Raw genomic sequence first — 67,858 nt, forward strand, 5'->3', positions numbered from 1 at the left:
GAACAAAACAGAAAGAGTGGTCTTGGGTTGTCGTGATTACTAAGAAACTCTTCCCCAGCTGGACCTCAGTATTCTCACGTGAGCAATGAGTGCCCTTCACTAAAACTGTGAATCCTTTGGATTTTGGAGGTATCAGGCAGCGAAGAAGTAGACAGGGGGTCCTGGGTTCAAATCCCAGTTGTGCCACCTATTAGCTACGTCTGTAAAACCTACTAGAAGCCCATATTTACTGAGCGCTCACTTGTTAAGGTTCTCTTCTACGCGCTTTGCACGTATTATTTCCTTGAACCTCTGCAACAACCCAGGGCCGTAAGCACAGGGTTGAGGCATGGTACCCAGTAGGCACTTATTAAAGAATTGGCTTTTGATTATTATCAAATAAAGATGAGGGAAATAAGACCATTAGTTCAATATTAACGACTACATTTTCAGCCCTGGGCGTCTCTGTCATTGTATGGTCGTATAGGGGAGCCGGGTCAGCAGAGACCTCGCAGGAAGCTGGGCTCGGGACCAAAAGCGCTCTCCAGCCCGGGAAACACCGGTAGTGCTGGCGCGGAATTAGGAGACGGTCCCTAGCACCACGTGAGCGTCTTTCGTCCGCTTCCCTCCCACTCTGTGCCCCCCGCAGGCGCTGCACGTTCTCCCCAGACCCGCACAAATCCACGCGCTAGAACCTTCGGGCACGTATCCAGAAACCGGGCGGGGCGGGGCCTCCGCCCAGACCATGAAGGCAGCCAGGAGGCCCCATGGTGCCCTTAACAAAGATGGCGGAAGATATTCCATCACGTGGACCTATCGGGAAGCAAGCTGGTCCTTGGGCCTCGGGAAAGCGCGCTAGAGGGGAGCAGTGAGAGGCTTCTGCGCATGCGCCCCAGCTCTTGGTGACTATGTGGTCAGCTACTGAGGCATGGATCTTGCCTGAGTGAGGGGCTTTTAGGAGGGAGGTGGTGGGCATTGACTTCCACTCCCTGTGCACTGAACGTTGCTTTATTCATTGGTTAATTTTCCTAAGAGAGCGCTGTTAAACCGAGGTCAGGATGATGCCTCCTAAGCGGAGTAGCTGAGGCCGGCGCAGCCTCAGGCCGCTCCGGTCAGCTCCAGCCCTGCCCCCTTCTCCTCCCTCGGCTTCCCCAGACCATCTCCCCACGCTGGGCCGGGGCGGGGGTGGCTAGCTTTCGGAGGGAAAGGAGTTCCTGCTGGGGCCCGGGGATGGGGGGGGGGCGCTCTCCATTGTTCGTTTGCGGGGCGGGGCGTTGGGTTCTGTGCTGTGGTTGCCCGCTGGGTCCGTGCCCTCCAATCCGTGGTCGCTGAGGGCCTCCTTGGCCATCCCTGCTTGTCAGTGTGGACGGCGGGGCTGGGGGCCTGGGAGGCTATTTGTGGCTGCCCCCACATGCCGAGCCGGCCTTTGGCCCACTTCCCGGGCAGCCTCCCCGCCAGACACCAGGAACCCAATGCACCCGCCGTATGCCTCCCACAGAGACGGGACTGCCAGAGCCTTGCAGAGGTCAGCCAGGAAGCCGGCTGACCGGCACCGTGGGAGACTCAAGACTAGAAAGGCCCTCACTGAGATCTACTGTCTTGATCCCACTTGTCATTTTTGTGTGGGGTGCTCAAATGGAGAGTTACTTGATGAGAGGCTGACAGCACTGAAAAGAGGGGGCGGGGTTGGAAGCTTCAGGATTCACTCCCACCCTTAGCCTCCCGACCCCATCCTGGAACTGGGATTCCTGGAAGTAATTTTCCTGTGCTTTGTTTGCATTGCAGGACAGTGGCTGGGTACAAAATTGCTGTCCTGAGAAGCTCTGAGTCACTGACAATCAGTAATTAAAGAGACAGCCGGTGGGTCCCAAGTTTCAAGGTGGCCTCTCTGTCTGCCCCTGAGTGGGAAGATCTATACTGACTCAGGCCATCCCTGAAAACTTGTGGGAAAAGCCAAAAGGTCCCAGCCTTGGAGATAGAAAGTTTAGAAGAGCCTTTGACCCCCACCATAATTCTAGCAAACTGCTACCTTGCTACTCCTCATAATGATCTAGACTTAACATTTTCAATTTGGGAGCAAGTTCCTCCCCTACAGCTGGCTTCCCTGAAGTGTTAGCAGATCTCTCCCCCCATTTTCTAATTTCTGCCCTGCTGCCACCCACATCTCCCCCCGCCCCCCACTCCTTCCTGTCTCAACTGTCACTGGACAGGTGATGTTGGCACAGCTTATAGGATGGTAGATCCTATCATGGTGCCCAGCCCCTGGGGACCCCTGAGTAATTTGAGAGGAAGGAGACCCTGTCCTGCTTCTCCCCCTCTTCCTAATTCTGAAATGAAAGTTCCCCAAATCCAGCCCAAGATCTTTCTTGTAGCCCAGCTTTTTTGGGCATCTGGGTACTGGGAAAATGACTGCTACAAGGGACAGAAACTGACAGGGAGACACGGAGGGAGCCACGCCTGCTGTGGGAAGAGGCATTACTTCGGGGTGACTGCCCCCAGCTGTTTCATCTTCTCTTCTGAGGCCTTGTCCGGAAGCAGGACCTCCACAGTGAAGCTGACCTTCTTGGCATGAATGAAGCTGTAGGTGTTGTCAAACCGCAGGACATCTGAGGGGAGGCAGAAAACCGGACATTCAGGCAGTTCTACAAAGGACAGCGATCTTTGTTGACTGAACAAGACAGTGTGGTACGTAATGAGGATAAAAGTGACATAAGTGGTACGTAATGAGGATAAAGGTGACATAAGCAGTGGTCCCTCACCTTCTGAAACTTAAGTCAAGCTGGGTGGACAAGATAGTCACAGAAAGAAAAATAAAAAAACAGAACATGCCAAGTGCCAGATGAGTGAGATAGCCACGTCTGTCACAGTTTGGAAGGAGGGGGCCCTGTTAAAGGCTTTTCAGAAGAGTTAGGACTTGAACAGCAGCAATTGTCACGATAGTAGTAATGGCAACAATGGCTACGGAGGTGTCTCAGCCCTGGGGTGGTAATCTATATATACTATTATATTATTGCTCAGAATAACTCAGCATTAGTCCTGCTTTATAGCGTAAAAAAAGGAGGGCACTGTTTCACACAGTGAGGAAGTGATGGAGCTGGAATTTCCCTCTGACCGGCATCACTGCCTGTTTTGGGCCCCGGAAAGGCGAGCCCCGTTCAGGTTCTGGTGAAGGTAAAATACCCGGAGTTTTTGAGCCAGGAATTTATCCCACAGAAAGATAAACAGACCAAGATGTGCCCTGCACCCCTGTTTGTAATCCTAAAAGATTCGGAAACCTCAAAACGGGCATGGAGTTGGCAGAGAAGGCTTTGAAGCCTTGGCCAAAAAACAGACTGCTTTTAACCTAACCCTTTTTGAGAAGTTGTTCCCTTTCAGTCAAACAGCCCTTCAAGAGCAAAGAGTGTGAGAATAGAAACACTGGCTCTGCCCTTTCCCTATCCTGGTCTTCTCTCACTTTTCCCAGGGGAGAAAAAAAATTAAAACAAGCCCCCCCGCCCCCCAAAAGTGTATTTAATCCTGAGATTTAACCTTGCTCCTTTCTTATCCCTAGATAAAATGCATAGTTTAGACATTGGGTAGACATAACACCCACACCTTCATGGTGTAAAGTATTACTCATCAATTTTCTCTGCACAGAGGTCTTTCAGAGCCAATAGTCCCTCTGGAAAGAGGGACACTTCCTTAGTGCCCTAGATGACAGAGTCCCAGCGACCAGAATCGGTCATGCTGGAGGAGAGGTCTGAGCTCCTTGGATCAAGCACCAGGGTCGGGATGGCTCTGCTTTGCATATTCTGCTCTCAGAAACAAGGAAGGGGCTGTTCAGAGGTCAAGGCCTAAGGGAAGTAGAGTTCATGAATTGCATGGTTCATTTTGACACTAATATGCTGACAGACCTATAGAGCCTGCCCCAAGAGATCCTCTAGGCTAGGGCTCCTCAACTTTTGTTGGGGAACTGACCCCCTCGAGAATCTGATGAACACACCCAGATCCCCTGGAGCCCATCATGGACTCTTGGGGGCAGGGTTTCCCAATGGGAAAGGCACCATTCTGAAGAGTGGCGGCAAATGGCTGTGACCATCTCCTCTCATTTATATATGGAAACAAATATATATTCTAAAGCAGCTTCCTTTTATTTCTCCTGATGGAAGATGATAATGCTTTTTAAATTATGTGTTTAGGTGGGTTATGTTATCCATGAATTTCATTTCCGAATAGTAAGAGGGATATTAAATGCTATATGTTATAAAAGACAGGTGTTTGGTCTTTAAGGGAGTCTACAAACCCCAGATTAAGACCTCCCGCTCTAGAAGTGCCTGGCTGGCTCAGTTGCTAGAATGTACGACTCTCTCTCTTTTTTTATTTTTACGATTCCATTTATTTGGCAGAGTGAGAGACAGTGAGAACAGGGACAGAAGTAGGGAGAATGGGAGAGGGAGAAGCAGCCTCCCCGACAGGCAAGGAGCCTGACTCAGGGCTCGATCCCAGGACCCTGGGATCATGACCCGAGCTGAAGGCAGACACCTAAGGACTGAGCCACCCAGGCACCTGGAGATTTTGACTCTTAATCTCAGGGTTGTGAGTTCAAGCTCCTCACTGGGCACGGAGCCTACTTAAATAAGTACATAAATAAAGAAGACCTCCTGCTCTACCCCACTCTTCTCATTTTAAGGAGAAAGAAAGCAAAAGCTAATTATTTAGAGAGTTGGTGGCACAGCTGGGCTCAAATCCAGGCCTCCTGGAGCCTGTCTGGGCTCTCTTGCCCTCAGCACGGCCTGGAAGTACGATGGAGCCTTCACCCAGTGTTTGAGGCCGCCTGTTCCACCTCATGCACTCCTGGTGGACAAAGTCCAGATCTTTTCTGCTGAATCTTCTTTCCTAATAGAGTATTCTACACTCAGGCCCCCAGGAAACATTACTCTAGAGAAAATAAGTGAAATCAATTCAGACTTTGTTTCTCCTTCTCCCTACTTTAAGCACACTTGGTCAAGGACCAGACCAGCCTGGGGAGGATTAATGTGCTCTTGCCATTGGAGGCTGGCTCAGAGTTTTAATTTCTCCATTGGGTGATTATGTTCTACTTTGCAGGGAGTCGCCTGGTTCTTCAAGAGCACTGCCTTCCCACAGGTGAGCTTGTAACCTAACACTGGGTTCTCTCTGGGCTCAGGTTTAACCTGAGCCATGGCTCCAGGCAACAGCTGATCCCACCTCATTGTTTTTACACCTGGGAAAGGGACAAGGGTGCTGCAACCTGCCTTTAATCCACCTTGGAATGGATAAGAAGCAGCCAGTCAAGGCCCTGCATGCAGATAAATGTTCCAACTGGGAATGTAACCAAGAAGAGCTAAAATAAATTTGGGGTTTGCAAACCTAAGCCTGATTATGGTGTAAGGTATCCTGGTCCTTTCTCAGGCTGCCTCCTTCAGATACTACAGACAGTCATGGGCAATGCTGGAAAATGGGCTGGGCACTGCTCCTGGCTGCGTGATCTCAGGTAAATTACTTTCCTGGTCCAGGACTCTACTCTCTTGTCTGTCACATCAGGGACAGACCTGATCATCTCTAGGACAGACTATTGCCTAGAGATCTGGACCAGGACTTTAGGATTCCCTCATGTCTTCCGTCTTCTGGTGTGTACATGAACTGCTTTGTGGGAGAGATAACATCCCTTCTCTATACCTCAGCTTCCCTGTCCATTAAGGGAAAAAAAAATCAAGCTTAGGGGCACCTGGGTGGCTCAGTCAATTAAGCATCTGCCTTCAGCTCAGGTCATGATCCTGGGGTTCTGGGACTGAGTTCCACATCAGGCTCCCTACTCGGCGGGGAGTCTTCTTGTCCCTTCTCCCTCTGCCTCTCCCCCACACCAACAACCCCTACTTGTGCTCTTACTCCCTCTTTCTCTCAAGTAACTAAATAAAATCTAAAAAAAAAAAAAAAAAGAAATCAAGCTTCGGGGCACCTGGATGTTTCGGTTGGGCATCTGCCTTTGGCTCAGGTCATGATCCCAGTGTCCTGGAATCAAGCATTGGGCTCCTTGCTCCTTGGGGAGCCTGCTTCTCCCCCTCCCTCTGCCTGCTGCTTCCCCTGCTTGTGTACTCTCTGTCAAATACATAGATAAAATCTTTAGGAAAAAATGGGCAAAGCCTTTAAAAAATTCAAACTTCTCTATAAAATATGTGCTGTGGGTAATAGTAGCTGGGCTAGTGTGCCAGGCCTTGTTCTTGTTGAAGCATACAATAATACGCCTTCTCCTCCAAGGACCTGGCTGCTTGCTCACTAACAAGAATATTCCTCCCCAGGGAGCCATACCACAGAGCATCTGTGAGGAAGGGGTGGTTGAGACGGAAGGTTGCCTGGCAGTTGGGGAAGTATATGGCATCGGAGGTTGGGGTGATGGTATGAGAGACATCTGTGCCCCTAGAAACAAGGCACAGGGCTTCTCTCCCATCTCCAGGACCATCTCCAGGATGGCCCTTCTCCCCGCACAGGTCTTGCCCTAAGGAAAATGATGTCTACAGTGTGTTGAGTGCTTGCTGCACACCAGGCATTATGCTAAGTGCTGCCCATTTAATCATTATGTATCCCCATGAGGTGGAGAATTTGATCCCCATTGTAGCAATCAGGAAACTGAAGCTCGGGGAGACTAAGTCACCTGCCTAAGAACGAATCAGTAAGCAAATCCAAGTCAGCTCGATGAAAAAGCCCTTGCTCTCATTGATTTTCCATGCCTGGCACATTGGCTCTGATAGAAAGGAAACTGGAGATTTGAAGGGCTTTTTGTGTGCGTGTATGTGCTTTTTCTGCTTACAAATATAGTACATGGTCATTGTAAAATAAGCTAGTTGCAGAACTAGTGAAAAAAGTAAAGCCCTCTAGAAGCATCCTACCATCCCAGAGATAATCACCATTACAGCTAGCATATATTCCTCAGAATTCTTTTCAATGTATATACTTAAAAAAAAAAAAAAAAACAAGGTGAGTGTATACCATATGTTACGTTTCATTTTTTTTGACATGTATTAGACCCTTTACATGTCAATTTATTCTCCTGAATGAGTATAATGTATTTCATGTACCCATGTACCATAATTCATTTAACAAGACCTTTTAAAGGTCATTTGGTCGGCACCTGGGTGGCTCAGTGGGTTAAGCCGCTGCCTTCGGCTCAGGTCATGATCTCAGGGTCCTGGGATAGAGTCCCGCATCGGGCTCTCTGCTCAGCAGGGAGTCTGCTTCCCTCTCTCTCTCTCTCTGCCTGCCTCTCTGTCTACTTGTGATCTGTCTCTGTCAAATAAATAAATAAAATCTAAAAAAAAAACCAAAACACTTCCTTTAAAAAAAAAATAAATAAAGGTCATTTGGTTTATTGCCAGTTGCCCAGGCTGCTAAGAGCATCCTTGTACCTCTATTTTTGTGTCTTTGTGTGAACATTTCTGTAGGATAAATTTCTGGAAGTAGAATTGCTGAAAGGGAATTTTATTTATTTATTTTTTTAAGATTTTATTTACTTGACAGAGATCACAAGTAGGCAGAGAAGCAGGCAAAGAGAGAGGAGGAAGGGAGGAAGCAGTTTTCCCGCTGAGCAGAGAGCCGAATGCGGGGCTCGATCCCAGGACCCCGGGATCATGACCTGAGCTGAAGGCAGAGGCTTTAACCCACTGAGCCACCCAGGCGCCCCTGAAAGGGAATTTTAATTGATACTACAAAGTGGAGGGATGTAAAACACTTTCAAATGCCTGTTTGCAAAAAAAAAAGGGGGGGGGGCATTTGCCATTCTTCTTATTCCTCCTGGCTAAACTTCCTGTACGTGTCCTGTACCCAGTTTTTGATCAAGGTGGAGATAAGCTCAGAGGGGTTGGGACTGGGCTTTTCAGCATTCTGCTCACCTCGGATCCCTGCCCCCACCCAGGCGGTTCTTCCTCTCTGACATCTGCGGAAGGAGCATTCTCCAGAAACGTTTGGTCACAGTCACAGATCCAGTTAAACTTGGAACAGAGAGCAGGTGTTCTGGACCCTTGTGATCACCTAGGACCATGACTCACCTCGACCTGGAAGTGTTAGGTCAGAGATCTACCCTAGGTTCGTTCCCTCATCTGTGTAAGGAGAGTGTTGAGCTCATGGAGCCCCACATCTAGTTCTCAGAGTCTGACAGCCTAAATCCATGGAGTGAGAGGGACCCCAGAGGCAGACAGCTAGGGCAGGGGCTTTAAGCCAAGAGAGGGAGACTTACAGATGCCAGGATCGCTGCAGGTGAGGGTCCCATCCTCAGGCACCAGGTGGGCATTGTACCTCTGATTGGAAAGGACCTCTGTCATCTCGCCTGCCCGCTGCCGCTCCCCCATCTTGGTCTTCAGGAAAATCCCAAAACCGATGTCCGAACCTTCTGATGTGAACTGCCACCTGCCAGGGACATCCGCCCATTCAGACCTGATTGTGTCTTTGTGCGCACTCTCTGGGTCCTGCCCCCAAGGCTTCTCCCCCACCCCAGCCCAACCACTGGCACCCTAGGGCTGAAAGGCACAGGTTGCCTGTCAGGGTCCAGAGCACTACCTGAGGACACAGCCAGGGAAGAGGATCTCATACTCCACTTGGTGGGAGGAGCCACGAGAAATCTGCACACTGTGTTCATACTGCTGTTTCACCTGATCTCGCACATAATACTTCTTGGGGATGTCGCCCCCATAGTTGATCTAGAAGCAGGGCACAGAGTGAACTGGAATGTGCATTTGAGCCAGGCTTCCCTGGTGATCCCTAACCCTTCTGGGTTCTTCAGGGGACTACACAGCCCATACCTTGGACTTGCACTTGGGGTTTCCATCAGGATCAGTCATGGTGCCCCCATACTCCACAGGCAGCTGGTCAGGGCTGATATATTTCAGTAAAACCTCCTTCCAGTTTGCTGGCAGCAGGGGGAAGGAAGGAGGGAAAAAAGGATCACCACTAGGCAGGATTGCTTCACAGCCCTGGCGGTCAACACAAAACGGGCAGGAAAAACCTGTCTGCTCCAGCACAGAAAACACTGATATTAGGAGCCTGTGATGTGCACACAGCTTTGCTGGGGGGTTCAGGAGGCAGCATCACCCAGAGGGCTGCCCTTTCCCTGGACTAAGAATCAGAACCCCTGGAGTCTCTCCATTGCCTCTGACCCATTGAGTAACCTTAAGTAATATCACTCTGTGCTGAGCCTGGTTCTACCTGCCCCATGAGGCTGCGGGGCGGGGGGAGTGAAGGGAACTAACTACTTGAGAGGATGCCGTAAGCTATTAACTCCCTACCTGTATGAGAATGTACGCTCACTCCCAGGCACAGGGTATAAATATCTGGTGTGCAATCAGAAGGAACAAAGAAAAGAGGGAAGGGCATCCCACCAGGATGGAACAGCATGTGCAGCAGGCAGAAAGGCCTGAATCAACCTGATCTTTCCTGCTTAGACTGAATTCCAGGAGGGTCCAACCACATGTCTCATCCCCTGCTTTCACCTACACGTAATCGTGCTCAGTCGTGACTTACCGACTGTACCACTGTCAAGTGGCCCCTTAAATGGGGCTCCCTTGGCTTTACCCCAGCCACAACTTCACTTCTGCTGTTTTTCAGGCTGTCTAGCTGCCGGTGACTCGGTTCTTTTTTTCTTTTTTTTTTAAATAACCAAGCCCTTTCCTGACTAGGAGAGTTTGACTCTAGTGCCACCAATGCTGAGAACCATTTCACCACTCCAAATTCCTAAACCAGTATCAGCCAAGCACAATATTTTGATACTGGAAACCTTTCTGTGCCGACTCTATAGACCATAAATAGGCAGTCATGGAGTACAGACCCAGGGTCCTCGGCTGTGGGGACTGGCTGGAAGCCTCATAGAGGCTGCCCAGGGTCACCCAGCCCTTTGATTTCTAGGGTCCTGAGACCATACTGTTAGAACTGTTGGAAACTGTTGGAAAACAGCTTCTGTGGTCTTGGGGGGCATGTAATCTGTGCTTCCTAAGCTCCCCTGACCAGCCCAGCGTGAATGTTTTCCATCTTCTCTTGAAGATCTGGTATCTTCTGAGCCTGAGGCAGGCTTGGTTGAAAGGGTTTTAGGTGTGGGCGGGAGAACAGTCTGCTGCCAGGAAACCCAGCCGTCTCCTGCTCATGGTGGGCGGTAGCCGCAGCAAAGCCAAAAATCATTGGAGCCTTTTGCTCAGATTTTGTATGTCTTCCCCCAGCTCAGCTGGAGAGTTGGAATAAGGCCAGAGGGGCCCTTCCCATCTTACAGAGAGAGTAACTGAGGCAACAGGAAGCAGAACTTGTTGTTGCCAGAGTCAGGACCAGAACCCAGAAGTTCTGAACTTTCCAGAATGCTTCACACCACTCCCGGGGCTCACTGATACGCATCGGAAAGATCTCCACTTTCCATGTATCACCTAGCGGTGAACATCCAGAAACCTTTAGAATCCCTATTACCTACCCCCAAGGTCAACTCCATAGGCAGCACCTGGCCTGACACAAGCCAATGCCAGTCTACCTCTCTGGCCTTTCCTTCCTACCAATTCATCCTAATGCTCTGGCAAAACTCAGCTCCTCTCTGTTCCTGGCTGGCTTGATTCCTATGCATCTTCCTTGCTGGCTTCTCCTTGTGCCTTGATGTCCTCTCAGCTCCCCTGCATATCCAACCTGTGTCAAGTGTGGCCCTGCCAAGCTCGTCAATCACTCCTTCTTCTCCTTGGTGGGCTCCTCTTGCCGTACCTGCCCTTGAACTCAGTCCCCAGGGTTCCCTCTTCCGTGGGCAGTCTTTACTCTCAAGTTCTTAGCTGCTGCCTATAACTGCTAACTCCCAAATTTCCAAACCAGAGTCCTCACCTCAGCTTCAGACTCACGTATCCCCAGTCTCTGTGCATCTCACAGACTCCCCAGACTCAACATCAAGGTTATGTCCGCTGGCTGAACTAAACACACCAGAGTCATTGCAACACTCAGTCACTCACACCAGCCACCAGAAAGTCATTCTGGATTCCTCTTCCTCCCTCCCTATGCCCAGTCGATCTTGGGGTTCTGTTGTTTTACTTCCTAAGTGAGTCCCAAATCCCTCCTTTCCTCTCTAGCCCTACCGCCACCACCCGGCTTGGGTTTGCAACAGCTCTTGTGCGGACGATGACCACAGCGTACAAACTGATACCTGTCCTTCACAGGCATGCCAGTCATATAGGTCTCCATTTAAAGTCTGATCTAGGGACCCCTGGGTGGCTCAGTTGGTTAAGTCGCTGCCTTCAGCCCAGGTCATGATCCCAGGGTGCTGGGATCGAGTCCCACATTGGGCTTCTTGCTCAGCCGGGTGCCTGCTTCTCTCTCTCTGCCTCTGCCTGCCACTCTGCCTGCTTGTGCTCTCTCTCTTTCTCTCCCTCTCTCTGGCAAATAAATAAATTCTTAAAAAAATTTTTAAAAAGTCTGATCCTGGTCCTTCCCTGCAACGTCCCCATTTCTCTGGTTCCCAACAACCTGTGGAGCTGTGTCCCAGCTTCTCAGCACGGTGCCCTGGATTCTCTGTCCCTGGCTCCAGGCAGCCTCTCCAGCTGCACCTCCCCTATCGCCATGCGCTCTCCAAGACTGCCTGAGCCGCGGTGCACAAGGCCTTCGCTCAGTGCTATTCTTTCTGCCTGGTGGCTTCCTGCCTGGCTTCATCGGACTGCCTCTTACTCATGCCACAACACTCAGCTGAGGTCAGCATCTGGTCCCGCCTGGGTGTCTGGGTTGGGAGGGCTGAGTGCCCCTGGTCCGTGTTCCCACCCACACACCCAGGGTGCGACTCCCCTTCCCCACGAGGGCCAGGAGCTCCTCAGGGGACTCTGATACATCTTTGTCACCTAGTCCAGGGCTGACCCAGGGTAAGTGTGCATCAAAGGAAGCCGCTCCTAGGTTCCCCTAATTGGAAGCAACCTCTCTGCTCCTATGACCTCCGTGGCCCCCACTTGCTCCTGGATCCTACTGCTACCATCAGCAGAGGAAGCCTTCACCCTAACCACCTCTAAAGCTATGCCCAGTTTGGGTCAAGGGCCAACTGGTGGCACTGAGAAGAGTCTGAGCTACTCACCCCCCAGGACCATGATCTTCTTGCGGGTGTCCTCACTCAGGAAGGGTTTGATGAGGTTGTAGGCCACAGGAAACAGCTTGGGGGCTGGAAGAGAGACCAGGTGTTGTGAGACCCGGAGCAAGGCCCACTCTGTCCCTGACAGTGTCCTCCACAGCCCTGTGTTGGGTCAGCCCAGGGAGGTTTGGCACGGGCACCTCTTTGACTTCTGGCTTCCCTGTCTGGACAGCAGGTCTAGTCTTCCTGTGTCACCACTCTGAGTGGTTCCAAGGAGGCAATAAATCCGAAAAGCTTTGTGAATCATAAATCTGTCTGCCTATATCAGGGGCCCTCGGATCCCTTCCTCTGGTTCACCCCATTCCACTCTCCCAAATCTGTCCCAGGAACATTTGGGGCCCTTCTTTCCCATTTGACTTCATCACAGGTAGTTCCCAACTTACCTTTAACAACGAAAAGACGCTTCAGCGTTTCAGGGTAATTTTCCTCAAACATGCAGAGGAACTGCGGAAACAAAATCACTGAGTCCTGCACACCCTGCCTCTCCCAGGCCAGACGGGACCTACTAGCAGAGGGTCCCACTCCCCTCTGCTTTCTCTCCTCCTCCCAACCGCACCCCCCAGCTCTGCCCCTCACCTCCCCATAGGCCTCTACCGCAGGCTTCCAGAGATGCTTGAGGCCAAGCCCCTCGCAGTCATAAATCAGGGTGACGGTCTCCACCTTCTTCCCCATCTGCAGGGGACAGAGAGGAGAAAGTCACAGCAGGTTGCTACCCTGCAGAATCCTACCCCAGTTCAGGGCAGGAAGCTGATTTGCTGATGTGCCCATAGGGTGACCAGATCTGGGCAGGGCCATATCTAGGGTTTTCCAAATTGAGATAAGCAGCCCCAAGGCCAGAATTATGACCAAGGTTAGTCACTCTTCCTTCCTAGCTGTCCTGTTCTCATCCAGTAAACAACTGGGTGGATCTAGGTTATATCTGAGGTCTCTTCTGTTCTGCAGTCTGACCTGGTGGCCTCCCTCTTCTTCTGTGAATAGCACCTGGTAGGGCTCAGTCCGTGGGGCCTCGTCCAACCTAAGCCCTGAAGGGTGCCCATCAAACACTTCTCTGCATCCGCAGTCTATAGGGTCTCTGGACACGCTAGGCTCTCAGTGCATGTTCGTGAACGACAGTGTTGAAATGTTCCCAAACCTATGACATCATTTCGCTGGATCCTTACTCAAGCTCAAGAGAAAGGCAGGAGAGAAGATCCAGCTCTCTCTTTAGCCTTTTTCTTGGAGAGGGAATCACCTGTCCTCTCTTTTTCGAATACAGAATTAGAGAAGCACAGACTCTCAGTTCATCTGCAACCAGCGGTGCCCGGATACTTGTCCGAGAAGAGGCTGGGCCATGACAGAGATCTTACCAGTGCCTGGATGAATGAGAAATGCGATGACAGTATAGTATGTTATTTAGTTAACTACATATCTCCGATTTAAAGGACAGCCCTTCATTCTGAGACTATGCCATTCCTAAGATTTGGGGGTTAACCAGGACAATAGCAGCCAGTACATTTTCTTTTTAAGTCCTTACTTGGAAAAAAAAAGTATGAATCTGGCAACATGGGTCTGTCCCTAAAACTTGGAGATTTCACTCGTCCATGAAATCCAAACGTCTGTGTCTCAGCCCAGAACCTATGCTTAAATCCCTGTGTGACACGCCTGCTTCTGCTGGAAGAGCTCCACAGTGGTGAACTCACTCTCCACCATGCTAGACTCACCTTTTTGGTCTGGCACGCACACTCCTGCAGGAGCCGCTCACAGTCCCGCATCTTAGTCTTGAGCAAGTCCTGTTTGGTGGCTGAGAGGAGCAGCCCCTTGGCATCCAGAGGTCCAATGATATCGTACCAGATGGGACAGCCATCCAGGTCATAGCCACACATGCCCCCTGACAGATACTGCTGGACCACCTGGGCAAAGACACAGACCAGGCCCCCAGTCAGCAGGCCCACGGGCCTGTATCCCGGGGCCTTCCCATGGGTTCATCAGGCTCTCCCTCCACAGCCTTTCCCCCTGGGTGCCAATGGATACCCACTCTGGGAACCATTTGGGCTCACTGGGCATTGTCAAACCTTTCCTCTTGAGGAAAGTCCGACGGCCCCAGTCCGACGGCCTTCGGGACACAGACTGTGGGTGCAGCAGACCTAACTAACACAGGTTTGGGGCAAGATCATTCGTCCTCACCTCGGGAGGCTGCCAGCTCGTGATGTTGTCAATGTCCTTTTGCTTTCGGAACTCCACGTGCTGCAAACATAGAGGTAGGGCTTTAAAAAAAAAAAAAAAAGGCAGGGATAGTAGAACCCCTTATAGGCATCTAGCAATAGGTGACACTGTGTCCTAGGTACATCATGAGAAGGCAAGTGGTGGGACTGGAAAAGAAGGCACTGCCTGTTTCGGAGATCTGGGCAGAACAAATTGTAATTCTTAGCTGGGCCAGAAGTATGAAAGCTCTGTTTCAGGGAAGGGAATGTACTTTGTCCCAAAGGGATAAGGCTGCAACAGTGGCCAGCTAATATTCAGATTGGCCACATGAGCCAGAAGCTGTGATCAGGTGGGCAGGGTGGGCAAAGATAGTCCAACCCCAGTGTGATTCTGATGGGTGGGAACCGAGACAACAGTGGGCTATATCTAAATGGAGCTCACCTTCCGGAGCATGGCCTCAGACTTCTGCAGGTCGAAGTTTCTTGCTGTAACAGGGAAATGTGGTCAGGGTTAGACCAGGGGGCTGGGCATCCAAGGACAGGGAGATTTCCCTATTCCTGTGCTGGGGCTGGCTCCTCTCCAACTTCACCCCAGCTGACTTCCAGATGACCCCACATGCAGAAGCTTAAGAGAAGGAACTCCACTAAGGGGTTTCTAGAATACCACAGCCCCCAAAGAGCAGGTCAAGGATCAGGGCAGGTGGATGCAGCCTTGTAACACTGGGGTCCAATGAATTTTACCCTCATGGATACAAGAGGTGAAAGATCTTATCTCCTATCAGGGAAAGTGAACCCTGGACACCCTTATCATTCAGCCTTCCCCCTTTATACGAAGTTAATCTCCTTCGTTTTCTGAGAACTTGACCTCTAGTTCAAAGATGAACATAGCTGCCCTGTCATCTGGGGTGGACATGGCAGAACATCCCAGGATGATAGAAGGGTTGATGAGCCTCTGGTCAACCTTGCCATATTTTCAAAGGATCCACATATACCCTAACGGGACACAGAGGGCCCTCCTCCCAGGGTTCCTGGAAAGCTTCAAAATTAAAAAGTTCACCTGGGCCAACTCTTCATTTCATGCTCTCACCCCAAGTCATCCTGCTCAAGCTTGAACACAAAGACCTCACTGCCCCCCAAAAGCCACCTGCTTTCAGATAATCTGAGTGGCCACTTGCACTCGCACTCATTGTTACACTGAGCAGAGACCCACAGCCGAAACGCTCTGGAAGTAGGATCCCTTTCTCAGCCATGTGACAAGTTTTCCAATATGGGTGAATTTTGTGCTGCTCCCTGCATGCCCTTGGCTGTCATGTTGCCCCTCCATGGATCCTTCCTCTGACTGTTCCTCGCAGCCAGGTTTCAAGTCCATTCACAGGACTTCCCTTTGGATGTTTCCCAGTCTGCGAGCACCCTACTTCAAAAGCGCGCTCCATGGAACTGTGTGCGGTGCAAGGTGTTGCCTACCCTTCTCCGATAAAGCCTGAGAACTTTCTTGGCAACAGTCACACTCTTAACTCAGATGGAGCTTACAGTCAACTGAAACTCCCAAATCCTTTTCAGCTGTGCTGTTGCTAAGCCTCCATCCCATATGTTGTGAGGTGGTTTTCTGGATCCATCCCTATCAGATTTCATCTTGTGACAGCTCGCTCCAGTTCATCCTTTAAAGAGTTTCTGAGATCCAGACTCTGACCAGTTTTGCCAACTGCCCTATGAACTGTCCCTCCCATCCCTATGTCCTCTGTGGATCGGACAGCCATCGACATCTGCTGACAGCCCTGGGACCTGGGCCAGATAGGCTGCCCTCTGGACTATCACTGGTCCCTTAATCACAGATCTCTGGGAGTGGCCAAGCATATTCCCTGACTCTGCTATCATGAAATCAACTCCATTGTCCTGCACCCAAAGGATGCATCTGGGGATTGACCAATGCCATGCCCATCATAGCTGCTGGACACCCATTCATAGAACTGAATGGCCTTTACTTCTAGGAAGTTTCTTTTGATGGCAATCTTGCACGCACCATTGTGGCAGTGAGGGGCAGCTTTTAGAGGCATATAATCTGGGTTTGCCTCTCAGCCCTTCCCCTTTCTCCCAGTCTGATCTTGGACAAGATACTCCACATCACCAACTGAATCATCTATATGATCTAGAAACACATGAAAAAACAAAGTAACCTACTGTCATGATGGGGGAGCCCAGTTGGTCTGTGAAAGTGGGCGTGGTCCATAGGAACAGGAGTGGCAGTAAAGTGTGAGCCCCCCTCTCTCCAGACAGCTCTCCAGTTCACCCATATCTGCCAGGCTCCAACAGCCAGGATCTTCTTTGAGAGCCCTCCCCGAGTTGCCACTTGGCCATGGCAGTACCTGGCCCAGTGCCTCCCTATGCCTGCTGAGTCAGGCATCTCCAGGGCTCCTGTGCCCTGGTTGGGGGCAGATCAAAGCTTGGTTTAGGTCAATGCCAGAGATGACTTGGGAGCAGCTGTCCTGGGTCCTGATTTGATAACTTCTGAGTCCTGGTGAAGGAAACTCCAACCTGCTTTGCCCCCTACCTCCCTGACAAGGCCCTATCTCCCCAACACGCACACAGTGGCTATCACCTGTGGGTTTTCATCTGGCCTTCGGACCTTGCTGGGAAGCCCAGAGCTCAGCCCCAGTCAGAAGGAAGCAGTAAAGACTTCTGTGCCTGCTCTCAGGGTGGGGGCCGGGGTGGGTGGGGGGAGCAGAAAACGGAACCCATGTGAGGGGAAGGGGCCAAGAGTGAAAGCCTGAGCTCACACCTAGGTTAGAGAAAGGCATTCTGTTGGCATGCACTTTGAAAATGTTTCCTTTAGAAGCAAAGGTAGAGAGGGAAAAGGTTTCCATTAAAAAAAGGGCAACAAAAACCCTAATTGAAATTCACAGTAGAGTCTGACCAGGCCTGAGCTCCTGCCCAGGAAATGTGAGGCGCAAGTAAAGTAGTGAGGAGACACTTCCTCTGTCTGAAGAGGCCAAGCTTGGCTTTGGGGGGGCGGCGGCGCAGGGGGGCAGCCATGGCTTAAAGGAGAGAATGCTGGCCCGGGACTCTGAGGCCCTAGGTTTCCACTCGGATTCTGCTCCTCATTAGCTGTGTGCCTTCCAGGATGTGCCTTCCCCTCTCTGAGCCTTCACTGCTTCATCTGGCAAAAAAGAGGATGACAATACTCTTCGATATTCTTGCAAAGAGAGGGGTTATCCCAGGACTGGGGAGTTGGGAATGTCAGGGAAACCAACTGCCAGGAGCCCAGGCAGCCTCCCTGAAGATAAAAAGGCTGTGTTATCGTTCAGCTCTCTGAAACCACACGTCTCTACCTACCAGCAGCCCGGTGGTGTCTTTGATCATCTTGCAGCTGGCCCTTTAAGGCAGCACAACCTTCCCACGCTGCCTACCCACCCGCTTCTAGCTACAGCCCTTCAGCAAATGCTGGACCAAAATATCCTCCAGCCCTGGACTGACTCCACTGCACCCCCCTACTGCCCCTCCACCCAATCTGAGTGGGCTGGAACGGGGGTAGGGGGGTGGGGGGTGGAGGCGTGTCACAACATTTGTGGGGGGAACTGGGCAAGTGGCACTACCAGAGGCACACGGAACCCCCCATGGCTTTCCTGGCTCTCCTGCCCTGGGGTGCCTACTAGCAGTTCCCCAGAGTGTACCAGCTCCATTTCTGGGCAGAAAAGAAAAATACATCCCTTCACCTGTCCCAGGATCCCTAGGGGATGCATATGTGTGTCTGTGTCTATACATACTCAGGCATGATGTGTACTTTAATATTCGGGGCTATCGTTCTACAACACAACCGACTCTACCAACCTCACGTGGTAGAATTTTCTCTATTATTTCAATGTCTGGCAATAAAGTTTCTATAAAGAAAAAAAACTGTGTCACAGGAACTGAGAGGATGGCGCATGACTCGAACCACAGGAGAGGAGAAGAGAAAAAAGAAAGGGGAAATTTCAGGAGTCGGGACAGGGGGTTGAGGTGGACTCTGATGTGAGGAGAAAGCCGTACCCTTCATTAGCACAGGCAGGGTTCTGTCGTGTTACATCTTGAGATAGGCAGGGCACCCTGTCTGGTCTTGTTCTACCGGAACTAGATGTAGTTCCTAAAGTAGATGTGCACCCCTGGCCCACCTGCCACAGCCAGGCGAGGGCAGAGCTGGAACTTGAATGTGGGGCTCTGGAGCTGGGTGGTGGCTCGAGCGGAATCTTGTCAACAGAGGTCAGGCTGACACCCCCCACAATCCCCACCCAATGCACTCTGCCCCTCCAGCAAGCTGCTGAAACAGCTGGTCTGCCATCTCCAAAAGGCCCCAGAGGGGGCCAGCCTCTCCTACGGGCCTGCACTCTGGTTCAAAACTTGGTTCTCCCTTTGACTTCCCACACACCTGGGTCTTCCTAGGCTTTTCCTCAATCTACTTCCCCAAGCCCACCAGGAGAGAGGATTTATGGAAGAAAAGGAAAGTGCATTGGGCTGGGAGTCAGCCCACCAGCTCCTACCTTCTCTCTGCCTGTGGCTCAGGTGCTGTGTGACCTGGAGCAAGTTACTTCAGCTCTCTGAGTCTCACTTTTGTTATTCCACCCAACAGGAGGGTCAAGGTTATATAACTACACGGGGCTCTCTTGGTTCTAATGGTTGAATTCTCCAGATTCTCAGATTGCCAGGGGCAGGGTTTCCAGGGGGTACCATTCTGCTGCCCAGAACGAGACCCTGCCCCAGCCTCCCACAGCCCCTCTTCCCTCACCTCGGAGCCAGCGCAGGAGAAAATAGTCATCTGGATTCGGCAGGGTGGGCAGCACATCCTGGACATTCTCCCGAAACTGTAGGGAGAGGTAGGAGGGTGAGTGGCACGTCCTCTCCCTGACCACCCCCTGCCTGGGGTTCTCTATAGGGACTTGGCTGGACCCCACCTCAACACGGGTCAACTCTGTAGACACTGGCTGAGCACATGGGTGTACTTGGTTGCTTTGGTGGATAGCAAGGAGGTGGCGGGAAGGGAGTAACACATTACCCCTGCCTGTCTGTATGCCCTTCCACACTCCAGTGTGGCAGGCAGCCATAGGCTATCCCTGCCAACTGTGATAGTAGACACTTGGGGATGTGCCACAATCAAAGATGTCCGTTCGCCAAGCATTCCCTGTGTGCCCGGCACTGAACTTGGCACTTATCTTATTCATGTCTCACTCAGAGTCCCTAGAGGTACTACTGTCCCCATTTTGCAGATGAAGAAATTAGAGCTCAGAGAGGCTAAGTAACATGCCCAAGGTTGAACAGCTAGTGATCAGCAGGGCTGGGATGCAACCCCCCCACTCCAGTCTGTCCAAGGCAAGAGGGTGCACGCCTTCCACTGTAGTCTTCTGCCCCATGGTCATGGACTGGTGAGCAATGGGCTGGGAAAGCAAGGAAAGGAAGAGTCTGATGGTGACGGGCCCAGGAGGACGGTGGTCTCATCCTATTCAAAAAAAGTTTGTGTTGTGCTTGAAGGACTTCAAAGGTAGCAGAAGGAGGGAGGAGGACAAACCAGGTGGGAGGGAACAGTTTCAACAGGAAGTCACGAAGGGGGAAAGGGCAGGGAGTACCAAACAAGAGAGACGGATAGTGACCCCAACAGATGACTATATCCACCTCCGACTGCTCACTGCCCTGTAGGTGAGCACACACACACACCCCATGCTCTCCCCATGCCTCCTGCTCCCCACCCCTCACCTTTCTCTAGTCACTGACCTACAGGGCAGCCCAAGAGGGGACCAATGAGGACCTGCTACCTCTGTCCCTTGCTGAGGTCAGCCAGGGACACAGATCCTCCCACCCCATCCCCCAAACAGCTCCTGGACTCCCGGGGAAACTACTCCTCCAGGGCCCAGGCCTGAAGCGGCCCCTCACCAAGGACCCTAACCCAGCCCCTGGTTTCCAGTTTAATCACCACCTAATCCCCTCCTCTGCCTGACTTCCCCTGCAGGTCAGCAGTAAAATCTGAAGCCTCCCTATCCAGCCTCCCCAGGATGGGGGAAGGCTCAGCCTGGGCAAAGCCTTCATGAGGGTTGGTGCCTCGGCCCCACTGTGTGGCAGGAGAGACATCTGTCCCCCCAGCAATGGAAAACTGCTTGGCTGTGGAGCCCCCTAACCTGGAGACCAGACCCCATCAATTCTGGGTCCGAGTACAGCCAATCTCTCCTCTCCTACAGGGCAACAAAGAGTAGATGCAGTTGGTGGACAGGGGCCCCAGCCTTCAAACTGTTGCCCCCTCCTCTGCCCAGGTGCCCAGGCAAAGCCAGGCTTACCTCCCAGCCTTCTGAAGAGCCTCTGCCCAAGTCGCCAGCCAGGGAGGGGCCTGGATTGTAGGACAGGGGAGGGCTGGTCTGAACTCAAACTAACCTCAACCCAATGAGTCACCCATAGGATCCCAGGCTTCACACATGAGGGTGCTCCCTTCGACATCGACATCGTGGGGTCCAACCTCTCATTTCCTTTTATCGAGCAGCACACAGAGGACGACGACTTTTCCCAAGGTCGCAGAGAGACCTGGTGCCCCAGCAGGGGTTCTCCAAGTGTCCTAAGGAGCTGTCAGGGCCCTGTTTGTGGTGCCCAGTGCCCCTACAAGAGGAAAACCTCCCGGAAATGGGAGGAAACCCGGAGCCCTACCCCTGCCCCGGCCCCCAGGGCCCAGCTGCCAGTTTCGAGAATGAATATTGCCTTTGTGCCCTCGGCTGCCTCCGAGGGCTTCCAAGCAACCACTTCTTCCCAGGTGGCACCGCCAAGGGCTCGCTCAGGGATGAGGCTGGGGTAGCCAAACTTGCCCCCGGCCTCCTCCTCTGCCGCCGCAGGGAGGGTGCGGCGGGCCGCGGGGACGAGGGATGAGAGGCGTCAGGTGCCGCTGGCCGCAGCTCCCTCCTCCGTCCGCCTGTCCCGTACGGTCCCCCGCCCCGGCCCCTTCCCGGCTCGCTGCAGCCGGAGGGCGAGGCCCTGGCCTGAAGGAGGGGCCGAGGGGTGGGGTGGGCGGGGAACGTCTCACCTTGGCCAGTGCCTCCTTCTGCTTGGGACTCAGATCTCCGACTCTGCCGCTCATGGTGGCTCGGGCTCGGGGCGCGGCGGTTGCGGCAGCTGATGGAGCACGGGCTCGTTCTCTGCCGCCGGAGTAAAGTCCCAGCCTTTTGCCCGGGCCGCGGGGCGGGCGGCCAAGCCCCGCCTCTTAAAGGATCCGGAGGGGTGGAGTGGGGAGGGATGAGCCGCGCGCGGAAGCCTCTGGCGCGTCCGTCTCTGTCCTCCTGAAGGCGGAGACCCTGGCATAAGGCGAGCAGGAGTGCCCACCCGGGCTGGGGCCAGTGGACATTAGAAAGTCAGGAAATCTGGGTTCTAGTCTCAAATCTCTCTTTAGCTCGCTTTGTGACCTTGGACGAGACACCTGTGCCCCCTGGGCCTCAGTTTCCCCATTGAGATGCTATCTAATGAGCTCTCCCGAGTTGGGGTCCCATAGTCCAGAACTTCACTCTCCCAGATGGGAGGGAGCTTGCCCTGTGCCACTGTGGGGGGGCCAAGTCCTGAAGCCTAGCATCGCTCTGCGCCCTGTGATGAACTGTGGTATTGGCCATTTCTCCCCGGGGCCCTTGCTCTTTTCCTGTTTGCCTCGAGTTTTGGTCCACTGCTGCCAACCCAACTTTGGAGCCTCTCCGTGTTGACAGGCTTTCCCCTCCACCTGTGAGGCAGGCAGGCCTAGGGGACAAGCAAACACAGACCCCCCTCTCCCCACCCAGGGCCCTGACCTCTGTTCCAACCTTCCCAGCTCTCAAAGAGCTGCTCTTGAGGTGCTCACACCCACCCCTCCTCTCAGGTAGGAGGGCTTTCTCTCTTGGAGTCAGAAGGCCTGAGTCTGAACCCTACATCCTCCACTTCCATCTGTCAGACTCCAGCAAGCGGCTTCACTCCTGTGAACCTGAGCTTCTTCGCTCACTCCACGGGAGGTGATGATTTGATTTCAAGTCAGCTTGAGAGGATCAAGTGAGCTACTGTACCTAAGTCGGTCAGCACAGTGGTGCCTAGCCAAGGGTTCAGGTCTGTGATCCCGCCCTACTCTGCCCTGCACAGCCTCCCTTTGCCCCCTGCCTGGCCAGGCTTTGGCCTCTGGGTGGGGATGTAGGGTGGATATGCAGGAAGTCGCAGGAAAACTCAGTGAAAGCTGCCCTGCCATCCACTTACCTGCTTCCTCTGCTCCTGCCCGGAGGCTAGAGCTGTGGGTTCCTGTAACTGCAAGTCTGAATTGTGTGATGGATGCCTCCATGCCCTCTGACTGTCCTGCCGTGCCTCACAGCCCCTTCCTTATCCAGTAAAGCCATTTCCTCCTTTCTGAGTTCAACCACATACTCTATTGCTACCTCTGTGTTTGTAGCTGTTCACATGCCCTGGGCCAGTCTTTCCTCCTATTGTGTGCCAGGTCCTAGGCACTGTTCTGGGGACCCTGAAATGAATCAGACACTACTTTGCCCTCCCAGAGGTAAAATATGGCACCATCATCCAGAATATAAGACAGAGATAAATGTGTCAAAGAGAGTAAGTACGTGGGAGGTTAAAAGAGGAGAATTTGCTTTGGGTTCTAAGAACCCTAGAAGGCTATGTGGAGTGAGTGGCATTGGAGCTGGGCCCTAAAATATGGGGTAGGAAGGAAAGGGAAAGGAAATCCATTCATTCTATGCTGGCACAATGGCATAAGCCAAGTCTGGATGGTTGAAGGGAAGCAGAGGAAGAATAGGCAGGGAGGACCCCCAGAGAGACACTGTGCGGCCCTGCGTAGCAGCATCATCCCTGCTAGAGCGTGAGGTCCTTGGGCAAAAGGCCCTGAATCCCCACAAGCTCCCAACCCCCAGCACAGCAGCCTATACACAGGGACTGACAAGAAATGTATGCTGAATGAATGAATGCAAGAAATGCTCCAACAGGCACAGAGCTGGGTGCTGAGGGAGCCCTGGGGAGGAGACACAAGCACAGATCATTCAGGCATCTGGCAGCTCACCTCACTTAACAGCCATGGAAAGACCCAGAGAGGGCATGGCCCCAAATCCTGAGTGGTATGACAGCTGTGGAGAGCTTTGCCTGATTCCTGGTGCATGGAAGGCCTCCACTTACAGCCTGGAATTCACACAGAGCCCAAGGAATTCATCCCAGGAGCCCAAGGGCATCTCACCTCTCACAGGGGAGTGGGTGGGGAGGCCCCTGCCAACTCTACACTCAGGTCTCCAAGGGCATAGAAAGCAGGATGATCCCAGACTCTCTGGGTCAGAAGGCAGAGGCAGGCTATAGCAGTCATGCTAGAGTCGCTGGGAGGACTGTGCACCTGAAATGGTCCACACAGTGAAGGTCTGCCTCGAGGTGCAGAGAGCTGAGGGTCTCCACTCAGCCCTGTTGCTGAGAGGCCCCTCCCACCCTCCACCCCTGAGAGAAGTTTTTAGCTGTCCCTGCAGTTCTGCCCTAGTTAAGGAATCATGGGCTTCTGGCTTAAGGTAGAAGGCATGGCTGCCTTCCTTGTCGAACACGTGGCTGAAATCTTTATATAAGACCCTTCCAGGGCAAGATGTAGGGCCTATTCAAAGAAAAATAGAACAATAGCCCTTTTACAGTGCTTTATAGTTCTGCAAGTTACTTTCCGATCTAGCTTTTCATTTAAGCCTGTGGTGAACCTCTAAGTCAGGTGATTTATTGAGGAACCTAGGGAAGGAGGCCATCCTGTAAGAGTACATGCTGATTTAGGACTTGCACCCAAGTCTCTGGCTTCTGGGCCAAGTGCTTCCAGGCACCCACACGGTGCAACATGGACTAGCCTGGGAGTTGCCTACACAGGCTCCCCAGGAGAGCACAAGGAAAACTTTCACCTAGCAGGAAATCATCCTCAGCCCTAAACAAGCCCCTGGGAATCTAGAATTACTCACGATAAAGGTCTAAGTGAAGTACCTTTCTTCCAGTCTGCCCTTCCCAGATCCTGTGACTGCCTGATTCTCCTTCCTCCACTGAAACTTACCTAGTTCTGGCCCACTATGGAACAGCTAGTTAATCTGATAATATAAATCCTAGACTAATAATCTGGTCACTTCCTTTGAGCTGGTTACTAAGAGAGAGTCCCTCCTCCACATCCCCACCTTTCCTCTCATCCCCTACCCCTGTCCTGCAAGTCTCGGCTCCCTGCTAGGTATGTTGTTCACCTGCTCAAGAATCTGCAGTAGCTCCCTAGTTCCTTCAGGAGTCAGCACAATCTCACCAACTTGCATTCCAGGCCAAGACCTATCCTGTCTCAGCATCCTTTGTGGGCCTCAACTGCCACTCTTCCCCTCTACACACTTTCATTTTTTTTTTTAAGATTTTATTTATTGGGCGCCTGGGTGGCTCAGTGGGTTAAGCCGCTGCCTTCGGCTCAGGTCATGATCTCAGGGTCCTGGGATCGAGGCCCGCATCGGGCTCTCTGCTCAGCGGGGAGCCTGCTTCCCTCTCTCTCTCTCTCTGCCTGCCTCTCCATCTACTTGTGATCTCTCTCTGTCAAATAAATAAATAAAATCTTTAAAAAAAAAAAGATTTTATTTATTTATTTGAGAGAGAGAGAAAGAGCATGAGCAGGGGGAGGGGCAGAGGGGAAAGCAAGCTCCTCACTAAGCAGGGAGCCATATCGCAGGGCTCAATCCCAGGACCCCAGGATCATGACCTGAGCTGAAGGCAGATGCTTTACCAACCAAGCCACCCACTCGTCCCCAACACACTTTCATTTTAGTCAAAGAAGCTCCCTGCTATCCCTCAGACATTCCTTGGCCCTCCTGCCTCTGTCATAGTTACTTCCCTCTCCTGTTTCCTCCTGCCAGATCCTCCCTGATCTTCAAAGCTCTGATCAAATGCTGTTTCCAGGAACTTCTCCCTGATCTAACCAATCCAACATGAGCCCTACTAAACAGCAGCCCATCTCTCCGGACCTTGACACTGACTGCTCTGTGTTGCAGTGGTTGACTGTCAGGCAATAGCCTGGCCCGACAGGAAGAGCCCAGCCTTGTCAGTCAGGCAGGCCGCAGGTGAGATCCAAGTTCTGCCACTTTCCAGCTCTGTAACCAGAGTGCTGTGTGGAGTATAACTTGCCAGGCAAGGTAGTGTTACACCTGAAAGAAGGCTGCCAGGCCTAGGAGATATAGGAGGAGCATGGGCTAACTAATGGTTCTAGTCTTGCCAGGTAGTGGGCTGAGATGCCTCTAGGAGGTGGCTGTGGGATCAGGTGGGAGCACTGGACTGGGAGTCCAGGGCCGGGCTTTCAGGACCGTGTTCTCGAGCAAATGTGCTTCAGTGACTATTTAGCAGTGAGCACTGGGGAGGTAAGGGGTGTTCCTCTGGGCTACCTGCCTTGGCCTCTGGGCCTTGGATGACTCTTCTCCAAAACAAGGGCACTGACCTCCAGATCAGAGTCCCCTGGGGGGCCTTGTCCTGATTCTCTGGTGCCCGCCGGGAAAGGGGGTGGTGCCGAGATTGGCACAGTGGTTCGAGAGTCGGAGAAAACAGTCTTTCAAACCCTTCAACAAATATTTGTGGAACACTCTACTTCCATGGGTCCAGGACGGCAGAACTCTCTGGAAAACCCCTGTGCTTGCAGGCGACCGTGCAGAAGGACCCTGACTCCAGCCTCCTTGCCTCCTCTCCTTATCCCAGTCCTGCCATGCAGGGTTTCAGCTGCCTTAAGTTTCTTTCCAACAAAGTGGGGAAGGAATGAAGAAATCCACCCTCCCCGGGATAACATGGCCGTGACAGCGGCAGAATGAAGAAGTGACAGTGATGGGCTCACTCCTGTACCTGCCCGCACTCTCCTCCAGGTGGTCTAGGCTTCAGCTCCTAACTGGAGCTGGGAGCCAGAGCACCTTTCATTCCTTGTCTCCAAAAGTATTTAAGTAGAAGGTATGGTGCCAGGCACGGGGACACCTGGGGGAAGGAGGCTGACCAGGCCCTGCCCTTAAGAAATTCCTGGTCCACAGGGAGATGGCTAAGGCAACAGGTCATTCCAGCCCAGTACGGCTAGTGCTGCCATATTGGTGCAGTCAGGAAGCTCCCCATCCCGGTCAAGGGGGGCAGGTATCTCAGGATCCCCAGAGACCTGATGACTAAGCAGGAGTTGGCCACACTGGAGGGGACAGGAGGCCTGGAAACCACTCACTCCTTCCTCCCTTCCTTCCTTCCTTCACATATTTCACTGAACACTGTGGAAGTCCTGGAGTAGGAAAATTGCCCTCAGGGAACACACAGTATCGAGACTGGGGGCATGCCCAGCCTGAGCTTGGTCTGTGGATAAGTGAGAGGGGATAGATAAGTGAGGGGGTCAGATAAAGAATCAGCACTTAGGGGTACATGCATGTAGGAGGGCAGGTGTCATGAGGGACTTTGAGCGATGGGGAGGGGCTATTCCAAGAAGCTTGAGCTGAGTATGTTCTGTGTGAGCCGTGGGAGTGGGGAGATCCTTCTCCTTCGGGGGCTTCAGCATCCTTGGTGTGGAACCAGACTGGAACCTCGGTCAGGATACATTCAGACTGCGGGTGGAGAGTGCTTTTGAAGGGTGGAGGTCGGCAAATGGGTCTCCCTTGAGGAGGGTGGGGTGTGTGTTGGAGAGGGGGTGGGATAAGGAACCCCCTAATCAGGCCCCTCAGGTTCCAGCCCCAGCCTTGCCTTGCTGCCCAGGATAGAGGATGGCAACCCCTTTATTCCCTAACTCTTTTCCCCCCTCTCCAGCCCCCAGTGAGGAGGGCAGGGGTCTTCAGAAACTTCAGTGGCAGAGGTGGCCACCAGGGCACTGAATGAATGACTTCATTCTTCCTTGGGAACTCTTTGGCTCCTCCTGGGGTGTCTCCCCCCGAGGCAATGCAACGGCAGCCAATGAAGCAATCAAGGACCTGGAGCCAGAGGCCTAGAACAAAACCCCAGCTGGGGGATGGGCGGGGCAAAGTCACCTGTCTTCTTCAGGTGCCTGTTATCTGGGGAGAAAAATAACCCATGCCTCTCTCCCAGGGCTGCTGTGAGAATTCCAGGTGAATAATGGCTGGAAAAGTGATGGGTGCACAAAGTGGAGCATTATTAGTACTATTATGTGTTTTTTCTGAAGGCACAAGAGAACAGGAGAAACGGAGCCCGCCGCCAGGCTCCTCCCAAGGAGCCCACTTCCTCGTCACTTCCGCAGTCCACCCTGGCTTTGCAAAGACACAAATCCCCTCCCCGCCCCACTTCCCACACCCAAACCCCTCTAATTAAGTCCCTTACCTTCCTGGCTATCACTGTCTAATCCCTAAGCCCTTTCTCACCAGTCTCCAGTTGCCTCAGGGAGTCAAATCCCTTTAGAATGAGGTGGCCCAGTTAACTGTGAACCCAGAGGCTGGGGGCAGGGAGCAGGGACTTCAGGACTCCCCTGGAGTGGAGGGGAGGGCAGAGGAGTGCAGGAAGGGTGCTGGAGACCCTGCCCAGGCTCTGGACTGGCTAGCATGAGCCTGGAGACCTCCCTTGGGAAGAGTGGGTTTTCATTTCTAGCCCTGTACCCTGTATCTGAGATAGAATCTAGATTCTTTTTTTTTTTTTAAATATTGTATTTATTCATTTGACAGACAGAGAGAGAAAGCACAAGCAGGGGGAGAGCAGCAGGCAGAAGAAGAGGGAGAAGCAGATTCCTTGAGGAGCAGGGAGCCAGATGTGGGGCTCAATCCCAGGACCCTAGGATCATGACATGAGCCAAAGGCAGACATTTGACCGACTGAGCCACCCAGGCTCCCCTGGAATCCAGATTCTACCACCCAACTTGTTCAGTGTAGGTCAGTGACTTTGAGAAACAGAACAGCAGGGGATGAGCCCTCCTGACTCTGGAGTCAGACTACCTGGGTTCAGGTTCTGATCCCATCACCTACCATGGTTACTTGACCGCCATGCCTCAATTTTCATTCCATTACTACTTCATATGGCTGTAATGAGATTAAACAAGTTTATTAGTGCAAAGGGCCTTGAACAGTGCCTGGAAAGGAGTAAACATATCAGCTATTTTCACTCGTACTTCTTATTCTCCCCCCGCCCAACCCTGATATACCTGCCATTCTTACCCCCCCACACCACCTCTCAGAGAGGCCTTTCTTCCCCTGGTACTAAAGCTGAAGAAGCCCCCAGCAACTCCCCCTCCCCATGCTATTTTATCTCCTTCATATGGCATTTACCGTGGTCTGAAATTACCTTGCTTGTATATGTGGTTATGGTTTCCTAGCTATTCTAAAGGCCAGGAGCCATTTCTGGTCATGGTCACTGTTCCATGTCCAGTGCCCAGATGAGCCAACACTCACTCTGCCCCCTGAGGGCTGGGCCCAGAGATGGACAGGCCCCTGGCCACCCCTCCACTCAGTAGCCCTTCCTCCCTCCCAAACCACAGTTACCTGCTGCTACTCTGCACCTGCCCTGTTTGATCTTCGGCATGTCACCAACCCTCTCTGGACATCCAGGTGAGGAAAGGGAGGGAGCAGTGGAACTAAGCAACCAAGAGACAGTCTAAGGTTTTTCTTTTTTCTTTTTTAAAAAGATTTATTTATTTATTTATTTGAGAGCGAGCGAGCAAGAGAGAGAGAGAGAGAGAGAGAGAGAGAGAGAGAAAACACAAGCAGGAGTTGCGGCAGAGGGAGAGAGTGAAGCAGGTTCCCTGCAGAGCAGGGAGCCTGATGCGGGGTTTGATCCCAGGACGCTGGGATCATGACCCCAGCCAAAGGCAGATGCTTAACCAACTGAGCCACCCAGCCCCCCAGATCTAAGGTTTTTCTAAGAAAATCTGTTATACGTCCTGTGGCTCATGCCTATTAGGGGGAAGGACCTCAAGGATCTCTGGGGTCTCAAAATAACAGTCGCCAGCCTAGCTCTCTCTCTTTGCCACTGGTCCTGAAAGCCCCCACGGTTGTAGGGGTGAGTTGTGCTCCTAGGTGCTAGGAGTTGTCTAGCTGACGGCCCTTTGTAAAAAGAGCAGAGCCCAAAACTGGGCCCCTGCGTGGTCCCATTCCGTGGGGACTATCTTGCCACCTGGTGGCAGCTTGATTGCATTGGCCCTATTCCATCTGGGAGGGTGCTCGCAGCTGGGGAGGTGGGGGGAGGGGGCAGACCCAGATTCTGGATATGGACTTGCCTTTCTGCCTTCATCCCACTTCCAGCATCGCTCACGGAATGCTTTGTCCATTTTTATGCACAGCCTGGCATCACAGCGAAGAATTCATTTCACAGCAGAGGAAGAGACACCGTAGGTACAAGCCCATGGAATTCACCAGCCTTACCACATACTCTATTCCTGGTGTCAATTCTAGAACATTTCACTGTCTCAAGCCCATTCCACTTTGGTAACACGGCCCATGCCTCACACTTTCATTAACAGCTTCATTTCTTCCTAGGTCTTCCTGCAACTTTAGGAGGTGAAGGAGACGGGACACTGGGGCCTCCTCCACCCAGTTCACAGCCCAGCCCAGGGCCAGGGAACCTTGTAATCCAAGGCACAAGTCATTTGGAATCACAGCATGTCTGGTGAAAGGACCCCCTGCCCCCAAATCGTTTGGTCCAACTCTCATTTTCCTTTACAGCTAGGGACATGAGGCAAGAAAAAGGAAGTGGCTCATTGGGAGGAACACGGCAGAAAGAGTAACAGCCCTGTCCATGCCAGCTCCCCACTCAGCCCCAGAAGGGAAGCTAGCTGGGATCTAGGGGCTTGGCTCCTCTGGAGGGCCCACTGGGCTGAGCATCCTGTCTGCCCAGCCCTGAGAGCAGGGAGGCCCAAGGTTCAGCACCAGGCCTGCTTCTCCCAGCTGAGATCTCATCCTTCCCTCTAGTGGTCCTCTAGTCTCCTCTTCCTCACATGTTCTCCCAGCGCTCATTCCCTGCTATCAGTCTCCTGGCCTTTGCTGCCTTGTCCCTGGGCTAATACTCCCTCCAATGGCAGCTCTGATCTACACTCTTTCTCTACCCTTCCCCACTCCTCTCTCCCACCCAAAACGCAACAGCAGAAGGGCTCTGCCACATTTAGACTATCTCTCCAAGCACTTGTTTCTTCCGGGATAACTAACAGTTCCCCGGTGGGAGGACAGACCACAGAGTTACTTTGGTTACTCACTAAGTTTACAGGACGCCTCAGGCTCCCACTGATGGAAAGCTAGGATGTGGATATTCATGGGGGAAACTGAAGCTTGTTCCAGGTTGGGGACAGGTAGAGGCAAGGGTCTGTGCCTCATTGGTGTGTGTGTGTGTGTGTGTGTGTGTGTGTGTGTGTGTCTGTGTCTGTGTCTGCGTGTGTGTGTGTTAAGGGGGCAGAAAGGACCCCTTGCCTAGGTGGGCAGGATGGGGTTAGGGAGCAAGCTGTAGGAATAGGGACAGAATAGGAATAGGCAGACAGCGGAGCCAACAGCCTCACTGATTACAGGGTGTGTCCTTGCAACCCTGTCATTGGGGCTGACAGATGGACTGGGACATTCACGGACCTGGAGAATCAAGACTCTCCATGGACACCTAGGGGCCTGCAGAGCGCCTTTTGCAACTTACAAGGAGAGATTGCTTAAGGTATGAAAGAACATTAGCACGAAGAATAAAGAATGATACAAGAAACACCCACGTGACTTAAGCAGAACACTCCTGGATGCCCTTCCCCAATTACATCCCACCTGGTGAACGGAAGTCTGTACTTCTCAGTCCCTTCATTTTCTTGATAGTTTTGTTACAGATGAATTTCTCTCTTCAAAATATAGTTGGTCTGCCATGTTTTTTTTTTCTTTAATTGAAGTGAAATTCACATAACATGAAATTAACCATTTTCAAGTAAAAAAAATTCAGTACGAAGTATCGTACATTCACGATGTTATGCAGCCAGCACCTCTGATTCCAAAAGACTTTCATCACCCCAAAAGGAAAACTTGTACCCGGTAAACAGTTACTTATCATTTCCCCTTCCCTTCAACCACCAATCTGCTTTCTCTCTCTACTGATTTATCTATTCTGGATCTAGCATTTGACATCTAGGCCTTTTGTGTGTGGGTTAATTCACTTTGCATAATATTTTCAAAGTTCATCCATCTTGTAGCATGGGTCAGGACTTCATTCCTATTTATAGCTAAATAATATCCCATCATATGGACATATCAAAATTTATCCACTCATCCATCAATGGACATTTCAGTTGCTGCCACCTTTCAGTTATTGTCAATAACACAGCTATGAACATTGGTGTCCAAATATCTGTTTGAGTCCCTGCCTTCATTTATTTTGGATATATACCCAGAAGTGGAATTGCTGGATGATATAGTAATTTTATGTTTAATTTTTTGAGGAACCACCGTACTATTTTCCATAGCTGCTACACCATTTTACATTCCCAACACTGATCCACTTTGAGTTAATTTTTGCATATGGTGTGAGGTAGGAGTCCAACTTCATTCTTCTGCGTGTAGCTGTCCAATTGTCCCAGCACCATTTGTTAAAGAGACTATTCTTTTCCTTATTGAATAGTCTTGGTGCCCTTGTTGAAAATCAATCAGCCATAGATGTCTGGGCATATTTCTGGACTGTCAATTCTATTCCTTTGATCTATGAGTCTCTTTACACCAGAACCACACTGTTTTGGTTATCATAGCTTTGTAGTACATTTTAAAATCAGGAAGTGTTAGTCCTCTTTGTTCTTCTTTTTGTCCATGGGGGTATTCAGGGCTCCTTCCAACTCCATGTACATTTCAGGATGGGTTTTCCATTTCTTCAAAAGAGATCATTAGAATTTCAATACACTGAATCTGTACATTGCATCTGTACATTGCTTTGGGTAGTATGGCCATCTTAACATTACTAAGTCTATCAATCCAATAACATGGATGTCTTTCCATTATTTAGGATATTCTTTCATTTATTTCTGCAATGTTTTATATTTTTCAGTGCTCAGATCTTTCAGCTCATTGCCTAAGTTTATTTCCAGGTGGGTTTTTTTTGGCAACTGTTGTAAATCGAATTGTTGTCTTAATGTCCTTTTAAAATCGTTCATTTCTGGCATAAAGATACACAACTGATTTTTGTGTACTGTTCCTATAAATACTGATGTTTTTGAGTTTAAATCATATGCATTATTTGGAGACTTGTTTTTTGTGCTAAGCATTCTGTTAGAATTATCCAGAGTGATACACACAACTAAACCATTTGTTTTTCTCTATTACATGGTATTTTACATATGAACGTACCACAGATTTCTCTCTTTTCCTACTGACGAGTTGTGATCTTAACTCGTATTTCCCTGATTAATAACTAGGTTGAGGATCTTTTCATATTTATTGGCCATTGTTGTTTCCTTATTTGTCAAATGCTTACTTGCATCTTGGGCCCTTATCTACGCATTTGTATATTCTGCATAGGAATAATTTGGTTGCAAATACCTTCTCCCAGTTTGTTGCTTTCCCTACCACTTTACTACAAGGTTTTTTTCATTTTATTGCAGATGCATTTCTTCAATCTTTTCCTTTATAATCTGTTTTTATGTAGTAAGAAATCTCTCCTGACCTTGAAGTAAACAGGATAGTCTTCTACGTTTCTTTCTAAAAATGCTTAAATATCGCTTTTCATTTTTAGATCTTTAATTCACATGGAATTGATTTTTCCGGTACAATGTGCAGTAGAGGTCCAATTTCATTGCCTTTTGTTATGGTTAACTCATTTCCTTGGCACGATTTGCCAAACAGTCTATAATACGGCCCCTCTCTCCAACTGCAGTGGTCCCTCGGACAAAGCCACAGTTCTAGGTGTAGGCCGGTTTCTGGCTTCTCTGTTTCATGCCCCATTTGTCTGTCTTTGGACTTACATCAGATTCTCTTGTTCTCTCCATCTTATTCTTCAGGAGTCCCTTGACAATTCAACATTAGTGGTTATAAGGGTGTTCACTATAAAATTCTTTTCATTTTTCAGTATGTTTGAAATTTTCCATAAAAAAATATTGGGGGAGGGACACCTGGGTGGCTCAGTTAGGTGTCTACCTTCAGCTCAGGTCATAATGGGGTGGGGGGTCCTGGGATTGAGCTTTGCATCAGGGCTCCCTCTTCAGTGGGGAGCTTGTTTTTTCCTCTCCCTGCTGCTCCCCCTGCTTGTGCTCTCTCTCTCTCTGACAAATAAATAAATAAAATCATAAAAAAATTATTGGGGGAAAGAGTGCTGTGGCTTATCTGGCCTTTACCCTTTTATCAGGATACACTTTTTAAAAGCCTCAGGTTTCAGACGAGGCAATTCCCAGCAGCCACAGCCCTTTGAGAAAAAGATGAGTTTTAGGACAATGTGTGGACTTTTCACATTCCTGTAGGCATCAGAGATTATTTGTTGGAGATAAGGCAGTGCTGCATTTAATATCGTGCCCATTTCACTGCCCAGAAGAGTGACCTGCCTGAAGACCTAGCCTCTGGGCCCCCCTGAGGAGCTGTGTCTGGCCTGCTTTGTTCAGGCAAATGTCCCCAGCCCCTTTTCTGCCCCTCCGGGACCCTTGTCTCAATCTCCCCCATCTCCTTCTCACGCCAATTTGGTTCTCCGTTTCCTGGAGTTTGGTCTGGTGGAGAGATGGAAGCCCAGGGAAGATGAGGATGTGACTTGACCAAGGCCACACCGAGTTACCGTAGTAAGGCCGGCGCACAGCCAGCCTTCAGGCCACAACACGTCCCTTGTTCCTGCCCTTCTGGGGGCCCTGATCGTGCCTCTGCCTCCCCATGTTGCTATCTCCCTCCGTCTCCCGTGCTGTGCTCGGGTCTCCGCCAGTCTGACAGGCCACAAGCTAACTACCTCTTCCCGGGCTCCGCCCCACTCCAGCAACCTCCGCAGCCGGCGCCGGAGTTCTCCGCGGCCACCAGGGGGCGCGCGCGGCCTGGTCTGGGCACCAGTGAGGCCGAGGACGCCCCGCCTTCCCGGCGCCCCGCCCCGTCCGGCCCCTGCCCCGCCCCTCCCGGCGCCCCGCCCCGTCCGGCCGCGGCCTCGCTCCCTACGCTCCCCCCCCGCGCCGGGATCCCTGGCACCCCTGTCTCGTCTGCTTGCCGAGTCCAGCCATGGGCCCCGCTGCTCGCCCCCCGCTGAGGTCGCCCCCGCCGCCTCCTCCGCCGCCGCCGTCGCCACTGCTGCTGCTGCTGCCCCTGCTGCCGCTCTGGCTGGGCCTGGCGGGACCCGGGGCCGCGGCGGACTGCAGCGAGCCTGAGGCCGGGGCGGGGCGGGGCGGGGCCCGCGCCGTACGAGTGGACGTGAGGCTGCCGCGGCAGGACGCTCTGGTCTTGGAGGGCGTCAGGATCGGCCCCGAGGTCGACCCCGCACCCGCGCTGGGCGGCCGCCTGCTGCTGGTGAGCGCAGCCGAGCCATCTGGTCCCGGCCCGCCCCGCCCCGCCCCGCCGTAGATCCCACACCCGGATCTGGCCTTTATCCTGGACCAAGCCCTAGCCTCCCAGCGCCCTCTCCCCAGGATGCACAGGCCTCAAACCCCGGCTTCCAAAACCTGAGATCCAGATGCCCTTCCCTTCAAACTCGCTCCCAAACCCTGACCTTACATCCCTGTGTGTCCAACCCCCCTTCCTCCCCTTCCTCCTCCTGCCTGTGGTCCCTTACCCCACAGATGGACATAGTGGATGCTGAGCAGGAGGTACCCGTAGAAGGCTGGATTGCAGTGGCATACGTGGGCAAGGAGCAGGAGGCCCAGTTGCACCAGGAGAGTCAGGGCAGCGGTCCCCAGGCCTATCCCAAGGCCCTGGTCCAGCAGGTGCAGGGGGTGTATGTGGGGAAGGGGACTGGAGGAATGGGTTTCAAGGCCAGAGCCAGACTACCAGGTGGGCCCCTAAGGAGCTTGCAGAGAAACCTGGGGCCTGGGTGAGGTTAGGGACCCCAGTTTGGAAAATTGAGTCAGTATGGAGTGAAAGCAGGGAGGTGGGAGGTGGCCAGAGTCAGGAAGCTCCACCAGGCTCTGAGAATATCAGATGGGGAGTTCCTGCTGAGAGTTGGTGGGCAGGCCTGTCCTACTAGGACCAGGGAAGGCACGTAATTGTTTGGGTCCTCAGAACATTTGGGGGAAGGAGTGTACAGCCGGTCTGTCCAGAGGAAAACATTGCAGAGCCAGGAGCTAAGAACTGTGGTCGTGGGTAGTGAGACAGGTGTGTGGGCAGGGGGTCAGCTAGCTTCTATCTCTGTCCCTCACAGATGCGGAGGGCACTCTTCCTGGGAGCCTCTGCCCTGCTCCTCCTCATCTTGAACCACAACGTGGTCCGAGAGGTAAACTGTTTCAGGCGCGGGGGTATGCAGGCCAGGGAGGAGGGGACCAACGCCGGCTGACCTTGTCTATCCATCTCCAGCTAGATATATCGCAGCTTCTGCTCAGGCCAGTGATTGTCCTCCATTACTCTTCCAATGTCACCAAGCTGTTGGAGGCACTGCTGCAGTGAGTTGGGGTTTGGGCTCCAAAGGACTGGGCTTGGGAACCTGGGTGCTGAGGGGGTCCCTGAATCTGCCATGGTCTCAGAACCAGGGCTTTTCCTGTTAACCTTCAGACTGTAGTCTCCTGGTCTGAAAAATGGGTGAGGGGACTGGAGCAAAGAGGCAGCTCTAGGGACCGAGGGGAATTGGCTTCAGGAAGGAGGAAGCTGGATTCCTGACTGACAGGTTCTTTCCGAGACTTGCAGGCCTCCCTGGTCTGGCTGATGTGAGAAATGGAAAAACCAATAACCAGAAAAGGCTTGGGGGCCAAAGCAGAAAGGCTGTGGGATGATACGTGGGAGGATCTTTTTCCTACAAGGCTGGGGTGGGGGGTCATCTCCTGCCAAAAGCCCTTCTCTCTGGCCCCTCTGTGGCTTTCCCTCCCAGGAGGACTCAGGCCACAGCCGAGATCACTAGCGGAGAGTCGCTGTCAGCCAACATCGAGTGGAAGCTGACCCTGTGGACCACCTGTGGCCTCTCCAAGGATGGCTACGGAGGATGGCAGGACTTGGTGTGCCTGGGAGGCAGTCAGGCCCAGGAGCAGGTGGGTACCTGGGGAGAGGAGGCTCGGGTATGACTGCACACGTGCCTTGTCTCAGATCCTGTGGCCTCTCCTCACCTTGCTGGCCAGGACCACTTCTTCCACCTCCCAGGGCTGTAATGAGTGCTCATTGACACGGGTGCTCAGTGCAGTGCCTGATGGGGTCATGCATAATCAGTGTTAGTTACTATGGCTATGTTACTCTCCCACTCAGAAGCCCTCCTTGGCTCCCCATTGCCTGCAGAATAAAGTTCAGACTCCTTAGCCTGGCTTTCACAGCTCCCCTGTTCACTCACTCATCTTTTTTTTTTCCTAGTCTCTTCCTTATACTTTCACCCTATGCCACTTACTGGCCTTCACACATGCCCTGGCCTCCCGCCACTAGGCCTTGTCTGTGCTTGGCTGCAGGCATGGACACTCTTTTTCTCTGTCTCCATACATCCCCGTCTGCTTGCCTTCTTTGGAAAGCTTCCCTTGCAGCCTCAGCTCACCATTCCTCTCTCCGTCTTTGAAATCGTCCTTTGTCAGGCCCTTCATAGTGTTCTCAGGACAGTCTGAAGTCTCTAAGTGTTGGGAATGTGACTTTGTCTCCTGAAGTCTGGGGCTGTGTCTTACTACTCTCTGGATTTCTCAATGCTGGGCATCGAGAAGGTTCAAAGGTATTTTGTCCACAAGCATTTGTGGACAGATGCTGTCAGGGCAGGCATGTCCTGGTCTACTGGTGGGCAGCCTCCGGGGGGGTGTCAGTGGGATTGGGCTGTGCGAGGCAGACTTGCAGCCTTAGCTGAGGGATCTCAGGTTGAGCATTTAACCTCTGTAGCCTCATGTTGCTCCTTTGTGAACAAGGACAGCACACGGCCACAGGATCATCAGGGTGTTGTGTGTGCATGAAGCTCACAGTGGGCACAGAGCAGGTGGGCAGCTCCTACTCTCTGAATGTGTTTGTTGTTATAAATGATGGAATAAATTAGCAGTCACCAGATAATCTTTGAGGTCCTAGGACACATAGGGCTCAAAGAGAAGGGCTGTGGAGGGTCCAGAAAACCTTTGGGACCCAGGCACTGTCCTGAAGGGGCTCAAAGACAAGCAGGGAAGGAACTCTCCCATGAAAAGGCCTCAGCAATTCAGCCCGGACGTCATGTGCTCATTCCTATTCGAGCAGCAGGAACTGACCCACAGTTGTGTGAAGGGAGCGGGCAGTGGGACTAGGGGAACAGAAGGGCTTTCTGGGAGAAGAGGGAGCCGCACCGGGTCTTCCCCTGGAGGGCAGCCCACCCAGACGTCTGGGTGGGGCAGGCCTTTGGTGAGGGACTGTCGGATGAGAGAGGATGGGCCTGCAGAAAGCCTGGAGCCCAGGGAAGAGTGGGCTGGGCAAGCGGCCTGGGAGTGGGAATCCTGCAGTCTGCAGGCCAGTCTGGCTGGTACAGGGGGCAGAACTGAGCCTGTCAAGTGCTGGGTAGCCATGATAGCCAAGGTGGCCTAAGGGTGTCTGGGGCCAGCTCTCGGCCCCAAACCTAGGGCCACGTCACCATGCTGGTGAGTCTGAACCCAGAGCTACAGCACCCGTGCACTGGAAAGGTCAGAGGGACCCCCTCCCTACCTACTCACCTGGGGGTCCCGCACATGTGCTGAGCCTGAGAGGACTGGGTCTCTGGCCTGCAGCCGGGCCCCAAGCTGGCCATGCCCTGTGCCCACCCAGTGCCCCCAGGCTGCTCCAGATCTCAAAGCTCCAGGTTCTGCCCTGGTGAGCTCACAGGGGCAGCTGAGTCCTGCCCCATGTCAGCCTGGCTCCACACAGCCCAGGCCACAAAGGCAGGACAGTTCTGGCTCTGGGCTCCTGGGGCCCCAAATGGCGAGGTAAAAGGCCATGGCGGTCACTCTGCCGGGGTCAGCACTGAGCAGGGGAGGGGGGACGGGCCCTCCAGGACACAACAGAAGCATCTGAACTCGGCCTGGGGGCTTGGGGAAGAGCTTCCTGCAGCAGGAGTTACTACATTCTCCCACTCCTCAGGAAAGACGGGGGCACAGAGACCAGAGGAGAGAGGCTGAGGAACAGGCAGCTGGGGCTTACGGTCCTCTCTTGATTTGTGACACCAGCAGCACCCAGCCTGTCCAGAGTCCTGTTCTCTTAAGAACCAGTCACTTCTTGGCCCCTCTCCCTTGTAACCGGATGGTAGTTGAGCTTCGTTTTTGGCCGGGGAAGAACACGATGGCAGAAAGCTACCAGGAATGCAGAAAGCTTTTAAATGAATCCATTTATTAGTCATGACATGTGCAGAGACCCTGAGAGCCGGTGTGCCTGTTTGGGTGAGCCGGCTAGGTTTTGCTTACTGTGCCACATCATTTCCTGTAGTCAAAGCCCAGCTGCCACACTGCTGTGGGGTGGGAGTGGGGGTAGTTAAGTCAAGGTCAGAGCATTCCCCCCATCCCCAGCCCAGAAACTCTGAGGTCCTGAGGGGCCCTCTCAAGGGCCAAGGGCAGGGCTGATGTGGTTCCTTCCCCCCAGCGGGAGCCTGAGGACCACTGAGGGCAGTGACAAGGAAACACACAGTAAAGAGTGTGGGAAGGGCTGGGGGTCGGGGAGAGCTCTGGAGCAGGGGGCATCCAAAGGCATTAGCCCAGGGAAGGGGTGAGGAAGAACTGGAAACACAAGAAAGGACATGGAGCATGGGACCCTGAAAGGACAGGGGGTGGGCGATCTAGGGCCTTGCCAGATGGCTGCTCGAGGAGTTCAGGGTCTCTCCTGAGGGTGGGGATGTTGCAGGGAAGGGGGCAAGCAGGGGTCCTGGGTGATCAGGTTTGCAGGTGAGATCCTTGTTGCTGTAGGAAGTGGGCTGGTGAGGCTGGAGCAGGGCCCCCAAAGAGCAGAGGAGTGGGATGGAGGGGAGGGGTGCATGGGCCCCCAAAGAGCAAACCCACAGGGGACCACGTGAATGCTCGGCTCAGACGGAAGTGGGTGGGTGATGGCACCCAAGAAAGTAGACCATGAGAAGTGTGGGGTAGGGAAGAGGGTGGGAAAGTGATAGGGTCCTAGGCTGGGGAGTCTGTGAGGCTGCCAGAGAGAAGCTTCCAAGAATGCAAAAGCTTTTTTCCCAGGAGACGGTCTGGGGGCAGAGGTGGGTCCCCTCAGCAGCTAGACGAGGAGCTGTATAGACAGCGGGGGCTGACCCTGGGGGCACAGATGGGAGGCACGCAGGCTTCAGAAGAGGAAGTCAGGAACCTGCAGGGATGCGCTGCCAATGGACCTTACCTGCCTGGTCTTCGGAGTGGACTCACTGGGGGAAGAGCATAGAGCGGCCCCAGCCTTCCTGACACTCTGCTCCCCTGCTCAGAAGCCCCTGCAGCAGCTGTGGAACGCCATCCTGCTGGTGGCCATGCTCCTGTGCACAGGCCTCGTGGTCCAGGCCCAGCGGCAGGCGGCCAGGCAGAGCCAGCAGGAACCTGGAGGCCAGGTGAGAGCCGGCCCCCGGAAGCCCCGGTGCCCCCAGCCCGGGGCCCGCCTGACTGTGCCTGCCCTCCCCCACCAGGTGGACCTTCTCAAGCTCCGAGTGCTTCGGAGACTGGCATCCCTGAAGACCCGGCGCTGCCGTCTGGGCCGCGCAGCCCAGGGCCCCCCAGAACCAGGTGCTGAGACCTGCGCCGTGTGTTTGGACCACTTCTGCCATAAGCAGGTAGTGCCGTGGGCAGAGGCCGACCTGTGATGTCCCTCACTGCTCCGAGACCCCCCAGAACCGTTCCTACCAGGCCCTTATCCCACTAGCTCCTACTCTAACTAGGAAAGCACCCACTAGGGGGTGGGGAGGGTGGTGACAGGCTGCAGGAGTTTCAGTTCCCCCGTGCAGGTGGGGCCAGGCATCCCCATCTGGAGGCCTGACTGTGGTCTGAAGTCTCCCCCCACACTCGGCAGTGGCTCCGGGTGCTGCCCTGCAAGCATGAGTTTCACCGAGACTGCGTGGACCCCTGGCTGATGCTCCAGCAGACTTGCCCGCTGTGCAAATTCAACGTCCTGGGTAAGCACCAGGGGTGGGGGCCCTTGGCCAGCTCTCCCTGCTCGCTCCCCACCTGACATCTCCCTCCTGATGTTTTCTTGTTCCCATGCAGGGAACCGCTACTCAGACGATTAGCTGCCCAAGCTGGGTCTCTGCATGTGGGCAAAGGACCCTCCCACCTGCACCCTGGCCCTAGGCCTGGGCTCCTGGAACAGAACAGCGGGATGGACAGGAAGGCGGTGGGGGGAAGGACAGGGGCCTCCCCTGCTGAGGGGCCAGGCACCCCATCATATTCATTCTGGGAAGGAGGGACCACACTCCCCAGTCTGAGGATGCAGGGTCTGGACCTGCCAACTCAAGAAAGAGAAGCCACCTTGGGGCCCTTCTTCTACCATCCTGGAATGTCTGTGTCTGCCCTCCTCGCAGGCAGCTCCCGGGACCCTGGGCAGGGGCCCCAGGGAAGAAGTGGGTGGGGCAGCGCAGCTGGTCCCAGGGCTTTGGTGCCTCTCTGACCTGCCTGTCGGGGCATCCCTGGGGACTGAGGCTGCGGTGGCTAGTCAGGTTTTGTGCTTATTTATTGGGCGCTGGGTTGTGGGAGGATCCCGGCCTTTCAGGACACATCTTGGTCAAGGCTATGATGTTCAACCCAGAGGCCCCTCCCCTGATAGCGCCCTCAGCCCTTGGACATGAGGGGCAGCAAGTACTGCCTGTCCAGCTGGACTCCCTCCCCAGGCCTGGCTGGGACCAGAGGCCTCAGAAGCCATCCAGTCCTGTGCTGCTTGGCCAGGCTACAGGTTGCTGACCAGAGTACTTGAAGCTGCAGGATAAACGTGGTGCATCTTTTAGGGGCAGCTGGGTTTTTTAAGATTTGGGGTAGGGGAGGTTTAATACTGAAGTAAACATGGATATATTTTAACATAAAGAGATCAGATTTGTGTGGATGTCTTAAGACAGAAAAGTCGCCTTGGGCTCTACTGCCTGTGAGGGGGGATTCTAAGACAGGCTTCAAGATACCCCGCCCCCAGCCCTCATGGACACGCCTTGTTGTAAACCTGCAATGGGGAGTGTAATAGATGTTACCCCCATGATGAGGTTATATGGCACAGTTGATCTTAAGATAGGGAAAGGATCCAAGAGGGCCTGACCTAACCACGAGAGCCCATTAGAAGCAGAGACTTTCACTGGCCCAGTGGAAGAAGAGGAAGTCAGAAAGTTGAAGCAAGAAGGGCATTCAGTGTGTGAGAAATTCTCTGTTGCTGACTTGAAGATGGAGGGGGCCACGTGGCAAGGAAGGCAGACAGCTTCCGAGCGCTAAGAGTGGCCCCTGCTGACAGCAGCCATTGGGGAGGTGGAGCTCAGTCCTACAGCTGCAAGGATCAGAATTCTGCCAGTGGTCAGAATGAGCCTGGGAGCAGGTCCTTTCCAAGAGCTGTCAGAAAGGAATGTAACCTGGAAGATACTTTGACATGAGTCTTCTAAGATTCTGAATGGAAAACCCAGATACAGGGCCCGAACTCCTGACCTCCAGAACTGTGAGCAGAGGGGAGATGAGCTATGATTGGTCCTACCCTGGACTTGGACCCACGTGTCTTGCCTCAGAGACCCCACCCCAAGGGCTGGCTTTCGCCCATGAGGGCCAGGGCATCCCAGCCTCCCTCCACGATGCCAGGCTCCACAGAAGCTGGAGTTGGGCAGATAGTGGCCATGCCCATTTAGCTACACACATGGCCCCTCTTGACCTTTCTCGTAAACTGAGGCACTCTACCTGTTGGCCTCCTCGCCCGGGGAAGATGTCACAGGAAGCTGGGAGTGCCCACCCTGAGAAGTCCTCAATGTCCCCATCCTGGGTTCAGAGCTGGGGGTAGGAGGCCCTAGAGCCGGGAACCCCTTCTCTGACTCCTTCCTCACCAGGCCTGCCTTGGCAGCTGCTCTCTTTCTCTGACCTACCCCTACCCTGACCCTACTACTCTCCATGGGTAGGGGTTGCTGAGTCTGTCACCCTTTTGTGCTTGCTCTGGGAATGAAGAGACTACCTTTCACCTGGCCCAGGTGCTAAAGCTTCTTGCTGTCCTTTGTGTGCCCTCTTTTCCCACTGTCCTGTCAGGACAGTGTGCTAGGCCTCTGCCGGCAGACGACCTACATGGCTGGGGACTCAGTGGTCCCCACCCAGAATGGGGGAGGAAGGACTCTGCCTCTGGCTCAGCCAGTGCTATGAGGCCAAGGGTGCTGTGGGCAGATGGCCGGGGCTTTATTATATGGAACGGGTTGCCAGCCACCTGCCCTCCAGCCCCACCACGCGGCAGGCTATGTGGGCCGCTCCTGGGGCTGGTATGCAGGGCTGGCCTGGCTCTGGCCTGGTGACAGTCTCCTCCTCAGCCTGGCCAAGGCCCGGATGGGGTTCTGAGCACAGTTGGTTGAGTGGGTCATGTCCTCCAGGGAGGACCTGCCCGGCCGACTGCAGGACTGCTGAGGTGGGGATGCCCGGAGCTGGCATGGGAGGGTCCTGCCCACGCTGGCTGTCCTGCTGCTAGGCAGGTGCCGCCTGCCCAGGGGCCTGAGGGAGGACCAGATGACAAGATCTCCCGTGAGTGAGGAGGACCAACCCACCCCCATCTTCCCCACCTTCCTCAAAGCCTTACTCACCCTGGGGAAGCATTCTGGGCCTGGGCTGGGGGCACTGTTCCCTGGATTCCTTTGCTGGGAGGGGCCCAGAGCTGGTCCTGTGGGATCAGCTGCAAAGAAAGCAAATTCAGAAGGACCCAGGAAACCTCTCTGCACCCTTCAGCAAGGGTCTTCTTGCCATGGAGGAGAAGGGAGGGCTGAAACCCATACCCGCAGCCCCTTCCTCTCAGGTGCAGGGTTTGGGGAGCCTTCCAGGGCCACCCCAGCTGCAGTTAAGTGTGGGAAGTTTGGCTTTCTGACAAGGTTCCTGGTTGTCCTTAAAGTGAACAAGAGCTGGAAGGGAGAAATGGAAAGGCACCGTACCATTCTCACGCCTGCTTGAAATGTGGAAACTACATGTGATGAGGCAGGCTTTCGGTAGGTTCCCAGGGTGGTGTCTGAAGACCTGCTGGGTCAGGGGCCTCCCCCAAGTCCCCAAGAGCCGGCCCTCTCAGGTTGGGGAGCCAGGCTGCTCACCTTTAGGCTTCCCTGCTGGGCTACCTCCCGGATTTTGGACAGCATAGACTGGAGCCGCCCATTCTCCTCCTGCAGGACCTGGATGCGGATGTCGTTGGCCTGTACCTGCCTCACCATGTCATCAGTAACATTGCCGGAGCCTGCAGGGATATATCCTCTGTTATCTCCCCCTGCCAGGGCTGACCCTGGTGCCCAGTGGTACAGGACCTCCGAGGGCACACACACTAGCTGGGGTGTACCTTAGGTTGGTGGCCTGGTGAGCACAGGGGAGCCGAGCAGGGCCCGTGCTCTACCCACCCCCATCATTCTTCTCCTGAGGTTCTGTCCCAGTTTCCCACCCCCTCCCTGCTGGGAGGTGACCACAGCAAGCTGACTGGGACCTCAATCTCACTGAAGACGCTGTAACTGGGTAAGAGAGTGAATCCCTTCCAAAGCCGCTTGTTTTCAGAGAGACAGCGAGGTGTCTCAGGCCACGCAGCCAGTTCTTGTGTATGAGTCACAGGAACTCAGCAAGCACGTTCTTTCCCGCCACTGGGGAGATGGACGCTTGCTTTCTGACTCTGAACCTGAACAAGTTGCTGCCCGCTGTGGTTCTCGGTCTTGTGGCTTGTGAAAAGGCTGTGACCATCTTATGGGGTGGATCAAAAGACAACGGAAGGGCTTGGCCTGCTGCACTCAGGACCGATGACTTAGTGTGACCAAGCTAAATTATGTCACTCTACCCGACAGCCCTGCAAATGGATTCACCCCCGCCCAGGGGTGAGGGATGAGGGCCTTAAAGGAGAACCTAGGTTGCCCAGCATCCAGTTCTCTGCTGAGACGGGTACCTAGTACTCTTGGGGCATGGGGGGCATGACACTGGACACTGGACAGCTGGGGCAGTGCCCATGGAGCTGGCCCCATGCTGTGGTTTGGGGAGACACCAGGACAGGGGACACCAGGATGTTGAGCAAGGACTGGCATGTGACATGGTGAAGAGCACAGGCTACAGAGGTGGTTAGACCTGCACGTGGACTCAGCAGGCGGACAGTGGGCAGTCTCCTTGCCTCTGGGCTTCTGTGTCCCCATCTACAGAGTGGCTAACACACAAGGCGCCTTCTGTGTCCTAGGGACTCAGTAGGGACCGCACTGCAGGCCAGGGAGCTGCAGACTCCAGTGTCTTGCCCAGGTGAGCCCTCAGCTGCCTGTCCAGGCCCCAGTATGCCCTGGTCAGCCTCTCTGGGCCCCTACTTGGGATCTGGGCCTCGATGGGTCTGTGCAGGTCTGGGAAGGCCACCAGCAGCCGCTCCCGCTCCCTCAGCTCTGTGAGCTCGCGTTCCAGCTCTGATATGGTCAGCCGCAGATCTGTCGTGGCCTGCTCCAGGCCTTGCTTCTCCTGTTGCAGGCTCTGCAGCAGCTCCTGGGGCAGGGGGAGGCTCAAGACTTATGCAATGAATGGCTCCCGGCTCCCCTGGGGACAACCCCTCTCCCCACCAATCCAGACACGGGACAGGCCTGCGGGCACTCCACTGGCTGGAGACCCCTCTTGGAGAAAGGGGAGAGCCGTCCGGCACCCTTACCCTGCCGGCTCCCACCTGCTGGGCCAGGAGCTGGCTCTGCCCCTGCTCCCTCTCGCTCTGTATGCTCCGCAGCTGCTCCTCCACCTGGGCCCGCTGGGCCTCAGCCTCATCCAGGCTGCCCCGCAGCTCCTCACGCTCCTGGTCCAGGCTGTCCAGCTGCTGTAGCAGGGCTCGCTGTTTGGACTGTAGGGACTGAGGCAGGGTGGGCAGGCAGGGAGGCCATGAGGCCCACGGGGCAAAGCTCAGCGTGGGACAGAAGAGGCCTTGGTTATCTCTGACGCGCCCCCTTGTGCCTGTCTATGTACAGGGGAGGCTGTGCATGCGTGTGCAGCAGAAGGGGCAGAGGGGCCAGTGGTGCATACCCCTCTGGGCCCCCCACCTGGTCAGGCCCAGGCCCCCCACCTTGCAGACCCCTGCCACTTTGGAAAGCAATGGATTGACTATCAATCTCGTCCCCTCTTCTTTCCAGTCACAGTCTCCACTGGGGGAGGAATTCTGGGCAATACCTTCTCTTTTTCTCCTTAGGTTTCCTGTGTCCCGTCAGCCCACATCACTTGGGATTTACTTTTCCTGACACCCACTGAGTGCAAACCAGGAAAAGCCAGTGCTGGTCTGCTCCGAATCCGGGCTCTAGCTCCAGCTGGCTGCGAAGCTTTGCATAATTGCCATAATCTCCCTGAGCCCCAATCTCCTCCTCCATAAAATAGGGACAACGAGACTGTCCACCTCCTACTGTGGTGATGAGGAATAAGAACAAGGGGGCTACAGAGGCCGAGGCCCAGCCCCTTGTCCACAGCACACATCTGATACCTGGTGACCGTGACCGTTCACAGGGAACTGAGGAAAACACCCGCTTGGGACTGAAAGGCCTTCCCGGCCTGGGCCATAACTGCTTCAGGTGGCAGGTCACCTGCTCCCTCAGCCCTACCCTTGAGGATTCCTGCAGGGCCCTAGCGCCCAGGGCATAGCTGTAACCTGGGCCTTGGCTCGCTCTTTGTCATCCCCATCCTTTCTCTGACTGATGGACTCCTCACCAGCCCCTGGCATCCAGTTCAAAAGCCATTCCTTCCTAGAAGCCATCCTGGATTCCCACAGATGTGACTGTCCCTCTGTGGACACCTGTAGCACTTTCCCTGCACCTCCTAGCCATCTGGCAGCAGAGCTGTGGTGACCCAGCTGCTCGTCCTCGCTGGGTGGGGAGCTCCTCCAGAGCAAGGCCACCTTTGGCTGCATCTGTCCCTGGATCGCTGTTTCCCCAGTGCCTGGGGCCCAGGGGAAGGCTCAGGCTTTTGATAAAGATCAAACAAAAGCCTGGGTGTGTGTGTTGCTGGGCAGGTACCCCCCCCCAACCAGTGGGGCTCTCTCTCCCTGAAGCCTATGTCACAGACACCCCTAGATCCTCACCTCCTGGTGGCGGACCATGCTGTCAACACGGGCCTTCTCCTTGTCCAGCTCAGTGCTGGCCCAGCGGATCTGCTGGCTGGCCCCGTCCAGCCGCCCGGCAAGCAGCTGCACCTGCTCCTCCAGCTGCTGCACCTGCCTCTCGGCCTCTGCCCTGCGCTCGGCCTCCTCCTGAAACTGCCGCGCCTTCGTCTCTGCAGGATTGAGTGGGCAGGGGGAGGGGTAGAGCCGGAGAAGCCTGGGTGCGAGTCTCCGCACCGCCCCGACCCATGATGGGACCTGAGGTGGACGGGAGGAGTCACAGCCTGTCTCTGGGCCTCAGTGTCCCCAGCCACAAAATGCTGGTCTGAACCCTTCTGTGAAAACAGAAGGTGCTCTCTGGGTGGGAGGTGGTGGCAGCCCAACTGTGTGGCCAGGTGTGCTCATCCCTGTGGCTCCTAGAAGCCTGGGGGACAGAGACAGTACTGCTCATCTAGCCGCACCACTGAGCACAGGACATGGGGTACAGGGCCACACAAGGGGGCTCCTCACCCACGGCCTGCATGGCCTCCTGTTGCTGCTTCAGCTCCCCCTCTAGGGTGGCCACCTTTGTCTTGAGGTCACTTGTTTCTACAGCGGTTGAGAGAGAAAGAGAGAGAGAGAGAGACTCCGATGGGCCTGGCCAGGGCCTTCAGGCCCAGTGTACCCTGCAGCGTCGTGACAGGCAGTGCCGTATGGAGGGGCTGCCTGGGCCAACAGGAGCTCTGCGGAGAGGCCGGGAGGCCTGGGCCCCCCTTCCTCTTGCTTCCTATGGGCTGGCTGCCAGGTCTCTACACAGCTCTGGGCCTCTGTGTCCTCCACAGAGGTGACAGGCTCAGAAAGGACAGTGATCTGCCCAAATCACTCTGGCCTCCCAACCTCAGTGGGCCCTGGCCTGCTCCTAGTGAGTGCCATAGCTGTCTCTCTGCCTGGCGGCTTTCATGGAAGCCAGAGAGCAGTTCCCCCAGGGATTCCCCTTTGGGGACACATGGGAGTGAGGAGATGAACCCCCTGGCCCCCTTGCCCTCTGAGGGGCCAACTCTGAGGCACGCGTTCCACACCACCAGCTCCAGTGCTCCCCGGCGGAATGAAACTCCTGCCGCCTGGAGGTTAACCAGATTGGCGAGCTGCCTGCCCACAGGGCCTCTGACCCCACTCCCCAGACTGGGTTTCTTCACCCCAGCGGACGTGTCCCTGGAGCCCTATTATGGGGTCTGCCTCCCAGTGACCCTGTGCTAAGGTTGTGGCAGAGCCCCAGGGCTCAGGGCCCCGCTTCCCAGCACAGACCTGTGAGCAGCTGCTGCCGGTGGCGCTCCCACTCTGCCAGTTGCTGTGTGGCCTCGTCCGCCTGTCGCTGCCGCTCCCCCTGCTCCTGCTGCAGCGCCTGCTCCAGCTGGCCCACCTGCTTTTGCAGTCCATCCTTCTGTCCCTCAGCCTCCTCCAGCTGGGCTCTGAGCGGCCCAACCAGCTGAGTGAGGGCCCCCACGTGCTTAGTGAGGCGTGTCAGGTCTTTGCTCTGCTCGGCTGCCCAGTGGCCCATGGTGGCGGCTGGCAGCGGCCTGAGGCCCATGCTGTCCCGCACCAGCTGCTGGAACTGGCCTAAGGACGAGGGCAGGTTCTGGCTCTGACACAGGCTGATGACCGCCTTGCCCACCTCCCGCAGGCTGCTTTGGACGCTGATGCACGCATCGCAGGGCACAAGGGCTGTCTCCACCGTCTGGGAGTGAACACTCCTGCTGTTCTTGGCAGTGCTGGCTGGACACTGTGGGGAGACTCTGATGGAGAGGCTCTCCGGCTCTTGGCAGGTCTGGGGCAAGCGTGGCATTGGGGAGGGGGGCTTGAGGAACTTGGCAGTCACAAGCTCAGGGCTCCTGGCTGGCTCGCCCTTGGCGGTGGGCTTGGAGGTGAGGTTCTCCCCTTGGTTTACTCTTTTCTGTGGTCAGGAAAAGAAAGGGAAAGCAAATGGGGGAGACAGGCCCAGGAGGGGATCAGTTTCCTGGTGAGTATTCTGTACAGCCTCTCCTGATGCTCAGACCCTTAGATGTTAGATATCTGACACCAACGTGAGTGAGAGAGAGAACCTTCTTTCTTCACTGCCTCAACTTACCAAGCCTGGGCCAACTCTGTTGTTCCCCCTACCCCCCAGGCTCTGTGCAGTTCTATGCATGGGACAAGGAGTCTAACAGTGAAGCCATAGCTGCTGGTTCCGGGGATCTTGCCCAGTGGACTTGCTTGTTCTCGTGTCACCATAGCTGCTCTCAGTTTTCCGTTCCTCCCCGTTATGGTGATGGTGATCCTTCTCACAGGGACTTGTGAAAATTACAGGAGAAGCCATAAGGAATGGGGCAAACATTAACAGTATCACCCAACAATGCCCCGAGACGGAGAGACTGTTATTATTCCCACTGTACAGATGAACAAACTGAGGCTCAGGGTAGGCTCAGCATAAACAGCAGACCCCGGGAGCCCAGCATGACCGGCCTCGGGGGGTGGGCACCCGGGGAGGGGACACCATCTCCTTTGAGCGGTGTGAGCCCAGACAGTGACACTGTCTCCTTCAGGCATGTGGGTGGTTTGCCCACATGGTGTGCCACGAGGCTGGGACTGGGGCAGGGTAGACAGGTGTGAGGGTGACTAACCCACCTGGGGGGCTGCCTGCTGGTAGATCATGCCCAGCCTCAGCAGGCTGTTCCAGAAGCGCCGCACCGTGAGCCCCACAGACATGCAGGGCCCCACAGCCCGGGTAGCAGGCACTGTCTGCTCTGAACCGAGGTTCTCCAAGTAGCTCGTGCAGCTCTGAAGCAGCAGCAGGAGCCTGTGGGCAGAGATGGCAGGGTCAGCTAGGGTAGAGCCTGGTGCCAGCACACCTGTGCACCCGACAACTAGCAGCCTCTGGTTCTGGGGACCTCGAGGGCCTTAGAATGTGCTCTGTTGGACCAGCTTCAAACCCAATCCAAGGGGCCACTTCCTCCAGGAAGCCCTACCTGAGGGCTGAACTTGGGGGCTTTTTCTGGGCCTCCTGGCTATCAGCACTTCAGCCTGGCTGTTCCCCACCACACAGGGATGCTCTGGCAGACTGGGTCTAGCTTCAGTTGTATTGCGCATGCTCCGAGAGTGCTGGGTGGGTGGCTGCCTTACGTCACGGGGCTCAGAGCCTTCGCCTTACAGAGGACAGAGCTGAGACCCTGTGAGTGGAAGGGCCTGGCAAGCACACAGGCCAGGGGCACCCTGCAGCCTCCGGATTCTAGTCAGGGTCTTCTCCTGCAGGGCAAGGTGCTTCTGTGACATCGGGGACATGAAGATAGCTAGGGGTCTAGCCCAACTTCAGTGCTTAAAATTAGAGTCGGGCTGCTCTAAGGAAGACAGGCATTAGAAGGACAAGTTTGGATTTTGCAGGGGAACCAAGCTACTTTAAAGGAAGAGGTCTTGTATTTACAGAACATACTGGGCAGGTAAGTGATCTTGCCCTGTTTTGGATGCAGAGGGGTCATCCTAAACCCACGGGGGTTCTTGGGCAGGCAAAACCTTGCAGGAGGAGACACCAACTGCCTCCAGGCCCTGCCCCTCTCTGAGCTGAGGTGTCTTCCTCTGTGAATGGGGACAACTGTGCCTGCCACAGTGCTGGGCAGCACTGAGGGTGGGGTGGGGTGGGAAAATGCCTGGGAAGAAGTCAGAGGATGGCCTTGACAGAGGGGTGGGGAAAACATGTCAGCAACAGCTTTATAGGGGCATGGTGAGACTGGGCCTTGATGGATGAGTGGGGCTTGGCCAGACCAGGAAGGGGTGTGCAGGGGGTTCCTAGCAGATGGCATAGCATAACATAGGTAAAAGCAAGGGAGGAGGAAGGTATATTTGGGGCACCTGGTTGGCTCAGTTGCTTGGGCGTCTGCCTTTGGCTCAGGTCATGATCCTAGGGGTCCTGGGATAGAGCCCCCCCACCACTGTGTCTGGCTTCCTGCTCAGGGGGGAGCCTGCCTCTCCCTCTCCCTCAGGTCTTCCCTGCCCCTCCCCTGTTCATGTGCGCTCGCTCAAAAAAATAAATAAAATCTTAAAAAAAAAAAAAAAAAAGAAGTGTGTTCTGTGCTTATACATGTTTAGCCTCTCACGGGTTCCAAAGAATATTTTCATCCTGAGGGTGCCTCCAGGACTCTAAGTGGTAACCCTAGCTTCTTTGTTCCCAGGCAAGTCATCCCCAAACTATTCTTGCCTATCAGGCCTCCATGACTTCAGTCCATGTACGGTTTTGGTCACAGGGAGCCGGTGGTAGTCCCCAGGAAGTGGAAGGCTGATGGCCATGTTAAGTTTAACGAGAGTGTTGAAGTGGAGGGGCTACGGGGCAATCTTCCCAACAGGGCCAGAATCTGGAAAAACACATCCTGTGTCTGACCTTGTGACCCACACTGACAATGGCATAGCTCTCAAGAAACCAGGACAAAGGGCCTGGGATGGAAACTCTGAGCAGCAGCTGTGGTGTCCCTGATGCACAGAAGCCCTAAGGTGGTGGCCGACAGAAGCTGGAGAGGTGGCCCTCTGAGCTGCACAGCTGCAGAGAGCAAGAGGGGGGCCCCAAAGGTGGACAGGATGGGAAAGCACAGCACATGACAGAAGCTGAGATCGCTGTGAGGGCCTTGAGCTGGCCAGCCTCCTGACAGGTGCTCAGTTAAAGGTAATTATTGTTATTGACGTGATCCCTGCTGGTGGTGGAGGGGGCAGGTGGTGGCAGAGGGGGCGGATCCTGAGGCTGGTTTACTGGTTTAAGGGGCAGATGCCAGCACCCCGAGATCACTGGGCTTGGTCAAGGCCCTCACCTGTCGATGACCAGCTCCAGCAGAACAGCATGGGACAGCTGCGTGAACTCGGGGTCACCCGGCACGTGGTCATAATGCTCTAACAGGGCCACCATGTCCAGGTCGCAGGCCACACGATCAGGAAACTTCCAGGAGGGGAAGCGCACGGGTCCAGCACGAGAGAACACATCCACGATGGCACCCTGCAGGTCGGTAAGGTCCTTACGCAGACTGTCCATGCAGGACTGGCTGCCCAGCAGGTGGGCCATCCTCGTGGCTCCTGGGGTGAGCAGAGAGGATCCCGTTAGCCAGAGCCATGTGGCTGCTGCTGGAGGAAACTTCCAAAAATCCTGCTCTGCCCAGTGGGTCCTAGGCCAAAAGCCCTACCTAGAGCCTGGGGAAAAGTCTTTCCCAGGCCCAGGCCATGGGCCCTTTAATACCTGGGTAGTAAAGAGACCTCCCTAGAATCCCACTTGTCCACCCTGCCCCACGTCCATGCTGCCAAGTCCCAGCTCCATAAGTCCGTCCGAGGCCCTGTGTGTGCCAGATCCCTGCTAAAGGCTGGGCAGACAGAGCTATGAATAAGTAGCCATAGTCCCTCTCTCCCTGAGCGAATGAAGAGGCAACTGACAACTAAGAGAGAGTTGTAGCTACAGCATGACAGGAAGTGCTGGATCCTACCCAGCCACCGTCATCTCCCACCTGGACCACCGCAGCTGTTTCTGGCAGGGCCACAGGGGTGCCCCCTCCAATGACATATTTCAGCTCTAGAAATCTGGGCCAAACCTGATCAGATCGGGTCACACTGGTCAACACCCCCTCAGGACCCCTAAGGGAGAAAGGCCACCTCTGGCCACAGTTCTCCCCGCAGCCCTCTCTGGTCCCCGCACCACCAACCCATACTCTGTATTTCAGCCCCAGTCAGTTCCACCAGCAGCTCAGGTGTAGGCACTCATTTCTGAACCTGGACCCGTCTGTGCACTCTGTCTGAATCATGCTTTCCCCATCCAATTCCTATCATCAGCCTAATTCCCCCCATCCTTTGGGCTTCCTGGATATCACCTCCTCCAAGAAGCCTTCCCTGAGCACTCTCCAGGTTGGGCAAGATCATCTCTCTGGGCTTCCCCCATCTGGACTCTGATCCCTCTCTGCTGGAATGGCCCCCACGCTCTAGGCCAGGTCCTCAGGTCACTTTAGCCAAGGTGGTGTCCCCAGTATGACCAGCCTACGGCCTAGCCCATGGTAGACACTCACTGGCAAGTGAATGCTGAGTAATTGAGCAGGGAAATGAAAAGAACCCACAAAGAAAAATTTAAATACATTAACTTTGTCTTAAGGTGTAAGGGAGGAAAACCTGAAAATCTGTCACTCTGGTGACAGGGGGCCTATTATATGTGAATGCAGAGAGTTCCAGTCCTGCCCTTTCCTGGCTGTGTGGCCTCAGGCAAGTCACTGTACCCCTATGAACCCTAGCTGTCTCAGCTGTAGGATGGGGACACCATCCCCAAACAGGCTGAGCGGTTGTGAGGTCATTAACAGTATCCACGAGTAAAGCGCTTGGTGCATGGCAAGACATGAGTAACAGTGCTCAAGCAATAGTGACCGTTAGTCTGGTGATTACTGTTATTAGCAGTAACAACAGCAAACACCATCCTTGTCTGCAGCCACTGCCTTCCCTCTGTATGTCCCCTCTTCCCCCTGCAGCCCACACGGAGCGCTTCTCATCCATCTCTGGAGTCTGTGGACCTCTGAAGCCAGTGATTTGGATGAATGGCCCCTGGTCCTTGACTCAGAAGGTGGAAAAGCATGACTGTCCTGACCCCTCCAGTGGCTCATCACAGGCCTTGCCAGTGTGATCCTCTTCTCTCTGTTCAGAGCTGGACTGCCCTGGTCTCTCCCCGCCCTATAGCAGGGTCTCTTGTTCTCTGTGGCTTTCTCAGTTGCAGAAAGTGCTTCCTTGTACCACAGCTCATCCCTGCAGTGCGGGGGCTGCCTGGGCAGTATTTAGGCCATGGTTGATCTCCCTGAACCTCAGCAAGTCCAGGCCTGGTGGAGGAATCTCTCTTCCTCCGACCTACTTCCAGCCCAACCTCACTCAGCTCAGAAAAGGGCGCCCCCACTATGTGCAACTGGGCACTTCCTCGGATTCCCTTCTCTACCCCCTTTCCAAGCACCAAGTGTCCAGACCACACTGAGAACCCACCACTGTGTTCTTCGTGCTGTTCCATGCTCCCTCTTCTCCCCAGACCACTGCCACAGCCTCCCGGAGGGGCCACACTCATTCCCCCGTCCAGCACCACCTCATCCGTCTATATATGGTCAGAGTGATCATATAAAAGGCAACTCATCCCCCTGCTTTGAGCCCTTGAATGGCTTTTCATAGTATAAACACTGGAATACTTCCCTGGGCTCTGGCCCTGTGTGGTCTGTTCCCGCCCCAGCATGTTATGACCCAGAGTGTGCCTTTTCCTCCCCACACTTCTTTCAGACAACACAGCTCACGCAGGCCCCCAGGCCAGGTGAGTTCACCTGTCACTCCTCTGAGCATTCTGTTCTTTTCCCTCCCAGCATACGCCACACTGGCACTGATTATTATTTGAGTAGTTATTTGCAGTTGGCAATCTGTCTCCCTGCAAGCACATGGACTGTCTTTTGCTATGGTATGATCCAGCCATCTGGGCGAAAGGACTTAAGGGCCAGCTGCTGCCCATAGGTCCTGGGAACTCAAAGGCACCAAGGGGTGATTCCTGAAGACTGAGCCGGCCTCTCAGGCCTCCCAGAGGACTGGGCCCTGTCCTCACCTCTGCAAAGGTACCTGCCTGTGAGGCTGGATGTCTGGCCTGTGGGCTCTGGGACTCAGGTCAGAGGCTCACCCAGATGCCTGGTTTCCTGTCTCTAGTGCAGGGCTAGCCCAGAGTCGCTCTTCAGTCCCTGAGAAGGGATGAAAGCAAGAGTGAGTGAGTGTGCTCTTCAGGGAAGTTTCCTGGTGGGGCAGGGAGGAGGCTGTCCCAGAAGGAGAGGGCTGGAGGGCTGGAGTGAGGGAAAGCTCATGTGGGCTCACCTGTTTTGAGCCTGAGCATAGAGGCTGTGCTTTAATAGTGCTAAGCTCTGACCACAGGACCTACTGTGTCCTACTTCCTGAATCTGCCTCCCTTATACAGACGAGGAACCTGAGGCTCTGGAAATTAGGGGATGAAGCCAAGGTCACTCAGGGAGCTAGGGTTCTTGAGTCCAACATCTCTGCTCTGTCTTCAAGCCATGATGCTTCTAGGGCAGCACTGTCCAAAAGGAATATAATGCTAGCTGCACATGGGATTTTAAATTTTCTACTAGCCAAAAAATAAAGTAAAAAGAAACAGGTAAATTCATTTTAATTAAATATTTTATTTAACCTAATAAACTCCAAATACTATCACTTCAACATGACATCAACGTAACACCATTAAGATTATTTTACAGTCTTCTCTACATTCAGTCTCGAAATCCAGTGTCTCTTTGACACCTGCAGCACATCTCAGTTTGGACCAGTCACCATTTTCAAATGCACCACCACATGGATGGCTGGCCACCGTACTGAACAGTGGAGGTGTAGAGGGTCAGATCCTGTGTGTTCAGTAAGCAAATGGTGACTGCATGCCTTTGGCATCTTGGGCACTATGTGAAGAATAGGGACAGAGAAGGACCTGTGGAGCCCTGTCCCTAGGAGCCACCGTTTCCCTCTGAGGATCTCTACTGGGGATAAAGTTCCACCCCCGGGGCAATGAGTCTCCACCCTACAACACTCACAAACACACCCAGGCCCACATCCCCACACACATACGCTGCGCGACGATGGACTCTCGCGAGATATTGCCACCTGTGAGATTTTATATACCCAAGGAATGAGGCAGAAACCAAGAAGAATAACAGACTGAAACATTTTGGTTTTCCTTTCCGGAATGAGAGGGAGGAAAGCAAGCAAACAAGCAAGCAAGCAGTGCTGTCCTGGGAGGAGGAGTATTCAGGTGGCAAAGCACCTAGGACTTGGGAGCTTATCTGTGAAGACACTGAGAAACACTGGCCTGTTCACCCTCAGATAATTACAGCTGCCATCTGGGGCCCTCTGAGATCCAACTTCTGTTAGATTCTGGTTCTGAGAAGCAGCCACAAATGCCAAAGCATCAGCAATATGGAAGAGAAAAACACAACTTTGAAAAATATCCAAGGTTACCTTATGTCATTTCTTCTGAATATTGGGATTTCCCATTATAAACATGGCTTTGAGAACCACTTTGGTGTGTGGCAAGTGAAGGAGCATGTGACGTGGGCTTTCTCTGTAATTCCTGGATCTTGAGTGGAACTGTGAGCCTGAGGCTGCCAGCCCTGCCCTGACTATTCCTGAGGTCATATGGGTGATGGCACTAATTGGGCCAACACCACCCTGAGGAAGGAACAGCAGCTAACTCTGCCGTCTCCCCAGTTCCCTCGTGCTCAAGGTGAACTTTTTGACTTGCAGAGAAGGGCAGGAGTCTTTCCTCCACTCCCATTCAACATGCAAGCCCCTTCTTTCTCTAAGTGCTAGGACTCTACCCCTCTGGTAAAGATTATGCCTACCTCCTGGTCAGTGCCCCTGCTGAGATTCAAGGTCACCACCAGGAAAACACTTTGAAATTCTGAAACCATCTATATATCCCAATTGTCATCCTCTGACTCAGGACTGCTAATGCCTGGATCCCTGGGGGACAATGAAGGGACCGAGTGAAGACAAAGGAATAGCTGCACTAGTAGAGGAGTAAGAATGGCCTGGGTTTGGATTCTCACGCCACCAACTCTGAACTTCACTGTCCTCGTCTGTAAATAAATTGCTCTAAGAAATTAGTGATGTAGGGAAGCCTGGATGGATTAGTCGGTTAAGCTCAAGTCATGATCCCAGGATCCTGGGATGGAGTCCCCAGTCCTGGGATGGGGGTCCTGGGATGGAGTCCAGGGTCCTCGCTTAGTGGGGAGCCCGCTTTTCCCTCCGCCTGCCACTCCCCCTGCTTATACTCTTTCTCTCTCTCTCTGACAAATTAATAAAGAAAAACTTAAAAAAAAAAAAAAAGAAATTAGTGATGTAATGCATATAGCGTTTGGCAGAAGATCTGGCCACTGTAAATGTTCAATAAATCCTAGCTATCATCATTCTACGTTATTACAACGACATAAACCGTTATGGTGTGTGTGTGTGTGTGTAAAGAGGGATGGGGTAAGACACTTGGGAGGGCATCTCTTCCTATCCCGCCTCCATTTCACAGGTGAAGAAACAAACTATCCAGGCATGGGCTAAAAACCGGCCTGCAGTCCGGCGCTGGGATGGAGCGGAGACGGAACAAGGAGGACAGGATCTCAGGAGAGGAAATGGGAAGGGCGGGATTCGAGGTGAGCTCGGGGAAGCTAGGGAAGTGGTCAGCAAGAACGCATCTTTGGGAGTGAGGGATGGAGCTTAAAGAAGTCTTGATTCGAGACGGTCCGCGGGGTTTGAGGGTGGGGCTATGGAAGGCAGAGGGTGGACCCTAGAAAAGGCAGTCCTAATGGAAAAGGGACCTAAGCCTTGGGACTTGGCTTGGAAAGGGGGTTCAGAAGATGTAGGCGTGAAGCGAAAGAAGAGGAGGTTAAGGGAGGAGGGAAGCGGGACTTTGAGGAAGCAGGCTGGAAGGGAAGGGGCTCTCCAAGATGACAGGCCAATAGGAGGGAGAGAGGAACCCACCTTTGGAGTAAAGAAGGGGGCCAGGGCCGTGGGGTGTGTGTGGAGAGCGTCCGGCGAGTGGTATAGAACGTCTCCCCAGTCTCCTGCGTCGCAGCCTCAGCCCTTGCAGTCTGGTAGGCTCTTGGAATTGCCCGCGGCACCCCAGCGCCTCAGGGCATCCCCCACAAATCCTAGCCGGGTGCCTCGAGCGCTGCCATGGCAACGGCGTCTCGCGCAGAAGGCTCCGGGGGGGGGGGAAGTTGCATCACGAAGAAGGGGCGGTCCCGGAAGTGCGTCAGCCTCCCCTCCTCCGCGACGACTCTGTCGGCCGCCGCCATCTTGGGAGCTTGTCGTGTCGTCCGTGCGGGGAGCTGCTTTGACGCAGCACCGCTCACCTTCAGCGAGGCGGACTGGCAGCCCTGAGCGTCGCAGTCATGCCGGCCGGACCCGTGCAGGCGGTGCCCCCGCCACCGCCCGCGGCCACCGAGCCCAAACAGGTACCGCGACCCCCGCACCTCGACCGGCAGCCCGATCCTTGGCCTGGGCCCTCCCCTCCGGTGCGGGCGCTCTTCACTTGTGCAGAGGAGGAAGCGGTCGCTTACCAGGGCTTGGAGGGACTACAAGTCCCAGGAGGCAGCGCGCTTCCCGCTCTGCGCTGCCTTCTGGTAGCAAAAGAAGCGCTCTTGGACCAGTGGTTCTCAAAGTGTGGTCCGCGGACCAACAGCATCAGCATCACCTGGGAGTTAATTAGAAATGCCAGACCTAAATACTAATGCATTTTAACAAGATCTCAAGGTGATTGATTAAAGTTTGAGAAGCACTGATCCAGCCCATCCATAGGTTTTCCGTGGTTATTGGGCCCACCGTCGCCGTCCCCCACCGCCGCCTGCCCAGCCCGCCGGTTTTTGCCCAGTAATCCCTAGTTTCCCAGCCTGTACGGAACGTTTTTGTTAATTCCCAGCATCTGCTGTAAGCTAAACACCGTGCAAGGCTGGTGTTTAGAATGAATGAAGCATACCTAGTTTAGGGAGGTCACAGTTCTAAGTGGGGAGCCATATAAGTGAACATTCTACAAATGGTTATTGTTTCGATCACCATAAATGATACCAGCCAGCACTTAAATCAGCTGAGGGGGAAAGAGGTGTGTAAATAATTGCAGTATGTTGTGATAGGCCCTATAAGGATCAGGTACAAAAGAAACTAATCAACATTTCTTTGATGGTGTGAAGGGGAAATTAAAAGTAGGTGAAACCCACATGAGTAATAGGTGAATTGCTTTTTTTTTTAAAAGATTTTATTTATTTATTTGACAGAGAGAAATCACAAGTAGGCAGAGAGGCAGGCAGAGAGAGGAGGAAGCAGGCTTCCTGCTGAGCAGAAAGCCCGATGTGGGGCTCGAACCCAGGACCTGGGATCATGACCCGAGCCGAAGGCAGCGGCTTAACCCACTGAGCCACCCAGGCGCCCCTGGTGAATTGCTTTTAAAAGGATGAATTAGTAGTTTGCCAGACAGGTGATTGGAAAGGTTAACAGCATCCTATATTCATTAAGCAAACGTCCTATATTCATTAAGCAAACGTTTATTGAGCGCATATTGTATGGTGACCACTGCTTTGGGTTCGGAATACAGCAGAGTACATGACAGAAGAGGTCCATTATTTATTTATTTATTTATTTGACAGAGAGAGAGAGATCACAAGTAGGCAGAGAGACAGGCGGGGGGGGGGGGGAAGCAGGCTCCCCGCTGAGCAGAGAGCCCGATGTGGGGCTTGATCCCAGGACCCTGAGATCATGACCTGAGCCAAAGGCAGACGCTTAACCCACTGAGCCACCCAGGTGCCCCAGAAGAGGTCCATTTTAAGTACATCTGTATCCTTGGCATTTTCCCAGTCACTTGGGGAAAAGTGAGGTAATACCAGATAATTACAAAGACACCAGGGTAGGGATCACTTGGTGTTTCTGGTGGAGAGTAAATTAAAAAGTGTTGTTGACGTTTAGGATTGGGAGAGTGGTGGCAAAAGATGCATTTTGGGGGCGGTTGAACTTTTCCTAGTACACAGTGGGGAGAAAGGGAAGAGTTTGAAGCTGGATAAATGACATCTGTGTTTCAGAAATTCAGGTAGGCAGGTAGTGATGAGAATATAGAGGAGCAGGGGCGCTTGGGTGGCTCAGTGGGTTAAGCCGCTGCCTTCGGCTCAGGTCATGATCCCAGGTCCTGGGTTCAAGCCCCACATCGGGCTTTCTGCTCAGCAGGGAGCCTGCTTCCTCCTCTCTCTCTGCCTGCCTCTCTGCCTACTTGTGATTTCTCTCTGTCAAATAAATAAATAAAATCTTTAAAAAAAAAAAAAAGAAAGAATATAGAGGAGCACAGTTACTCAAAAGATGCTGAGCGCCTGCCCTAGATGTGTTGGGGGCAGGGGTGGGACAGACTGGATGGGCAAATGCAAGTCACGCAATGACTGGTGGTGCAGGCTCTTCAGCTCAAGTGATGTGTTGGATTCCTGGTTCTGCCATTTGGGCTAGTTAAGCTTTACGTTCCTTGGTTTTGTCATCTGTAAAATGAGGGTAATGAGTATTCACATCATGGGCCTCTCATAAGGGCTGTGGAGTTAATATATTTAAAGTTTTTAGAAAGGTATATGGAACCTGCTGTGTGCTTGATAACTGTTACCATTGGATATGGAGGCCGAGGAAGGGAGAAGAGGGCCATGTTTCTGACCTGGATGACTGAGTGCGTGGTTGGCCATTGATGAAGAAAGTAGTTTGAGAGGAAAGTGCCCCGGAGCCAGCTCAATCTAGAATTCTGTGACACATAACAGTGATCTGAGGCATCAGTTTGGGTGGGATTGTTCAGTCTCGCGGTGGTAGGGGAAGTAAAGGCCATACTTGTGAGTGCCTGAGTACAGTGTGAATACTGTGGAGAATAGAAGTTTTGGGAACCCTGACATAGGGCGGAGGAAACTCGCTTGGGGGGAGTGGTGAGCAGGAAGGAAAGACACAGGATACTGGGGCATGGGAGTTGAGTGGAGAGTTTTGTGAAGGAATGGTCACTGGTCACATGACCAGATGCTGGCTATAGTTGGCTCTAGGCAGTCATGTTTGACTTTTGGAAGGGCACTTGAAATGGATGGGGACCAAATGGGAGGTGGGGAAGTGGGAATGGCAAGACTGCGAAAACTCAGGATATTTAGCTGTCAGAGGAAGAGGGGGAGAGTGTAACAGAAAAGAATATGAAGGCAGGGAACTGTTATCTTTTTTTTCGGATGAGGGACTGACCCTTTGTTTACTAACGGAAAGAAGCTGGTGAAGAAAGAATAGTAGAATTTATGGGACAGTTGATGTTGTGCATTCCAGTGGGGTTTCACAGAACATTTGAGCATTGAGTGGTGGTTAAGACTAGAATAGGTGCAGAGGGAAAGGGCATAAGGTGCTGCCAGCAGAGTTTCCCATCTTTATTCAGCAGTCATTAAATATTCCATGCCAGGAACATCCCTGGGTACAGACATGGCCTTCTGGATTCTGGAAGATGGTTTCTTAGAATGCCGTCAGATCCTCTCCCCTGAATCTGAATCATCTGGCCACTTGGTAAAAATCCAGGTTCCTGGTGTCACAGACTGTCTAGCTGGTGAGCGTCAAGGAGGCTGCTCTTTCCACCGGTTCCCCAGGAGAGTCCCATGCATGCATAGTGCAGTTAAGAGCCGGTTTTCTGGAGCAGAACGTCCTAACTCGAGGAAAGTCCCTGGGAGAGAGTCCATGTTCTCAATGATTTTAGAGGAGTTTGACTTCAGTCCCCCATATCAGGAACCTCAAGACGTTATTTTCCTTTTCTTGTTTTCACAGCCCACAGAAGAAGAAGCTTCTTCGAAGGAGGATTCTACTCCCTCCAAGCCAGTGGTGGGAATTATTTATCCTCCTCCAGAAGTCAGGAATATCGTTGACAAGACTGCCAGCTTTGTGGCCAGGTAACATAGCTGCTTCTGCATAGTCAGCCTGGGCCCGTTAGCTCATCTAACACCACAGCATGCTGGTGAGGTGGGCCACAGTCAGGATTAGTGTCTCGGCATGGAATGGCAGTGGCAGACGGTGAATCACACCCAGCCCCAGAAGCACCAGGAACCTGTGCTTCCAAAAAAGGCCTGAGGAAGTGCCTGGAAAGCTGTTTTGTCAGGGAGAGTATTTGTGTCTGTGTCTATGTCTGAGCTGCTGGCTGGAGGAAGACATAAAAAGGGAGTTGGTCATTCTCATTTTGCACGAACTGCACTCCTCACAGCTTCCACTGACCCCTCTGCAGGATGGAATAAAATACGAGCTCAGAGTTCTTGTGAGGCAGGAGAGAGGGAATGGGACTGAGTGCTGTCTTCGTAGATGACTTGGAAGTCAGTGTGAGTTCCTCGCATTCTTCCCCGTCATGTTTTACACACACCTACTCCTCAGATGGAATCCTCTTGATGGTCGCTTGACTCCAAAGGTCAACACACTCCCCCTAGTTAAAGTGTTTTTTTGGCAGCCAGCAGGCCACACGCAGCCTATAGAGCTGTTGTTTTTCCTCATGATACATATTTTCTTAAAGATTTATTTATTAGAGAGGAAGGGAGGGAGAGGGTAGGGCAGAGGGAGAGAATTTTCAAGCAGACTCCCACTCAGCAGGGAGTCTGACACAGGGCTTGATTCCATGACCCATGAGATCATGACCTGAGCCGAAACCAAGGGTCAAACACTCCACCAACTGAAACACCCAGTGCACCGTCACAATATGTATTTTTTAAAAACTTGAATAAGTTGCCACCATTTAAAAATGAGCTTGCACAGTAAATCTGGATTTCTGGCTTTTGTCAATAAACTAGACAACTCGTTGCATGTAAGCAGCTGCCCGCCTTGAACAGACCGCTGCCCTCAGTCAGGACACATGTGCTCCAGAGGGCCATGCCTTGATCCCAAGGCAGTATCCCCATCACAGTACATTTTACTAGAGGGTTCCTTCCTTCCCAACCTCTTAATAAAGTGAAACATAGAGGTTACTCTGAGGCCTTTTACTTGTCAGGCTCCTTGTGGATTCATAGCCTCACATTTCAAAGGCTTTGCTTAATCAGGGTATTGCATTACATCTGCTCTGTGCTTGGGGGAACAATGTTAGGTTCAGGGCAGTAAGTGTTGTGTTTATGATAAATGTTCAGTGTCTCATAGCAACGCTCATGCTTCCCTTTTTGCCCTGATAATTTTAAAAACAGAATAAGTAGGAAAAGGGTGTTAGAGGAAGAATCACCACAGTCTCATTACCAGAATAGTTTCTACCAGCTGTTTTCACTTTCCTGTTTCCTTCTGGTCCTGAAGTCCTTTTTTAGACCTTTGTCATACTAGTAGGTACTTTCACATCCTGCTTTTCCCCTTTGTGCTCAGAAGCATTTTCTCCTGTTGCTCCACCATCCTCTGCTGCTGCGCCGTCCTCAGCGCACCATGTTGAGGTGATGGGCCTCCCTTGACTTGGCTGTCTCCTCTCTCCTTTCCTCCAAGTTGTTTCCAGCATTTCAGTTTGGCACACAAAACTGTGGGGGAAATCTGAGCATTTTCTTTCCCTTCTAGATTGTCGTCTTAGAAGAAAATTCCATGTGGCACATAACTGGCTGAAAGAGCATTTTTAAAGATTTTCTTAAACATTTTGCCAAGTAGCTTTCCATTAATTTTGTGCCAGCCTCTGCTGCCACAGAAATGAGTATTCAAGTTTTCTTAAAAATAAAAACGTATGCATCCATGTTTCTAGATTTATTTTTGGCTTAGGTGATTGCCTTGTAGGCATTTTTAAGTATCTGTGGACTTGCTTTCGTTTACATTGCAATGGAGGGACGGATGAGCATCATCTCACTCTGGGATAAAGGAAGCATATGGGAACATCTTTCCACTTCTGTTGGATCTCACACATTGATTGATGGAGCATTCAGTTAAAATCACTGAGTATGTTTTTCCGAAAGAAGTTTTTTTTTTCTCTCTAGGTTTGGTCTTCCCTACATTCTCCTGTCAAGAAGCTGAAGTGGAAATTACCCTTAAAAAGTCCCACCAGCTGCGTTGACTCAGAATCATGTCTTTTTCTGCTGAAATCTATTCCTTGTGTTAGAGAACATAATTCTAAAATTAACATTAAGTTAATTTAAAGGAAAAGAATAGCTTGGAATGAACATTCCTGACTTCTCATTTTCTTTCAGATTATTCCCAGATGTGGTGAGGTTATGGCTTAGGAGGCAGTGATGGAGGAGACAAGCAGAGCCCTCCCCCCCTTTTTGAGCAGCCCTTTGTCTGCCCTGGGTGTTTGCTGGACATGATGGGCTACTTTAGCAGTACCTGAGTGTGTAGTTTGCATTATTTCAGAAGGTGGAAGGTGCTTCTTCCCCAAGCATGAGGTTCCAGTTGGACTCATGCATTGCCTAATTAAGACCCCATGGTGTTACTCATGCTACAGAGTGTGACCAGAACTTACAGAGGACCTAGCCTGGGTGTTGATGAGCACCACCATGGCACAGTTTGGTACGAAGGCTAATCTGTGGCACAGCATTGCCTGTACCCTGTCTCGCCCTCCAGCTAGCAAGGCCAGGGTGTGAAAGTCTCGAGAGAGTGAAGCTGCTATTGCCAGCAGCCCCTGGAACCATCCATCCCTTGATATGTTTAGGGCATCTTTTCAGTGCGGGCCTCTGGCTGGAGGAGTGAGGGAAGAGGCCCCACAAACATCTTTTTTTAAGATTTTATTTATTTATTTATTTATTTATTTAAAAGATTTTATTTATTTATTTGACAGAGAGAAATCATAAGTAAGCAGAGAGGCAGGCAGAGAGAGAGGAGGAAGCAGGCTCCCTGCTGAGCAGAAAGCCCGATGTGGGGCTCGAACCCAGGACCTGGGATCATGACCTGAGCCGAAGGCAGCGGCTTAACCCACTGAGCCACCCAGGCGCCCTAAGATTTTATTTATTTTAGAGAGAAAGTGTGTGTGTGTGTGTGAGAGAGAACAGGAGGAGGGGCAGAGGGAGAGGGATAGAGAGAATCTGAAGCAGACTCTGCACTGAGTGGAGAGCCAGACACAGGGCTTGATCTCACCACCCTGAGATCATGCCCTGAGCCGAAATCAAGAGTCGGACATTTAACTGACTGAACTGTCCAGGCGCCCTACCACAAACATCTAATACCCACATCATCTTTAGTGTTTATGGAACAGCCCTTTCTAGCCTTCATAGGAATAACAGCCCTTGCATTTCAGGTTGCTGTATGATTCAAAAAGACTTATCCATCTCCTTAACTGATTTGATCTTCTGAGTTCTCCAGGGTAGAGAGAGAAGGTCGTATTAGCTGCATCTTACACGTGGGAATTTGAGTCAGAGAAGTTTGGACCCCTGACTTCTGGGAAGGGGAGAGGGGCTGGTGATTGAGTTTGGTCATCAATGACCAGTGATTTAATCAATCATTCCTGGGGCATGAAGTCTTCATTAAAAAAGCCCTAGCCAGAGGGATTCAGAGAGCTTCCATGTTGGTGAACAAGAACACATCAGAGAGGGTGCCAGGAGGCTGGTGTACCCCAGACTCTAGAGACGGAATCTCCTGTGCTCAGGACACTACCAGACCTATCCCTAAGTGATTCTTCATCTGGCCATTCGTTTTTATTCTTTAAAATATCCTTTTATAATAACCTGATAATCTAGTAAGGAAAAAAAAAGAGTGGAAGGCTTGGTAACTTGGTGAGTCAGAAGTGAACTCAAAACATGTCTGTGTCCATATCTTATGTCTTTAAGTTTATTGTGCTTTTTGAGTGACACAGGTATTATATATGTTAGACCCCTTGAAATGTTACCATTGGGACTCCTTAAAAATCAGGGTTCCCCAAATATCACGAGAGGGACTTTTTTTTTTATCCTGTGGTATTTATCTATTTATTTATAAAGAATTTATTTATTTGACAGGGGGAGAGATAATGAGAGAGAGCACAAGCAGGGGGAGCAGCAGAGGGAAAAGGAGAAGCAGGGTCCCTGCTGAGCAAGGAGGCTGATGTGGGGCTTGATCCCAGCACCCGGGTATCACGACCTGAGCCAAAGGCAGACACTTAACCAGTTAACTGAGCCACCCAGGTGCCCCAGTCCTGAGGTTTTTAAAGGCATGCAAAGACCTAGGGTATATGTGGGAAAGTGTCCCAGTACGGGGAGAGATGGGAAACCTCCCTTCTAAAGCTCTCTTGTCATGTGGATGTGCCGTATGCAGCAGCACAGATCCGGGTCCTTGGAGAACACAGTGTTTCTTTTGTGGGCCTCACCCAGTACTAAATGAGGTGATTCTAGGTAGTACTTGGACAAAGCATTACATGAAATTGTTTACACTTAGATGTTTTTTCAACCCTTGTGGTTACCCAAAGGACAGAGTGTCAGTTTGGTGCTAGAGTATCCTTAACACCACTGCAGCCCTCTGTCATCTCCATTTTTAACTAAGAGAATTGGCCTTCATCTCAGCAAACTTGGAGCGAGACTTTAATGATACTACTTTATTTTCATTGTGTTTAATTTTATGGTTTTTTTGGTAAGTGTAAAGTTCTACTGATTTTTATGTGAAGTAGTAATACGTCTTCTTTTTAAACTGCATTTTAAAATAAATTTATTCAAAGAAAAAAGCAATGAGTTTAGATAGTTGTGGGATGGCAGGACTAGCAGAAGAGCTACAGGAGCAGTAGAGGTCTGGGAGACCCTGTGGAGGCCTGGCCCAACCTTGGAGGAGTCCGAGGACTTTGGCCACTGACACTAGGAGCCTCGAGGAGGACCTCTGCTGCGCTCAGGCCTGGGCTAGTTTGAGTGGCAAGTGGTGGCAAGTAGGGGGCTTGAAGGGGCAGTGTTCTGCATCTAGGCAATTGTAAGGCTTGTGGTGTTAATTCTCTCTTTTCCTCCTTGTAGAAACGGACCAGAATTTGAAGCTAGGATACGACAGAACGAGATCAACAATCCCAAGTTTAACTTCTTGAACCCTAACGATCCTTACCATGCCTACTACCGCCATAAGGTCAGCGAATTCAAGGAGGGGAAGGCTCAGGAGCCCTCGGCCGCCATCCCCAAGGTCATGCAGCAGCAGCAGCAGGCCACCCAGCAGCAGCTGCCCCAGAAGGTTAGAGCCACCCCCTTCCTTCATATCCCCAGGGCTGAGAGGGAAACCAGGCCAGGGAGGGGAGGGTAATGAGCTCTGCTGTCTAAACCTCACTACCAGCCAGGGAGAGACATGAGGTTTCTATCCACAGAGGAAGACACTGAGGCTCAGGTAGCAAAGTGCTGTGGCCTTTGACGTTTCCTGAGCACTGCTTGTCCGGCTCTGTGTTCAGTGTCTTAGGAGTCTCATTGGCACCTCCCAGCAGCTGCATGAGGAGGACAGCAAAGTGACCATTTTACAGATGAGGAACCTGAGGCTTGGGGAAGTACGCTTTACCCAGGCCACAGGGTCAGTAATCCAGAGTTTAGGCCCTTGGCCCTCCTCTTTGCCTTGACCATGGAGTGAGGACAGTGCTGTGATGTGGCTTGCGGGCCCCTTCTTGAGCCATCCCTCCCATCCATCTCACCTTCCTAGGGTCCCTCCATGTGGCCGCTTTAATATCCTAGTCTTCTCTAGGTCTGTCACTAGGGACAGCTAGGGTTATCAGTGAAGACAAGAAGGGCTGGCACATTTTGCCTCCTGTATAGACCTAGACTGGTCCCTTCTCTTTGCTGTATTCCTGGAGCATGGTGGCAAAGGCTACCTCCTGTTTTACAGTGGGAAATAAAGGTTGGAATAGATTTTGTGATTGCAGTTTACTACTTCTAGGGCCTCAGGCTACCCCAGTTTCCTCATCTGTAAAAGGGATTCACAGTAGTAATTCTATCCACCACATGGTTCGTGTGGAGGTCAGGTGAGGTTACAAACATGGAAGTCCTCTGTCCAGTGGGTCCTCTGCAGACATGTAGGGCTGACTGTGTCCTTCATCCCTCTCAGGTGGGATTTAATAAGGCATGTTCCTGTCAGATTTTTTTCTGCCACCCGATTTGGCCCTCGGTTTCAGGGCCACAACAGATACGGAGGGGCATGGTTCTTGGTCCAAGCCATTCAGGGAGTGGAGGCCACAGTTGGCCAAGAAATCCGTGTTCTTGTGAGTTAGGATTCTCTTCACACTGTGGGCCAGTGGTGTGCAGGTGATTGGCAGAAATGCGGAGGCCTGTGCCATCCTGTCGGAGGTGTCTTCCTACCCTCTCTCGAGCCTCAAATTCTCTCCGCGTCTTAGGTCCAAGCCCAGGTGATACAAGAGACCATTGTGCCGAAAGAGCCCCCTCCTGAGTTTGAGTTCATAGCAGACCCCCCCTCCATCTCAGCCTTTGACCTGGACGTGGTGAAGCTGACGGCTCAGTTTGTGGCCAGGAACGGCCGCCAGTTTCTGACCCAGTTGATGCAGAAGGAGCAGCGCAACTACCAGTTTGACTTCCTCCGCCCGCAGCACAGCCTCTTCAACTACTTCACGAAGCTGGTGGAACAGTACACCAAGGTGCCTGGGCAGGGCAGGGGTAGGGGTGGTGGGCCTAGGGCAGGAAGGCACTGTATCTACTTGTGTCTCTAAGAACTTGACTCCTCTGTGGGCCCTCAGGCAGAGGTTAAAAATTCCAGTTCAGTGTACAGTCTAGGTTTTTTTTTTTTTTTTTTTTTTTTTAAGTAAAGATTTTATCTATTTATTTGACACAGAGAGGGAGGGAGGGAGAAAACAAGCACAGTCAGGGGGAGCAGTAGACAGGGGAGAAGCAGGCTCTCCTCTGAGCAAGGAGGCCAGTGTGGGGCTCAGTCCCAGAACCCCGGGATCATCACCTGAGCCGAAGGCAGCCACTTAACTGACTGAGCCACCCAGGTGTCCCTAAAGTCTTGATTTCTATTCTGTTCTGCCATTTAAATGTAGCATAGACTTCTGTTTTTTGTTTTTTGGGTTTTTTTTTTTAAGATCTTATTTACTTATTTGACAG

At 52.9% G+C, this 67,858-nt stretch overlaps 4 protein-coding genes across 12 annotated transcripts in view; 2 read left to right on the top strand and 2 right to left on the bottom strand.

Moving 5' to 3' along the window:
* Window positions 1-261: 261 nt before the first annotated feature.
* On the bottom strand, window positions 262-21,451 carry SEC14L2 (SEC14 like lipid binding 2). Of its 2 annotated transcripts, XM_047697574.1 has the most exons (12): window positions 21,296-21,450; window positions 19,028-19,103; window positions 14,714-14,757; window positions 14,255-14,314; window positions 13,792-13,980; window positions 12,668-12,763; window positions 12,475-12,535; window positions 12,038-12,121; window positions 8,769-8,875; window positions 8,527-8,666; window positions 8,207-8,376; window positions 262-2,585 (listed from the first exon to the last, which is right to left on the bottom strand). In XM_047697574.1, the coding sequence occupies exons 1-12, from the start codon at window positions 21,347-21,349 to the stop codon at window positions 2,455-2,457; spliced, it is 1,212 nt and encodes a 403-aa protein (XP_047553530.1). In that variant the 5' UTR covers window positions 21,350-21,450; the 3' UTR covers window positions 262-2,454. The 2 variants fall into 2 exon arrangements, with proteins under 2 accessions (XP_047553530.1, XP_047553531.1); XM_047697575.1 differs by lacking the exon at window positions 12,668-12,763 and having other exon boundaries at window positions 21,296-21,451.
* Window positions 21,452-34,238: 12,787 nt separating this feature from the next.
* RNF215 (ring finger protein 215) lies at window positions 34,239-41,188 on the top strand. Of its 2 annotated transcripts, XM_047696661.1 has the most exons (9): window positions 34,239-34,616; window positions 34,886-35,029; window positions 35,464-35,535; window positions 35,616-35,701; window positions 36,124-36,280; window positions 39,610-39,729; window positions 39,805-39,948; window positions 40,185-40,287; window positions 40,379-41,188. In XM_047696661.1, the coding sequence occupies exons 1-9, from the start codon at window positions 34,332-34,334 to the stop codon at window positions 40,399-40,401; spliced, it is 1,134 nt and encodes a 377-aa protein (XP_047552617.1). In that variant the 5' UTR covers window positions 34,239-34,331; the 3' UTR covers window positions 40,402-41,188. The 2 variants fall into 2 exon arrangements, with proteins under 2 accessions (XP_047552617.1, XP_047552618.1); XM_047696662.1 differs by lacking the exon at window positions 39,610-39,729.
* A 1,302-nt stretch (window positions 41,189-42,490) lies between these two features.
* Window positions 42,491-57,220, bottom strand: CCDC157 (coiled-coil domain containing 157). 7 transcript variants are annotated; one of them, XM_047696659.1, is made up of 13 exons: window positions 56,895-57,220; window positions 53,989-54,100; window positions 51,191-51,449; window positions 49,026-49,197; window positions 48,037-48,315; window positions 47,670-47,850; window positions 46,896-46,973; window positions 46,368-46,558; window positions 44,964-45,155; window positions 44,635-44,803; window positions 43,405-43,544; window positions 42,910-42,998; window positions 42,491-42,820 (listed from the first exon to the last, which is right to left on the bottom strand). In XM_047696659.1, exons 3-13 carry the CDS (start codon window positions 51,436-51,438, stop codon window positions 42,571-42,573), a joined length of 1,989 nt encoding a protein of 662 aa, XP_047552615.1. In that variant the 5' UTR covers window positions 51,439-51,449; window positions 53,989-54,100; window positions 56,895-57,220; the 3' UTR covers window positions 42,491-42,570. The 7 variants fall into 7 exon arrangements, with proteins under 7 accessions (XP_047552615.1, XP_047552611.1, XP_047552613.1 ...); XM_047696655.1 differs by adding an exon at window positions 54,295-54,495 and having other exon boundaries at window positions 47,670-48,315; XM_047696657.1 differs by having other exon boundaries at window positions 47,670-48,315; window positions 54,043-54,100.
* The window catches only part of SF3A1 (splicing factor 3a subunit 1), a 21,121-nt gene continuing 10,453 nt past the window's right edge, over window positions 57,191-67,858 (top strand). The window contains exons 1-4 of the mRNA XM_047696652.1: window positions 57,191-57,370; window positions 60,714-60,835; window positions 65,786-65,993; window positions 67,135-67,392. Of these exons, the coding sequence (XP_047552608.1) occupies window positions 57,308-57,370; window positions 60,714-60,835; window positions 65,786-65,993; window positions 67,135-67,392 (651 nt within the window). The 5' untranslated portion in view covers window positions 57,191-57,307. The remainder of the gene's footprint in view (window positions 57,371-60,713; window positions 60,836-65,785; window positions 65,994-67,134; window positions 67,393-67,858) is intronic.

The sequence above is a fragment of the Lutra lutra genome, chromosome 12 (genome assembly GCF_902655055.1).
Source record: "Lutra lutra chromosome 12, mLutLut1.2, whole genome shotgun sequence".
Lineage (NCBI taxonomy): Eukaryota > Metazoa > Chordata > Mammalia > Carnivora > Mustelidae > Lutra > Lutra lutra.

What these genes read in the sequence shown, in the direction of transcription:
- SEC14L2 (XM_047697574.1), bottom strand. Translation starts at nt 21,349, where the DNA reads ATGAGCGGCAGAGTCGGAGATCTGAGTCCCAAGCAGAAGGAGGCACTG. An exon ending in AGAAGGAGGCACTGGCCAAG is followed by an intron (nt 19,104 to 21,295) that starts GTGAGACGTTCC and finishes CTCTCCCTACAG; the next exon opens with TTTCGGGAGAATGTCCAGGA. An exon ending in ACCCCAAGTGCAAGTCCAAG is followed by an intron (nt 8,667 to 8,768) that starts GTATGGGCTGTG and finishes CCCTGCTTCTAG; the next exon opens with ATCAACTATGGGGGCGACAT.
- RNF215 (XM_047696661.1), top strand. Translation starts at nt 34,332, where the DNA reads ATGGGCCCCGCTGCTCGCCCCCCGCTGAGGTCGCCCCCGCCGCCTCCT. An exon ending in ACCACAACGTGGTCCGAGAG is followed by an intron (nt 35,536 to 35,615) that starts GTAAACTGTTTC and finishes ATCCATCTCCAG; the next exon opens with CTAGATATATCGCAGCTTCT. An exon ending in ACCACTTCTGCCATAAGCAG is followed by an intron (nt 39,949 to 40,184) that starts GTAGTGCCGTGG and finishes CACACTCGGCAG; the next exon opens with TGGCTCCGGGTGCTGCCCTG.
- CCDC157 (XM_047696656.1), bottom strand. Translation starts at nt 51,438, where the DNA reads ATGGCCCACCTGCTGGGCAGCCAGTCCTGCATGGACAGTCTGCGTAAG. An exon ending in CCGGCAGCAGCTGCTCACAG is followed by an intron (nt 46,974 to 47,669) that starts GTCTGTGCTGGG and finishes CAACCGCTGTAG; the next exon opens with AAACAAGTGACCTCAAGACA. An exon ending in GCCCAGAATGCTTCCCCAGG is followed by an intron (nt 42,821 to 42,909) that starts GTGAGTAAGGCT and finishes GTCCTCCCTCAG; the next exon opens with GCCCCTGGGCAGGCGGCACC.